General features: G+C 40.9%; 2 protein-coding genes across 3 annotated transcripts; both read left to right on the top strand.

Moving 5' to 3' along the window:
• Positions 1-2,873: 2,873 nt before the first annotated feature.
• LOC118090184 (desmocollin-1-like) lies at positions 2,874-24,918 on the top strand. The gene is made up of 18 exons (XM_088676191.1): positions 2,874-2,954; positions 7,802-7,886; positions 8,263-8,465; positions 9,049-9,174; positions 9,926-10,081; positions 11,930-12,074; positions 13,505-13,680; positions 14,106-14,240; positions 14,933-15,118; positions 15,782-16,038; positions 16,151-16,290; positions 18,436-18,648; positions 18,749-19,021; positions 20,006-20,157; positions 20,721-20,853; positions 21,061-21,173; positions 24,425-24,810; positions 24,906-24,918. The coding sequence occupies exons 1-18, from the start codon at positions 2,874-2,876 to the stop codon at positions 24,916-24,918; spliced, it is 2,973 nt and encodes a 990-aa protein (XP_088532317.1).
• A 9,205-nt stretch (positions 24,919-34,123) lies between these two features.
• On the top strand, positions 34,124-64,396 carry LOC118089915 (desmocollin-1). Of its 2 annotated transcripts, XM_035125051.3 has the most exons (17): positions 34,124-34,581; positions 43,004-43,088; positions 44,106-44,302; positions 45,009-45,119; positions 45,614-45,769; positions 47,378-47,522; positions 49,294-49,469; positions 51,218-51,352; positions 51,755-51,940; positions 53,354-53,613; positions 54,423-54,562; positions 56,675-56,887; positions 56,985-57,233; positions 58,543-58,670; positions 60,081-60,356; positions 60,899-60,944; positions 61,026-64,396. In XM_035125051.3, the coding sequence occupies exons 1-16, from the start codon at positions 34,504-34,506 to the stop codon at positions 60,932-60,934; spliced, it is 2,571 nt and encodes an 856-aa protein (XP_034980942.3). In that variant the 5' UTR covers positions 34,124-34,503; the 3' UTR covers positions 60,935-60,944; positions 61,026-64,396. The 2 variants fall into 2 exon arrangements, with proteins under 2 accessions (XP_034980942.3, XP_034980943.3); XM_035125052.3 differs by lacking the exon at positions 60,899-60,944 and having other exon boundaries at positions 61,026-62,971.
• The last annotated feature ends 7,693 nt before the right edge of the window (positions 64,397-72,089 follow it).

The raw sequence follows: 72,089 nt of genomic DNA, 5'->3' as shown, positions 1-72,089 counted from the left end.
GCATTGCAGGGGGTTGGACCAGATCTCCTTATTTGTGAATGGGAAGTTAACCAAGTAATTTTCAGAGATACATGCCTTTCTTTTGCCCATAACTCTTGCAAAATAAGCAAATGGATGTGTTTTAAATGATGATGATGATAATAATAATAACAACAATAATAATAACAATAACAACAACAATTTATTATTTATACCCTGCCCATCTGGTGGTAATTGAGTTTCTTGGCCTATCAAGTGTATTCTACATATTTTTCCAAATGGCTTGGAAAAATTGCAGGAAATCTGCCTTAGATGAATCGCATCTCTTACATTTATCAGTGCTAATTGAGTAAAGCTTAGTTGGATTGTGCACCATTTGCTTATAAATTTCATTAAGTTAGGGCATGTAATTAACAGCTCAAATTCAGATTTTGTTTGTAAATGCCTATATTTCAGTATAGTTTGATTTATAATATGCCTTAGCTGAAAATATTGGAACATCTGGATGATATACATTCATTCTATTCTTTACTGTCTCATATGATATCACATATTTTTCCATCACCAAATTTTGCAATTAAGTTAAAGGTCATAGTCCTATATGATAAACCTTGTAATTTACAAGTTTCTTTCAGTAATAATTCTTCCCTCAAAATGTTAAAATTTGCATAACTTATACTTTATGTTGATGTTAAACTAACTTTTGTCCCTCTTTAGCTTCCTTGTACAATTCTGATCTCTCTCTCTCTTTTTTAAAAAAAGTAGGCAAGAAATGTAAGCTACAGAGAGTATTTTACTGGGCCATTTAACTTCTGGAGAAAAAGAAGAAGCCTTCCATGTGTTTTTTAATATATGCAAGTTATCGGTGCAAATAATTAAGTAAGATTTTTCTGTGCAAATCCCATGGGAGTGAAGAAACATCAAGTGCCATCACCCCTAGTGTTCTATGCTCTATGTTCATTCAAGGCATGTGCGGCTAAGAAGCCCTGTATGTAAGCTGCTCACTCTATCCCAAAGGTTTTAAAGAAAAAATGGGGGAGGGATGAAAGATGCATACAGTATAAGCTTTCAGCCACCACATAAGTACTTTTAAATGTTTTTTTTCCAGGCAGATTTATAAGGATGTGGCATCTGCCTGGAAACAGGTTGAGGCAGACTATATTGTATCCCCTCTGAGATCTGAGAAGGACCAGACTTTAATGGGTCTGGTGGTTTATTCTCTAGTATTCTAATGTTAATGCTCTTGTCTAAAACTATTTGAACCATGATTGTTTTGCCAAGTGTATGTACATACAGTGGCTTTTAATTTCAGAGCAGTCAGTCATATTTTTTTTTTATTAAGTGTTTGTTCCTTCTCCAGTTCTTAAAGCAATTATCTGAATCTAGATAATCCAAAACAGGTTATAAAGGAGATATGTACATGCTTAATAACCACTTATTATAGTGTCATACCTTTAATCAATGTGAAATCAAACAGTTTTTGTTAATTTTGGTAGATTGGTTCTATCCCCTCACAGTGTTTTATGCAATGGAGATTTTAGGGGTTCTCCTAAAATTGCAATACTGAGTAATCTGGAGTCCATGTCCAGTGTACTAAAGTAGCATTCATGGCTCATAGAATATGTTCACATTTAGAACCAACAACCCACCCCTATTTCTTCAGCACGAAAATCCTTTGCTTGTTTTTTTCTTATTTTAGATACACTTTTATATAATATATTGCCCCTTTATGATTTGCTGGTTTGTTATCCTAACTGAAAGAGTCCGATTCTTGATTTTTTTTTAAAAAAAACCCAATATTGGTAGTAATACCATTTTTACCATAGTTATTCTTCCTGGAAAATAGTTTCCCCTAGTGTATTATAAAACATTCACACTCTTTATAAAAGGATTCATGATAATTTCCATGGCGACCACACATTCAAGATCATTCAATTGAAAAGTGGGATATATGTGCATTTATATAAATGAATAAAATTTCATTCTCCTCTTACATTTATAACAAATGGAATTGTGAATATTTCGTGCTTTGATAATATAACTGACAAATGCAAAGTCCCTTTACTATGGTCAGGTATGATAGGAGTTGTTATCCAAAGTATCTGGAAAGACGACCAAGATTGATTTAGTTAGAGCTCTGAAGCTCCTCTTTTCTGAAGCAAGGAACACCCACTATCATTTACAAATCAATAGGTTTATAAGGAGGATATTTAAATTAATCAATGTTCTTTGAATAAAGGACATCTGAAAATGCTTGATGGTGAAAAGGAAGGCTAGAGCTTCTTCTATAAATAGAAAAGAATTGTTTTATATTAATTTAATTGGGATCCTGGCAATCAAGAAAGGTACAGGAGATGAGGCAAAGCGGCATGGCTGACTGGGGAACATGGTCCTTGAATGGGGAGGCCAGAATCTTTGCACTGGTCTTGGTTGAAAGCTCATTGCTTCAGCCTCTAGCTTAAGATTCTATGAAACCAAGAATTATCTCTGTGAAACCAAAAACAATTTAGTCCTAAGCAATTGGGAAGGGAAGGGCAAGCCCAGGAGCCCAATCCATCCAACTTCTCCCTCTCCCCCAGCATTTCACCAGGGCAAGGAAAGTCAGAAATGAGATAGAGCACGTTCCACAAGTCTCTTTCAGGACAAGCCCCATGACATTTAGCAAGAGAGCTGAATTAACAACCCGTCCCTTCTTAGACAGCAAAAGCTTCAAGTGAAAGGGAAGAAAAGGAAGAAAGTTGCATTCACTTTTTGCACCATATACTCACTGCTGCTGCCTTGCAGTGCTAGGCATCACTGTTTCCTTTCATCCTGACTCCTCTGGGTACTATCACCAGAGCCAGCAAGTCAGTAGCTGGAAAAGCCCTGCAGCCTATTGAATTTCTATACTGGAAATGGTGCTACTAGCTGCAAGATGGTGTAAAGGCAGCATCTTATGTAGAGCTATCTGGCTACAGCTTCTCTTCAGTCTACTGGTGAGTAGAACAGAATGTTGAATTGGTTGTACATCAATAGTAAGTAGCCAGAATTCATCATGAAATAAAGGGACCAAATAAAATCTATGTAGATATTTGTATTTAACTATTATCTGCCAAAGACTACGGACATTATAGAGCTGTTCTCTGGAGTATGGTGAGAAAAGTATGTGCTAAAATAAAGAACATCTGCTTTATTATATGTAGCTGATGTATTTTTAAATATGTTGCATGTCTTAGTACAGGAGACATCCCTTACACTGACTCTTGGCAATGCTGAATACGAAACAGTTGCTATTTATTATTTAAACTTCTTGTAACAATTCCAGTATGCCTTTCTAATTGTCAAAATAACACTGAAAGTCTAAAGATCATTGTGGGGTCCTATTTATTGTTTTATAAAAGGTATGCTAATAAGCTGGTTACATTTGAAGTAATTGATGCATGGAACTGTTTGGGACAGTTTGGTGGAATTACTGTGTTCCAGCATCGGGGATATTAATTTTGATTTAAGGAACTTTAATATTCTGTTATCAACAAACTTTTGAGAGGTCTGGAAACTTACCACCACAGAAAATGTCTAAGCCTGAAATCCTGTGCCCATTTTTCTGGGAGTAAGCCCCACTGAACTTTAATGAATTTACTTCCGAGTAGATATGAATAGAATTGTGCTCTAAGTGTTCTGTATTAATTTATTTGCATCAGGTATTGGCTCTCTTTAGACTTTTTTAGATGGGGAAATACTCAGTGACAGATAATATCAGCAGGATTCTTTCTGCATTTGTACTGAAATATTATAATAAGGCTTATGCTAAAATAAATGAGTTTTTATTTGATTCTTTGGGCAAAGTCCTAGTTAAATGTGTGGGGGGGGCAATTTCTGTTTTTGTTAAATTCTCTTGTATTTATTTCTTGTGGAAATTTATGGTCAGTAAATTATTGCTGAGATCCTATCCTGGCTATGTTTTGGAAGTGGTTTGTAATACAGTATTTAATAAGAATAGGATTGCAGAGACACTGCTCTAGAGGTATTTATGGTCATTCTGAACAAGGAGTCTGTTTTGTTAACCTGCTTACATAAAATTTAAAAAAGGAGCAGATAAAGCAGAGAGGGTGGCTCCAGTTCCCATCAGCCCCAGTAAGCATGGCCAATTTTCAGAAATGGTGGGAATTGTAACCAAATAAAGGCCACAGGTTTTCTACCCCTGAGGCAAAGGAAATGAGACTGGGGCCAGACCACAAATCAGGAGAAATTTGGTTCAGTGTTAGAACTTGTACTAAATAAAATAAAACAAAAAGATTGAGATAAGGAATTTATGGAAAACCTGGCCATGTCAGAGTCACAACAGGAGTGCAATCTGTAACACACATCATCACATTTAGGAACTTCCAGGAAAGCACTTGCATCCTCACTTCAGTCAGTTCAAACCATTAGCAAGGCAAATCCACACTGTGATCAACTCCCGTCCGGAAACCAATGTCCCCACTGTGGAAGGATGTGTGGATCCAGAATTGGCCTCCACAGTCACTTACAGACTCATTGTTAAAACCGTGTTTATGGAAGACAATCTTACTTGGCTACTAGTGATCACCAAAGAAGATAGTTCATATATGACTGTACCACTTCTGAATGAATGTGGGGCGGGGGTTGCTTGTTTTTAGTTTTGGTTGAGATCTGCAGGTTGTGTCTGACTCTTATATCTTGTTTAGGCCTTTGGATTAGAACAACTATTGAACAGTTGCAAATACCCCCTTTTGGGAGAAGGTGGTAGAGCCTGTGGTGGAGTAGCTACACATTCTTGGAGGACACAGATTATCTAGGCCACAGAACCAAATCGCTCTTGGTTATCTTGATGGATGACCTCTCCAGAGAGTTTGACCTTGCTCCTGCTTCTTGATCTCTCAACAGCATTTGAACTATGGTATCCTCCTGGAATGATTCATGAATTGGAGGCACCATATTACAGTGGTACCTTGGTTCTCAAACTTAATCTGTTCCAGAAGTCTGTTCCAAAACCAAAGTGTTCCAAAACCAAGGCACGCTTTCCCATAGAAAGTAATGCGAAATGGATTAATCTGTTCCAGACTTTTAAAAACAACCCCTAAAACAGCAATTTAACATGAATTTTACTATCTAACTGCTAACTTACTATCTAACTATCTAAATGAAAGCAATAAACAATGTACTGCAATCACACAATCAATCAATCAATCAATCAATCAACCAATCAGTAGCTGAACTGGGTTCCACACAGTCACAAAAACAAAACAAAAAAGTTGCAAAAACAAAAATGAAAAATAAATAGTAGAAACAGACAGACCTCAGTGTAACACTCAAAACGGAAGTGTGGCACTCAAATCGGAAGTGTAATGCTCAAATCGGAGCACGTTTGGCTTCCAAAAAATGTTCGTGAACTGGAACACTTACTCCCGGGTTTGTAGTCTTTGGGTTCCTAGTTGTTTGAGTACAGTACCAAGGCTTTTGAGAACCAAGACACCACTGTACAGTGGTTCTGATCCTACCTTTGGGACCAAGTTCAGAGAGCAGCATTGGGAGATAGCACTGGCTATCTTATCTCCATTGCTATTTAACATCTACATGAAGTCACTGTGAGCGGTCCTTAGGAGTTTTAGAGTGATGTGCCATCAGCATGCTGATGACACTCAGCTCTACTTCTTAATAACATCTGAATCAGGAGAGACCATGCAGTTCCTGGGCTACTGCATGGATACAGTGGTGAGATGGTGTGGGAGAACAAGCTTAACTTGAATCTTGGCAACGTGGAGGCACTGTGGGCGAGTAGTTCCCGGGTCTGAGAAATTGGCCAACGGCCTACCTTGGATGGGGTTGCACTCCCCCTTAACAAGAGGTAAGGGGGTGGCAGGATCTACAGATCTGGTCTCTGAGGAATGCATCACCTATTGCTGCTACAGTGCCACTGGCAGCTGCAGCTGGATCTTCCTCCTCCTCAGCAGTCCCCCCCCCTGCCTCCACAGCAGCCCCTCTAGGAGGCACTGCTGGTCTCCTTCCACCCTGCTCCCAATGTTGTTATTTATCCCACCCTTGTTCCTGATGTAGATCTTCACTCCCTCTTCTTCCCTGGTGATGTGAAGGGGACACCATTTTGTGATTTGCCTCAGGTGCCAAAATGACTTGGGCTGGCCTTGAAGCAGCAGGTTCACAGTTTGGGGATGCTTCTAGATCCAGCTCTGTCACTGGAGGCTCAGACAGCCGCTAGAAGTGGCTTTTCACCAAGTGCAGCTGGTTCAACAGCAACGGCCATTCCTGGACCAGGAAAGCCTTGCCACAATAGTTCATGCGTTGGTAACTTCAAGACTGGACTGCTGCAATGTGCTCTTTGTGGGGGCTTCCCTCACGCTTGATCCTGAACCTGCAGCTAGTGCAAATGTTTATAAAGTTTGTAGGAGTTTTAACATTTTTAGTCTTTTATTGTGGTTTTAACCTTCTTTATGTTTTAAATTACAGTTGTATAATTTTTAGTTATAATTTCATTGTTTTATCCTTTTTGTAAACCACTGAGGTTTTTTCTACCGTACAAGCAAGCAGTATATAAATATTATGAAATAAACAAATAAATAAAACAAAGGGAAACTTTGTAACTCATGGTTTGCAATATATTTTCCCCCAGTCCATTCACACATCTTGAATGTGATTAGATGCTGAATGATACATCATTTTCTTTATACCAGAACTAATATTCTCTTCCTTGCTTTAATGATGTCTCTTGCAAGTGCAATACAAATATTGGTGGCTTGTAATACTAATCTGAAATAAGATACAAGAAGTCTGGCTTGCAAAGTTCTTCTCTAAGTATTACAAAATATGGTCTGGAGAATAATATACATCCAGCTTCCCGCCAACTCCCTTACCCACTTAATTTCCTTGCAGCTTCAGAAATAGTGGAATGGAAACAGGGAGCGGCTCCCTCTCCATTCTTTCCTGGTTCCTGACTAATGGCCATAGCAACAAGTTAAGCATAACAGAAAGAGTGAAGAGGGAGATACACTCCTGTCACTCTTGCTTCAAGATCCATCTTCTTTCACCATTGTAGGAACACCAAACCTAGTTAGTGGGCAGATGGGAGATGGTTTGTAAACAAATGGTAAATTCATGGGAAGAAGGAAGGGAATTAAGGGGCTCACCGGGCTGGGGGAAACTATTGCATTCCTGAAAATATCATAGCTGCAAAGTTATCCCTTTTTTACAGGGATTTTCCCTTATGCTGAATAGGCTTCCTCGTGAGAAAAGCGAAAACTTGGCAGCTATGGAAAATATAATTAGGGATGTGAGTGAGGGAGTCTGTTGATCAAGCTTGGTTTATTTTTTCCAGTTTTGAGGGAAACTGTTCCATATTCCCAGCCCAGTTTATTTATTTATACTACATTTATATACCACTTGACTGCAATAAAATCTCTAAGCAATTTGCAAAATTCCAAGGACAATATACTTCATTACTAATATGTTTAATTCTCTCTCTGGGTGTTTACTTTTAGTAGAGTCTCTTATTTGGTGTAAAGCAACCCGAAGCAACATATATTTTGAAGATATATGAGATCCATTAATGGACATTTTGCTTCTCAGCTGAACCCTTTTGAATTTAGGGTGAGCAAAGAAATTTGCTGGAATGAGAAATACAGGATTGGGATACGAGAACTCTACAGTTCCACTGATGTAGACTTTTGTTGTTATCAAAGCAAACTAACTGCTGAATACTTTTAGAATTTAAATAATAAGCCAATCAATACAAAGTTTGTATTGAAATAATTTTTTTGCTTCATGGGGAAAAATGATTTAAGGTTTTGGTCTCTCTTTCTCTCTCTTTAAGGTATTGCGTTTAACTTCTGAAGCTTGCAAGAAAGTAACTTTTAATGTCCCTCATAAACTAAAGGCAGGGGCATTTGTCGGCCAAGGTGAGAATCCAAGAATGTGTTATTGTTGTTGTCAAAGATGATTGAAAACCAATAATATATAGGCAAATTAAAATTTAACCTGAGTTATTTCCAGATTCTGGAGCTAAAATTCTAAGTTTACCTAACTTATCCTACATATTATGGGAATTGTACAGATCTAGAGGACAATAGGCTATGGGCCCAGTGCCCAGACCACCTGTGCCATCAACAGCTAAGCAATTTGTGGCCAGGGCAGTGAGGACTCCTCTGCTTGTATATCATAAATTTGATTTAGGCACTAAATATAGTTTTAGATACCTTTGTTTGGAATTATGTCCTTGTAAACTATTTTTGCTCCTCATTTCAACTAGTCCTTTAAATTTATATTTTTCTACAGTAAACATGAAACAGTGTCTTAATCATTCTGAAATTATTTACTCAAACAATCCCAATTTCACAATTCGAGAAGATGGCTCATTGTATACAACAAGGGATGTTTCATTGACTTCCCATGAAATCATCATCACCATATTCCTTAAAAGCAAGCATGAACAGGAACAAAAGAAAATCCATATTAGTTTGCTCACACATTCAAAAAAGGTAAACATATCTGATTTGCATCAATATATCTTATCCTGCTTTTTTCTGCTCTTTTCATTTCTTCCTCATCTTTTAGTGCTGCTGTTTTACTTTGAAGGACAATTTACATGGCTCTATGATCAGAATCTGAATGTGTATTGTTGGAATCTTCCCCAAAATTACTGCTAAATCTTCCACTAAAAACAAAACTGATAAAGCACAGATAAAAATAGAAAGTTATAACCTTGATCAATGACATAATACATATTCAGCTTGGAAGAAAAAACAGAATTTAATGGACATTGCACAAGGACAAAAATATTAGATTTGTTTCGCATGACATAAGAATGCTACTATTCCCATATGCTACAATTATTCTAGAAGCCAGGAAGTCTTATTAACTGTTAAAATGTTTGTAATAGTAGCAGAGAGATAGACACAGAGGGACTGAAAAATAAAGTGATGCAACACATAGGGTGGTATCCAACTTAATCAGAGGAGACCCATTGAAATCAATGGATTTAGGTGCCTTGAATATGACTTGGTTGAATACTGCTCATGATTGCTATTGTTGCTTGCTTAGTTATCTCTCCCTTTCTTCCAGGTCCCAATAGCAAAGGCAACACATTTACGAGATACTTTTCTTAAACGAACTAAACGGAGATGGGCTCCTGTCCCAACTATTTTAATGGAGAACTCACTTGGACCTTATCCAATGCAAATTCAACAGGTATGTTTTAAATTCACCTCTTCATTTTTACTTTTCAAATTATCAGTCAAGGATCTTTGAGCAGCTTGGCATATGTTATAAGTGATCAGTCAGAGAACTTCAATCCATAAAAACTATGAATGAAAAAAAAGCAGCCTTCAGATACACAGCATACTCTCCGCCCCCGCCCCCAATTTCTTGCTAAGCAGCCAAGAACGTTACTGTTTGTGTCTATAAATGATTGCCCCAGCTGGTAAACTCATATGTCTGCTGGAATTGTTTGTTGCATCACTGTTGTTGATATATACATTGCTGCAGAAATTTGGGATTAGGGAAACCAGTTTTTCTCTGCTCACATTCTTTGAAGAAGCTTGTAATTGCAATGTAAATATCCAAAGTCAGCTATTTAACACCAGAGATGGAAATCCATTTAAATGCTTCAGCTTTTGCCTGGAAGTACCGAAGAAACAACAGCTTGGGTCTGATGGGAGTTCAATACAAGGCTATTAAATTTGTAAGCTACTAGCTATGTGGAACAGCCTAATCATATGAATTCTCCTTACTCTCACCAGGAACATGGTAAGCAAGTCACAAGCATTTTAGACTTTGCATGGAGCTCCTATCACATTTATTTCCTGTGTCCATAATATTTGAATTGATGCATAAATGTATTGTTTTTGCATCTTGGGATTCCTAACGGATTCTGAATAAATAGACAAGAAAATAATATTTTGTTATTATTTCTGTTTCAAATTGGTTTGCATTTACACAGCTGCTTTCCGACACATCCGTAACATACGATATCAGATACTCCATAAGTGGTCATGGTGTTGACAAGCCACCATTTAATTATTTCTACATTGAGGAAGACACTGGAAATCTCTTTGTTACCTGTCCAATTGATCGGGAAGAGTACCCAGAATTTCAGGTATGGGTTTCAGACTTCTGTTTATTTACTGATAAGTAACAATTGGACAGATGCATAGTATTTCTTTTACTAAAAGTTTCTCTGAACAGGGTTGCCTTCAGATGTTTTCTAAAAGTTGTGTACAGTACTGTAATTCTTTATCTCCCTGACATCTGATGGGAGGGCATTCCACAGGGAGGGCCCCCACTGCCGAGAAGGCCCTCTGCAGTGTAGTGTCCTCAAGGTAAATAATTAAAAATGAATGGACAGATGCAATAAATATCTGTTGCAGCTGTCTGTATGTTACTTATTTGACAGGTAGCTACTATGTGATTTAGGGAAACACATAGGGAAATGAGTTTTCAAACACTGTCTCCACTACAGAGAAGCTGTTTTTGGTGGCCTCACAATGCTTAGATTAGTCCTTAGTCCTTCAATAGAAGGTGAGAGGGATTTGGTTGGTGAGCAACATGTAGAATCATCAGCAGGGCATGCACAGCATCAACTTGCCAATCAGAGCCAGATGTTCCTGTATATGTAAAGAGGTGGGGGGAGAAGAATGATTTACTGGCTGCTAGCAGTACCAAGGCACTCAAGGCAACCTGAGAAGGCATTTGTGGGTTTTCTTACAGATGAAAGATAGCAACCAGTCTGCCCTCAACCCGGCCTGTTATCTCCCTTTACTTCACAGCTTTCTGATAACACTTGCCCACTCATACTAGTGAAACAGTTCAGGAAAAGGTGAACAGGCAAGCAGACACAAAGAACATGATGCTTTAACCAGGCATTTGACTGACTAGGTGTCTTCCCTCCTCCTAAACCAGGCACCCCCAAACTGCGGCCCTCCAGCTGTTTTGGCCTACAACTCCCATGATCCCTAGCTAACAGGACCAGTGGTCAGGGATGATGGGAATTGTAGTCCAAAACATCTGGAGGGCCAAAGTTTGGGGATGCCTGTCCTAAACTGTTGTTCTGTGTTGCTGTGTTGATATTTTGTCATTGGCTGTATTGTGGTTTTATTTTATGATTTCAATGAAAATTGTACTTCCTATAACCATTCAGTAAAGAGGAGACTACAATCATAATAAATAAATAAATAAATAAATAAATAAATAAATAAATAAATAAATACTAACACTCAAGGTGCTCCACCAATTGATGGGAATACTTGTCCACCAATTGATGGGAATACTTGTCCACAATTGATGGGAAAACTTGTCCACAAAGATGGATTATAGTTGAGCCAGCAAAAAAAGTGCTTGCCCTACCTTCCCTTCACTGTTCCCATGTGGTCTTTCCCATCTTTTCCATATCTCCTTCTTCCTTCATCTCTCCTTTCCATGGCCCAAATGGCTGTGCCTAGTCCCTTATTAGTTTCCTTGCCTCAGGCCCCTGTTCCAACACACAATTGCCTTGCACAAGTCCTTCTTTCCCAGGCCATTCAATGGACTACTTTATTTGACCATTGCTTCCTCTGTACTTCATTTTGTATGACGCACAACTCCTTTGTACCTCCTTCACATGGCTCTTGGACTCTGTCCATTTCCTCTTATGCCACTTTACCTCATGTCCCTGCCTCTTTTTTCTCTTCTTCTTAGTCCAACTCAACTGTAGCCTACCCTTATGCCTGTAAATCCATATTCTCTGGGAGATCAGGGAGATGCAATGTCACATGCTTTTCTGGATGTACAGGTGGACTGCTCACCACAACAGCCACACACAGCATATACAGTAACAGCCTGCTCACCTTGGCAGATTCCTGTATAGAAACTTGGACTGAAGTAATTGTATTCTGATTTGTTTAAACAAAATTTCTGCTTCAGATCAACTAGCAAATAAAAGTTTGTTTGTTTGCTCTCTTTTATACAGTTGATTTGCTATGCAATGACAGCAGATGGATATACACCAGAGATACCGCTTGTGCATATAATTAGAATAGAGGATGATAATGATAATGCTCCAGTGTTTGAGCAGGACGTTTATACTTTTCATGTCTTTGAAAACTGTGGGATTGGTAATTTTAAAAATCTTTTCTATTTTTTAAAAAATAAATCATGCTTAGTTTAGACAGCAATATTTTAAAGTACTAATTAAAAACAGAAGTGCTGTGAATTGTATGTAAGCTCCATACCATTTTTATCTTCTATGATTCTGAGCCTATACCTGAGTTCAGAAAAATAATAACCTAAATATTGCCCTATTCAGGGATTCTGATTCTGGTTGGAGTAATCATGTGACAGCCCCCATTCTCAGTCACATGGGGATGAGAGGACTACCTCCATCTCCATAGTCATCATTCTTGTTACTCTTCATAGGAGCCAACTCCTAGTGGCTGAGGGGTCTTTGCTTCCCCCCAGAAAATATTTGAGGGGGTCAGGGACCCTAACGTTTATGGATATTGCCATCCAAACGACTTCCATGCAACATGTCATGTGAAATGATCATGCAGGGCAGGGCTTACATGCCCCCCCAATATTTCATTCAAGTTGGCACCCCCTGTTGCTCTCCATGAGTTAGAGGACAACTGTGTGGAATAGGGAGCCTTCTATACTTGTGGAGCCTCCCCATGCATTTTAAAATACTGATTTTCCAGGTGTCTACAAGCTTTACAAATACAGTAGGTTCCCTGCTTCCCACAATTGCTCTCTAACTGATGAAAATGAGAATGAGTAAGCATGACCCTGCTAAATTAATCTCCAGAGTGTACCTGCCCCCCAAACATAGGTGCCAACTCCCAGATTGAAAAATCCGGGATCGGCAGCGGCGCGGCACCGGAAGTCACGCTGCAGCCATTTTGGAACTGGGCGGAGCAGCACTGGAAGTCATTTCTATGCATGCTCTGCCCATTTCCAAAATGGCCGCAGCACCAGAAATCACTTCTGCACATGTCCAGAGACTCCAGACATGTGCAGAAGGAGCCTCCCCGGGCTGGTAAGAATCCAGGGGATTTACGGGTTTTTTTAAAATCCGGGCTGCCAGCGGGAAACAGCTGGAAAAACAGGGGTTTCCTGGAGAATACGGGAGACTTGGCAGTTATGCCCCCAAATGAGTTGTTGCTATAACCAGCAGGAGAACTTCGGTTTCTCATCAAAGAAAGGGTGGTGAACCACTGTTCAACAATGCATTCCTAAAATAACAATTTATGCAGTAGGAAGTCCCCAACAGGAGGGAAAACCAATCTGTTTCAAATAAGAATATAGAAAGATGCATAGACAGATATATCTGTTTCATTGATCAAATGTTCAGAACTGTTATATTTCTCTGCAGATGTTTTAAAATGGATATACTTAGGTATACAAAAGTATTTTTAAAAAAGCATTCTGACATATATACCTGGATTTATATGTTTAGATTAAGTGAAAAATCACCACATCTAAATAATTCTTTAAAAACTATCTTATGAAGGAAAGCTGGAAATTTAAAGATGATGTCTTGTACATGCAGGGACACTAGTTGGACAAGTGACTGCAACAGACAATGATGAGCCATACACCTTACATACTGAAGTGAAATACAGAATTGTGTCCCAGGATCTTCAAAGTTATCAGAATTTAAGGGTATTTGCTATAAATCCAGATTCAGGTTCTATTACGGTGGTAACATCACATCTGGACAGAGAGGTAAATTTCCTGTGCACCTAACCTTCATTCACATGCCAAAACTCTGTCATGAAGGGCAGCTTGGAGCTTTTTAGAGGAAAGTTAGATTATAAGTGAAATAAATGGGTACATCACCATGCAATTATTGTTTAGGATCAGAATGTGAAGTCATTCTTGCTCCCTTTTTTAAAAAATAAGGAGATGTGTTTGATGTTGCAAACAGATCATTTAAAGCATGTTTCTCTCATAATGCTATTTTGTAGGCTCAAACAATGCCAAGCTGGTTTTTTTTCAATGTGACATCCGCCATTTTGGCCAATATTATACAAACATGTAACTATCTGAAGAAATGGGCAGTCCCATGGTCTCTGGTTTTCCTTTTCATAAAATCCTGGTGATTTTAATCAGAACGGGGAAATTATATTTATATATTCCTTTTAATGCAGACAACACCAGAGTATAAGCTACAAATTGAAGCAAGAGATATGGGAGGCCAGGATTTCGGTCTGTGCACTACAGCAAAAGTTATAATTACAGTTGGAGATGTAAATGACAATGCTCCACAATTAGAACAAAATGTGGTAAGTTGGTTATTGTTAAAATTCAACAGAGCTTTAAAAAACGTGGGTACCTCCTGAGCAGTCAGTATTTCCCATGGTGTAAATGTAATCATAATAAATGATAAATTGGGGGAAAAGCATGGCCTATTAAATTCAATTGGGCTTACTTGCAGGTACATGAATATAGGATTGCATCCCAAGTCTTAAAGTAGTGAAAGTATGTGTCTAACAGATTGTACTCTATTAGATGCATGAAGTGTTAACCTCAGTTTGCAGCTATATAGACATGTGGGTAAAAAAGAAGAGGTGGGAGTGGAATGCTATTACCATGTGTGGCCAGGAGGCCACCAAAATAAGAGATATGTGTGTCCCATTACTATGGTAACTAAAATACAGATGCAAACAAGGCATAGATGCAAACAAATTCCCATCCAAGGGGTAAAGTATCAACTCAAGAGTGGATGTGGTCTAATCTCCAAAGATAATGAACAGGAAAAGCAAAATGAATAATATATGTAAACATCAAGGTGAGCTAGCCATTTCCAATTGCGGCTCAGTTCAAGTCTGGTAGTGTCAGATCTGCACAAGGCTTGAAACTCTGCAGCTTCGCCACTGGAGTTAAAATATTTTATTGTTGCCTTTGGGAAATCATTTCACAGTTCTAGAAGTGTTTGAAGTGTTTACTAATTGCTTGTTTGAAAACTTCATTTCAGTATGAAGTGAAAATATATGAAAACGAAGAGAACATAGAAATATTGTGCATTCCTGTAAGAGATAATGATGAACCTGGGACTTCTTCATGGTTGGCTGCATTCACAATTATAAAAGGAAATGAAGATAATGTTTTTTCTATGAATATTGATCAAGAGAGGAATGTTGGGTGTTTAGTTGCTTTAAAGGTAAATGCAGATGGGAAAAAAATTACCTATGGTACAAAGGTATATTACTAATGGAAATCATCTAGAGTTTTGTGGAAATTATTTGATGGTATGCAACAAAAAAATTAAGCCCTGAAAGGGTGTTCTTGAAATGTTATATTTGTAACTATTTCCCAAGGTTGAAATTTTTCCCTAAAGGAAATGTATCCATGCTTTATGCAATTTGGGGAAAATAAGCAAGCATGAGGAAAAGGAAGGGTGGCAAGAAACTTAATTGCAAAATACTAATTAATAACCATTGCGTGGCAGGGGGTTGGACTGGATGGCCCTTGTGGTCTCTTCCAACTCTATGATTCTATGATTCTATGATTCTATGAATCCAAAAGGTGTCATTCCACTAATGGAAGGAATCCACTATACCAATAGGGAGGCAATTTTTGAAGACTCCCTCTGCAGCCCACATCCCCTTAATCTGCTCTGCAGGGTCCCTGGCCAGAGGAAAGGAGGAATCACTCCCCCCCCCAAAAAAATTCCCCTCCCTGTTCTGCTTATGCATGTCTTCTGTCAGCAGAGTGACACCCATTGGATTCCACACATTATTTTTACCATATTTGTTCAAAGTTTATAACAGCAATCCAGTAATAAATATTGTGTTAGTTTTAATGGAAATGTGTTTGTTTCCAGGGACTGGACTATGAAACTTCCAAGGAGAGAAGATTAGAAATTGTTGTAAATAATGAAGCACCTTATGTCCTAGCACCAAATTCAAGACCCCCATCAAGAAACCCCACCACAATTGTGATTGAAATTATGGATGTGGATGAGGGGCCAACATTTGCCTCTGAATATATTATAACTTTAAGGGAATCTTTCCCAAAAGGAACAGTGGTTGGAATCTATCAAGCGTATGACCCAGAAACTGGAGAAAGCACAGGCATAAGGTACACTTTTAATCTGGTTTGTAGATTATGGTTAAAAACGGAACAATTATAACTGGTTTATATTATCACATTGTACTAATGGTATACAACCCTCCTAAAATGTTCTCAATAGTTACGGAATAATAAATGACCCATGCAGTTGGATCACCATTGATGAAACAGGACAGCTGAGCACCACTACAATTTTAGACAGAGATATATTAAATGAGGAATACAGTCAATGCATTGTAACAGTCTCTGCAACTGACCAAAGTGAGTACCAAATGCTTGTAAACCGCTGATTACACCATCTACATATTTGCAGTAGTATTTTGTATCTTTCTTTTAAACCACAGTGTTAAAAGACCTCTAATCCTATGACATCAATGAGCTCACAATATGGATATAAATCATGGTTTCACCTGTATTTTATATAGAAGAAAATGAAACAACAGAGAAACCCGGTAAACTGAATCATAAAAAGGTTAAATTAAATAATTCCATATCCACATATTTTGTACTTGTTTTATGAATGCGATTTTATCAATTTTATGCTGCTTATTTTTTCTTAATGGCAGTACAGACATTTTTGCGAATAAATATTTTGAAATCTTGTTGATAATTCAGTAAGTGTTTAAAAAGAGCACTAAATGGTAAAAGGTAAAGGACCCCTGGATGGTTAAGTCCAGTCAAATTCAACTATGGGGTATGGTGTTCATCTCTACTTTCAGGCCGTGAGCCAGTGTTTGTCCACAGACAGTTTTCCAGGTCATGTGGCCAGCATGACTAAACTGCTTCTGGCACAAAAGAATACCATGATGGAAGCCAGATCGCATGGAAATGCTGTTTAGCTTCCCTCCACAGCAGTACCTATTTATCTACGCATGCTGGTATGCTTTTGAACTGCTAGGTTTGCAGGAGCTGGGACAGAGCAATGGGAGCTCATCCCATCACACAGATTAGAACTGCCAACCTTATGATCTGTAAGCTCAAGAAGCTCAGTGGTTTAGACCACAGTGCCATTGTATCCCCTTAAAAAAGCACTATTCCCCTCCTAGTCCTGGTTTTTGCTGTTTGTTTAAGTGTACACTTAAACAAGCTCTTAAAGAAATGGGAGTGCCTGATCACCTCATCTGTCTCCTGTGAAATCTCTATGTGGGACAAGAAGCTACAGTTAGAACTGGATATGGAATAATTGATTGGTTCAAAATTGGGAAAGGAGTACGACAAGGCTGTATATTGTCTCCCTGCTTATTTAACCTATATGCAGAATTCATCATGTGAAAGGCTGGACTGGATGAATCCCAAACCGGAATTAAGATTGCCAGAAGAAATATCAACAACCTCAGATATGCTGATGACACAACCTTGATAGCAGAAAGTGAGGAGGAATTAAAGAACCTTTTTATGAGAGTAAAAGAGGAGAGTGCAAAATATGGTCTGAAGCTCAACATAAAAAAAAAAAACTAAGATCATGGCCACTGGTCCCATCACCTCCTGGCGAATAGAAGGGGAAGAAACTGAGTCAGTGAGAGATTTTACTTTCTTGGGTTCCATGATCACTGCAGATGGTGACAGAAGTCACGAAATCAAAAGGCACCTGCTTCTTGGGAGAAAAGCAATGACAAACCTAGACAGCATCTTAAAAAGCAGAGACATCACCTTACCGACAAAGGTCCGTATAGTTAAAGCTATGGTTTTCCCAGTAGTGATGTATGGAAGTGAGAGCTGGACCATAAAGAAGGCTGATCGCTGAAGAATTGATGCTTTTGGATTATGGTGCTGGAGGAGATTCTTGAGAGTCCCATGGACTGCAAGAAGATCAAACCTATCCATTCTTAAGGAAATCAGCCCTGAGTGCTCACTGGAAGGACAGATCCTGAAGCAGAGGCTTCAATACTTTGGCCATATCATGAGAAGAGAAGACTCCCTGGAAAAGACCCTGATGTTGGGAAAGATGGAGGGCACTAGGAGAAGGGGACGACAGAGGACAGTGGTTGGACAGTGTTCTTGAAGCTACAAACATGAGTCTGACCAAACTGCGGGAGGCAGTAGAAGTTCCTGGCATGCTCTGCAACAACACCTGAATAGGAAAAACTTAATTCAGATGCTTTTTTCTAAGCTTATTTATTTGATAAATGATACCAGAAAGGTTGCATTTTCCTCAGAGTCCTATGCCAAGCTCCATCTTCTCTTGCTGAACTGAATTCCTAGTTTGTTACCCTGTTGCCACAGAAATAAGTCTAAAAGCTAGCTTTTATCCACGAGGAGAGAGAGATAAAAATTCTTAAAATTTTCTATATTTTGGGCAGAACTTTTTTCCGCTACTACATATTTGCACAGATTAGCTGAAGTCTGCTACTGTGATAGTGTGTGACTATTTACAGCATTAAATCATGGAAAACTTCCATTTTTCAGGTGGTAAAACAGGTGTAGGGAAAATTGTGATAAGCATCATGGATGAGAATGACAATTTCCCAGTGATTACTACAAAGAATTACACCATGTGTAACGACAAAACGCCAATTTGTATTACGGCCTTTGATGCTGATCTACCTCCATACACAGGACCTTTCCATTTTGAAATAGAGACTCAAATGGGCTTAACATGGAGGTTAACACCAAATGATGGTATGTATATGGTTTTCCCTGTCCCACTTCTGTAATAATAACTGTAGCTAACAGAACAAATAATGTAAAAATGTTCATCATTGCACAATTTGTTTTACAGATGAATCAGCATTGCTTTCACCCATGGAAGATATTGACTATGGCTATTATATAATACCTGTTAGGATATATGATAATGAGGGTAACAGTGGAATAAGTGAAATAACAGTTCACTACTGTGACTGTGAAATTCCAAGTAATTGTTCTGAACGCAGCACAGTCGCCGCTCTGGAGCATGGAGAAATCCCTGTAGATCGCGTTCCGTATCAAGCAGAATCTGCTTTTGGTCCCTGGGGCATTGCTGCAACAGTCATTGGATCAGTATTATCAATGTGTAAGTATATAGCTGTCTTATAGATGATATACAAAATGAGCCATTAACTCCAGTCTATTGCAAAACTGATTCTCCCTTGACTCTTCCTTGGAGTTCTAAATGTTCGCTTAAGGTGATTTAGTCCCATGTTTGTGTGTATAGGTATGTTAAATGGAAAATGCACATAGCAATTGGCCACTGTGCACATTCAACAGGTGTCATGGAAAATGTGCACATATCCACAAAGATGAACTTCTGCACATTTCCCAGTCAATCTGTGCAATCCACAACAAGCTTCGGGCATTGTGCATATATCAACTACATTAGGTATGTTCTCTGGCCAATATGCATTATCTCCAACAGGCCTTGAGAAATTTGCATATCTCAACTGCATTCTGTACATACATGCTGACTGTTTGCTGCTTGGGAGAACTAGGCCTCTTTTCCAGAGCTATCAAATCTTCCAAAGGAAGAAAAGGGAGGGGGGAATGCCCTGAAATGAAAAATCATGTGTAGCATTTTATTATTTGTAGTGTCCATCCTTCATCTGTAGATCTCAGGATAGTTCACAGCATACAAATACAAGCTAAAGACACAAATAAACATAATAAGAACAAGAACAAACCAAACCAACCAAACCAAACCAAACCAAACACCTCCTCCTGCTCCCCCCCAAACATTTAAAAGGCTATAGGATGTTAATCAGCCAAAGGCTTAGTTGAAGACTTAGTTTTCACCTGGTGCCTAACAGGTGTATGATGAAGGTGCCAGCTGAACATCCCTGGAGGAAGCATTTCACAAAGGGGGAGCCACCCTTTACTTTGAGCATTGTATTCACTTCCCCAGCCCCCCACTTCCTAAGATACATGCCTGCCTCCGATGCTATTTGCTTTATAGAAAATATGTAACAATTTACTTATTAAATTTAGTTCCCTTCATGCCTGACTTTGAATCACATAATTAAAAACTAAAGCTCAGATTACATGTAGGTATTTCTTTCTACAGCGGGCATGATGGTACCCTGTGGTTATTGGCTCTATAAAAGAAATTCAAATACTGAAGAAGCACCTGGAGAAGAAGCTGGAGAAGCGTCTAATAATGCAGCTTTTGAGAACTTAATGATGTCAAACACAGAGGCACCAGGTGAAGAAATGACAGTAAGTAGCATTTTTTGGCTAAAAGTTATGAAGTTCCATACTGCATTTGCCTTCTAAAAAGTGGTGTGTGTGTGCGCGCGCCGCGCAATAAAGATTAGAGTTGATGTGTTACTATAAAAGGGGAAATACATGTCTTATCTTTTTAGTGTGTGTACTTTTGAGCTAACTTCTGCACTGTGGGTATGAGAGAGCGTGTGAGTGAGAGAAGGAGAAAGGTGGGAGTTCAGGAATCTTATCTCCCAAACTATAGATGGTAAACATTGATGGTAAACATTGATGCGGTCATCAACAGCTATCAGTCAGTCAATCACCCATTTCCACCACCCTTCTGAGTGATCCCCCCTCCCCATCCCCACCCCTCCCCACCCCTTCTCTACATAAGTGCCTGGAAACTTCCATTTCACTGTATCTGAAGAAGTGTGCATGCACACGAAAGCTCATACCAAAATAAAAACTTAGTTGGTCTTTAAGGTGCTACTGAAGGAATTTTTTTATTTTACTATAGATGGTAAAAAGAAACTGCTGCTTCTTTTACAAAATTCTGCTGTTATCTTTCTTTTCAGGTTCTAAATATACTTCCAGTGAGTACGCTGAAGACAGCTGTAAGCATGAGCACAGTTGCAGAGAAAACGGGAAAGCAGGAAAGTTTGGAAGTGATAAAAGGAGCAGGCCAGCACCCACCAGAATTGGTCAAAGGTGGAGGAAATACACTGGCAGCATCTTTACTTGATATCAGAGGGCATCGCAAACCAGAATTAGTCAAAGGAGGAGGAAAACTCTTGGCATCATCTTTACATGATATTACAGGGCATCACAAACCAGAACTAGTCAAAGGCGGAGGAAATATCATGGCAGCATCTTTACATGATATTAGAGGGCATCGCAAACCAGAATTATTCAAAGGTGGAGGAAATCACTTGACAGCATCTTTACACAATATCAAGCAACCCTTACGGAGTTCCTCCAGAGATTTGTGCTCACAATGGCAGGATTTTACCAATCCTCATTTAGCTAAAGTAAGCATTCTGATACAGATTTCCTATGGTTTATGTTTGGATTAATGTTAAGACTATCCACTGCAGTGTTATACATTTCAGTTAAGTAGCTACAGTTAGTTCATATTCTGGATTTTAGTATTGGCTGTAACTCTCTAGTTATTTGATACACTTGGGCTTAATTTGTGGGTTATGCTGTTTTACTGCAATGATTCATATTGTTCGTGCTTGTGAGGTGTTTGTGTGGCCCACAATTATTAATTTATTCCCCAAAAAGAATCCAAGGTCACTCACAGCATAGCATACTGTTAAAACAATACAATAAAAAGCTAAAAATTCAGTTATAATACTAAATAATAATAACAAATAATAATAATAATAATAATAATAATAATAATAATAATAATAATATTTTTTTATTTATACCCCGCCCTCCCCAGTCAAAACTGGGCTCAGGGCGGCTAACACCAATAAAATTACAATAAAACATAAAAAACAATTAATTAAAATACAGATTAAAATACAATATTAAAATTTTAAAGTGCAGCCTCATTTTAAGTAGTCCATAATCCAAGCCATGAGGGAGGAAAACACAGGGGTCAGACTAAGTCCAACCCAAAGGCCAGGCGGAACAGCTCTGTCTTGCAGGACCTGCGGAAAGATGACAAATCCCGCAGGGCCCTGGTCTCCTGTGAAAGAGCGTTCCACCAAGTTGGGGCCAATACTGAAAAGGCCCTGGCCCTAGTAGAGGCCAATCTAGCTACCTTATGGCTCGGGATCTCCAGAGTATTGTTGTTTGTGGACAACAAGGTCCTCCGCAGGGCATACCAGGAGAGGTGGTCCCGTAGGTACGAGGGTCCCAAGCCGCATAGGGCTTTTAAGGTCAAAACCAGCACCTTAAACCTGATCCTGTACTCCACCGGGAGCCAGTGCAGCTGGTAAAGCACTGGATGAATGTGATCCCATGGCCGGGACCCCGTAAGGAGCCTCGCCGCGGCATTCTGCACCCGCTGGAGTTTCTGAGTCAACTTCAAGGGCAGCCCCGCGTAGAGCGAGCTACAATAATCAAGCCTGGAGGTGACCGTCGCATGGATCACTGTGGCCAGTTCAGGGCGAGAGAGGTAAGGAACCAACTGTTTGATACGGCGGAGATGGAAGAATGCCACCTTTGCTGTGGCTGCAACCTGCGCCTCCATGGAAAGGGAGGCGTCGAAGGTTACACCCAAACTCTTGACAGAAGGCGCTGGCACTAATTGAGCCCCTGCAAGAGATGGCAGTTGTCCCCCCAACCCCATGTCGTCCCGACCCAGCCAGAGGACCTCTGTCTTTGAAGGATTTAGCTTCAACCGGCTCCAACGTAGCCATCCAGCCACAGCTTCCAAGCACTTGGTCAGTGTGTCCGGGGCCGAGGCAGGGCGGCCGTCCATCAACAGATAGATCTGGGTGTCATCAGCATATTGATGACAACCCAGCCCAAAACTCCGGACAATCTGGGCAAGGGCGTGCATAAAGATATTAAAAAGCATCGGGGAAAGGATTGCACCTTGCGGGACTCCACACACCAAGGAGTGCCGCGGCGACAACTCCCTCCCTAGCGCCACCCTCTGTCCCCGACCTGAGCTAAAGGAACACAGCCATTGTTGGACTGTGCCCTGAATCCCCATGTCGGCAAGGCGGTGGTCTAAAAGTTCGTGGTCGACCATATCGAAGGCTGCTGACAAATCTAAAAGAATCAGCAGTCCCGACCCACCTCGATCCAGCTGTCTACGGAGATCATCTGTTAAGGCGACCAGAGCTGTCTCGGTCCCATGACTGGGGCGAAAGCCGGACTGAAATGGGTCTAGAGCTGATGTTTCATCCAGAAACCTACCAAGCTGTTTGGCAACCGCTCTCTCAATTATCTTACCCAGGTACGGAAGATTGGAAACCGGGCGATAATTGGATAGATCTAAAGGATCTAGAGAGGTTTTCTTTAAGATCGGATCCACCACTGCTTCCTTCAACTCCTCTGGGAAAGTCCCCGTGCCAAGGGACAAGTTGATGATCTCACCCAGGGGGGCCCGTACCTCATCTGGACATGCTCTAATCAGCCAGGACGGGCATGGGTCAAGGGAGCAAGTGGTGGGCCTTCCAGCTTGGAGGAATCTGTCTACATCGGCAGGGAGTATCTAGCATAAAGCAGTGAGATAAAACATAATCCATAAATATGACAGCAGAAAACAAGTCAATACCATCAATTAACACCTCATATAAGTAGTATAAAATAGTATCAGTCACTTATCAAGCAAGACAACATAGCCTAAGAGTGGGGCTTTGTTGCCCACTTTCCTTTGGGATGGTGTTTCAGAGCTTTGGTGCAACTACTGAGAAAGTCCAAGAAGAAGAAGAAGAAGAAGAAGAAGAAGAAGAAGAAGAAGAAGAAGAAGAAGAAGAAGAGGAGTTTAGACTTGATATCCTGCCTTTCACTCCCCTTAATGAGTCTCGAAGCAGCTAACAATCTCCATTCCCTTCCTCGCCCACAACAAACACTCTGTGAGGTGAGGCTGAGAGACTTCAGAGAAGTGTGACTACCCAAGGTCACCCAGCAGGTGAATGTGGAGGAGCAGGGAAGCGAATCTGGTTCACCAGATTACGAGTCCACCGCTCTTAACCACTACACCACGCTGGCTCCTACCTATTTAAATGCTTCTATTATTTGAATGCAGAGCCTAATGCAGATGCTCAAGGTATCCCACAGTGTGACATGGCTGCTAAGAAAAGGTAATGCAATCTTAGGTTGCATTTATAACAGCACAGTGCCCAGATCACAAGATGAAAGAATTCCACTCTGGTCTGCACTAGTCAGGTCAAATGTGGACTCCTGTGTCTAGTCCTTGCCATCAAAATTTTAAAAGGAAATTGAGAAAAGAAAGCAAGCCCACAGCTCCTGTACCAACCAGGTAGGGGGGATTTTGTTCACTGCCCAGGGATTCTGTTGAATGAAGAGTGACATAAAAGCGCAATAAATAATAATAAATAGGCGGCCAGAAAATCTCTTTCAACCCAATGATTATATCATGTATAGTATGGGATAGACTGATACAAGAAGCTGATCATTGCCTTTAATAAATAGTATGCAAACTGCATTGTTATGCTTTATAGAAAGGGACTTAAATAGTATGAATGATACATGTGAATTATATTCATTTTGTATGCAGGAATCAGTTAGAAGCTCTGATTTATGATCAAGTGCATGTAAGAAAATGGTTAACATGTACTTTCTTTGTGTGCAGAAGGTGTTTTTGTGTGAACAGGAGGAAGAACATAAACGTGTCGGAGAATATGTACATTCATATAAATATGAAGGAAAAGGATCACTGGTTGGTTCCTTAAGCTCCTGTACTGGCGAGTCATCATCAGAAGAACTTGCGTTTTTAAATGAGCCAGAGCCTGCTTTTAAGACATTGGTTGAAGCCTTTGCAATAAAGAAGCATGCTTCCATTGGTTCTGAAACCCACCTGCACAACCCTCCAGGAAGCTATGTGCTAACTTCCACAGTTGGAGGCAGCAATGCTTCTGAATACCAGCTGCTGGAAACCACAGGACAGAAGAGTGCTCTTGTGCCCAGAACATGCTTGCTGGTTTCCCAAAAGCAACTTGTTGGCCACTATGAGAACAGGTTGCTGGACCAGATGGGCCATTGGCCTGATCCAGCAGGCTCGTCTTATGTTCTTAACTCCATTGAAATGAATTAATGTTCTTGTACCCCTCTAGTTCATTCCAATAGGATTTGAGCAGGAAAGCATGGCCTACTGTAGGCTGTCCCCATTCACATGTCTCCCCAATTTTTTATTTTAGTAGACTCTATAAGAGCTGATTTACCGTGTTTCTCACATTTTAAGTCATGTCTTATATTTATTTTTACTCCAAAAAAACCTGCCATGGCTTATTTTCAGGGGATGTCTTATTTTTTTTGTTAAGCTTTTAAATTTTTTACTGGTATTAAGCTTTCAGAGTTTTGCTGGGTTGGGCTCGGTGCGGCGCGCGCTGCTGCCCTTGCTGGCTCCCGCTGGGTCGGGGCTCTCCCTCTCTGAGATAACTACGAGCTCTTCTCCTCCTCACCCCCCAGTCGTTACACAGCCGCCGCGCGGGCTTCCTTACCCGGGTTGCAGTGCAGCGGCGAGGGCGGCGTGGCGACGGGCGACGAGGGGGCCGGGGAAGGCTGAAGCAAAGGCAACGGCGGAGGCAGCGGCGGGTCTTTGGGGCCGCCAGCGCCCAGCGAAGGTGCAGCGGAAGGCGGCAGCATGAGGTAGCGATGCGGAGGGGGTAGGCAGCGCACACAGAACGAGTGGAGGCACGGCAGCAGCTTGGGCCGCCGGCTCTGGATGTTCTGGCCGCACACCCCGCAAGTGTCCAACAGGTTGAGCCGCGACTCTCCGTCGGCCCGGTCCGCGGGGCCTTGCCGGCTTTCAGCCTCGTTTTCCCTACCCATGGCGACAGGACCGGCCGCGGTGGGCCCTGCTCCCGCCATAGGCTCATCCATTGTTCGGCGGCGGCGGCCATTTCAGGCGCGAAACGCCTCTCACCCAATGGCCGCTTCTGCTCTCACCCTCCCCCCGGCCTGCTCACGAGCGGAGCCCCGCCCCTTCACGGCCGCTGGGAGCAAGCGACGTTGGTTGCACGTTGGTGTGATTGGCAGGCTGTTCTGGGCTTGGTCGAATTCGGGGTGGGGGATTCATTCAAGAAAGAGCCGGCAAAGACAGCTGCGTGCGCTGTGCCGAGCCCCGACTCAGCGGGAGCCGGCAAGGACAGTAGCGCGCACCGCGCAGAGTCCCGACTGAGCGGGACCCGGGAGAAACAGCAGCGCTCGGCGAGGCGCACGCTGCAAAAGCGCCATGCAGACCTGCTCCCACCACTGCTCCCACTCAGCATGTCTTATTTTTGGGGGATGCCTTATATTTTATTGCCTCCAGAAAATCGTGCCATGTCTTATTTTATAGGGACGCCTTAAAATGTGAGAAACACGGTAGTGGGTTTTTTTAAAAATAGTAATCGAGATTCTGAAATGTGTTACAAAAACTGACGTAACTGCACAAAACAATTTGAAGCTCAGGTGCCTAATTTTACATTTTTAACAAAATGTAGTTTCATTCTTATATTTAAAAACACCCTTTGGAAACAGTAACATCCTATTATTTCAATTTCAATATTATCTGTCACATGTCTGGTAAATAGAAAGTATTACTTGGTTTAGCTTCTCTTTTCAAAGAGTTCAAGTAATAACTATGAAATGCTACTGGTGTGCATGTTGAAATATCTGCTTAGTTTCTTACTTATATTCATTTAATTTCCTACATATCATCTCTGTGCTGGGTTCTGAATGTAAAGCCACAAGCCAGCACATAGTTGCTTAGGAAGTCCAACTGAAATCAACACAATTTATGTGTGCATAACAGTCAACTGGATACAACCTTTAGATTTTACAACCTGAACTGTGGAAATAAGATTAAATTGGAAATCAGCAATCTGTTCACTAGCAAATAAATGCCATTTAAAGCCCTCCATACTTTATCTCTGTCCACACAGTAGTTGTAAGCATACAGGCTTCTCCATTTATTTTTCTGTAGCTCCTCCTGCAATGGAATAAAAAAATAAAGCCCTCATGCCATGTGTGTATGAGAGCAATCATGTGCAAACTGCTGCCAGGCCCACACATCACATGTTATTTGCCTTTCAGTTCCTTTCCCCACTCTTGCCTCTGGCTTCTGTCCACCCAGCAGAGCTGATCAATATGTTGAAACTGCATATTGATTAGATTATATGGCTCAGGGCAAGTGCTTTAAGAATCATAGCAATAACTAACCCTACTGATATGCCTAACATTTGCCTGGTGCTATATTTGGTATCCTGCCCACAAGATAATTGAACTTGAGCATAACATTAAGATCAGCTAACCAAGCAAAAAACTAAATTTCAGGTGTATTACATATTTTCTAACACACACACACACACACACACACACACACACAAAAACACACATTGTAAACAGTGAGGTCAAGAGGCCATGAAATCAAATTCAAAAAGTTTTGTATGCAAAGCTCAGGTCAGTGAATATACCAGTCTTTGCCAACCTTGTGCTTTCCAGATGTTTTGGGCTACTACCGGTACTAGTTCCCATCATAACCATGCTAGCTGGGTTGATGGGAATTACAGTCAAAACATATGGAGGGCACCAAGTTGGCAAAGATAAGTATGCAAGACTGGCATAGCAACCTTTTCAGAAATAACCTTTCAGAAATATTCTGAATTTTAATAAAGCTTTACCTTATGCATTAAGGCTGTTTCCATACACTTTCCCAGAAATCAATACTGTTCTGGATTGAAATTAAAGAGAGTTATTGATATTTCATCAACATGGTTACTGTTGAGAACTGCCAAGTCGCTAGCTTTTTCAGACCTTTAACCTAAACATGCTTCTGGAGGCCCTGTATAATATTATACAGTATATTTATGTGGTGACGATAGTGCTGCTGTTGTGACCCAGCAGGGAGTCCTGACCCACCGGATGAAGACAAATGGCCTAGTTGAATATATGTATTTCTTCCGTGCTGACTCTTTTAAATATCTGCTAAAGTTTTGTTCTTTCAAAAATAAACTGGCATTTAAACAGTAGCTCATTTTTTGTATGCTAAAAATATTAATGTACTTCTATATAATAGTCACATAATAAATTAATGTTGTACAGTATGACTGAAAGTGACCTGTTATGATTGTTGGCTGCTTGCGATAATGGAAAACGCTGAAAGCAGAATATGACAAAGTTCCTTCTCATGACACTTCTGCAGTGAGAAGGAATTAGAACACTGCCCTGCAGCCTCTAGGAACAAAGCTCAGAACTGTGCCTCCCATACAGGAAATACTACATGGACAGGGTAAAGTGTAGTTCCCAGGTGCCTTGAGAGATGTTTAAGGCATTGTTTGTGCACTTTTACATGTCATTTATTAATTGCCCAAACGTCAACCCTAACAGACAGACATGCATGCAAACTCGGCAGTCTTCGTATACTACACTGGGCTGCTTTCATGTTGCTGAAATTGAGGCTTTTCCTGCAGGACCAATAATCTGCTTTGACAGTGCTGATAGTTTCGGAGAGTAGAAAAAGCTGATGATTAGAATAAGAGCTGTTCAGTTCTGTGGGGAAAACGCCTGCCCAGCTACAGCTACAGCAGATAAAATCCTAAAAATGGGGTGTGGCTTTCCATGCCCCTAATCCAGACGGGTGATTCGTGTGCAGAAAACATGATTCTGTTCAACCGTTCCCTTGTTTTATTTACCAAAAAACCAAAACAAAACAAAACAAAACAAAAAACCCCCACAGCTATTTGGATTAATATAGCTGAGTTGACCATTAAAATCTCTGCCTGTTTTGCATCTTTTCAAAATTGTATTTATTTGTGATAACAGCTTATAAAAGGCAGGAAAATTAATAACATAGCCCCAATCTGTGGCAAAACAGTTGATTGTAAAAGCAGCTGGGATCCTTTTGCTGTGATAAAAAGGGTGCCTGTGCACACTTAGCTTCTCTGATCATCTGCTATGAGAATATATTGTTTTATATATTAAAGATTTCATGTTTTAAAATGAGGCCTAGTTCTCTAAAACTGTGTGGATAAGGACACATTTGGGGTAGATGTGTCATGTGAAGTAATCCTCTTCTATTCACAAAAGGGTATGGTATGTTGAAAACAAAGGAGTAAAGCAGGCACCCCCAAACTTAGCCCTCCAGATGTTTTGAGACTACAACTCCCATCATCCCCAGCTAACAGGACCAGTAGTCAGGAATGATGGGAATTGTAGTCCCAAAACATCTGGAGGGCCGAGTTTGGGGATGCCTGGAGTAAAGGTTCTAGCTTTGCCTGTCATCTATTCTTCTATAACAGTAGTAACCAATGAGGTGGTGCCAGTTGGGCTTCATTGCTCTCCTGGTTTCCCTGCACAGCGGATTGCTGCCCCTTGTAGAGAGGGAGAAGGGAAGGGAGAGGGGCAGATTGTGGTGGAGCCGAGCTGAGAGTCCTGCCATCATATTCCGTGCTGCTAATTCTTTTATTATGATGGTACAGTTATTTGGGGAATTTTTGTGTAGGAAAGAACATTCAGTCGTGTGGGCCCCTACCGTCAATCTGAAGAGATGTAGTCTTCATATACTGTATAGGTTTACCAGCCCATCTGCTCCCTGTGACAACTAGGCCCATGACTGCCTTTTATTAATTCCAAGCTTTGTTTAGAATACAAGACTGGTCAGAGAAGGGAAAGGTAAAGCATATAAATGAGATTACACCACGTCAGAGCTTATTCAGCACCGTTTTACACAAACACATACACCTAAGCTTTCCAGGTGAGCAGCTATCTAAATGTCCCTGTTGTCGCCCAAACAATTAACACAGCAACCATTGTGCAAAACCACCATAGTGGTATGTAGTCACCTCTTTCTTCTCATGCTTGTATATTACTCATCATCCAAAGTGTTTATAACCTAATAAGAACCCTTAAAGAGAGATAAATCTGGAAGGTAATGGTTTACCAAAGGCCATCAAGTGCACTTCCTAGCCAAGTCAGGATTTATTATAGGGGTTTCCACATTCAAACCTAACAAGTCAGCCACTACAGCACGCAAGCTTTTGTGACTCTTTTCCTGTAACACCCCCCCCCCCCAGGCATCATGGCTGCAGAAACTGCAATGTGATAGTTGCCAACTATTATTGGTTATGTCTAACAGGTTGCATTGTACAGACTTTTAGGCTGCAAGTCCATATCCTCTTTCCTGTCAATAAGCTCTGTTGACTCAATGTCTGAGTTGAAACATACAGGATTGCACTGTTAGTCTCTTCCATCATTGTAAATGTGAGAATATAAGATAATTTTCAGTGATTTCTGAGATGCCCATAACATGTATTCTCAATTTATTGTTTTAGGAGAACAGTTGTGAAAGAAATTTACATTTTAAGTTACAGAGTAAAAAGTAAAAAGTTACTTTTTAACCATACAGACTACGGTTACAGATAAATTGCAACAATACTTTGAAAAAATGTATACAATCGAAAGATGTACCAGCTACTGGAAAAACATTGTACTGTAATAAAATATTGTTAAAGACAATTGTTGTCTCAATGACAACAGTACCATGTACATAGGCAGAATTGGATACAACATTTACACAAATTTTTATGCAGATAGTAATTCTTCTGTGTTTTTAGCAGTGACTCCTATGTGATATCATGAATTATCTTTGAAATCCCAAATTTCAAAAGCAATTTGCCAGGTGGAATGGGTGGCTTCTCTCTGAGGGAAAAACCCTTGGGCTCACAAAACCGCAGTCCTGAACCAGCAAATAATTGTTTAAAATAAGGAACAATTATTGCTGCAGTGCTTGAAGCTCCTCATAAGATCATAAGAAGAATCTTGTTGGATTAGGCTAATAGTCCAGCATCCTGTTCTTATGATTGCCAACCAGGTGCCTATAGGAAGCAAGCAAGCAGGACCCAAGTGCAGGTCTTCCCTTGCAATGACTGCCTCTGCCCTTTGCTGGCCTCCCCACAGTTATGACATTGCATCCATGCCCAATATAATAGTGGTCAAGCAACGCTATTCATACTCCGAAGCTTCCCACCCATACCACATTTGAATTAATAACAGGTGGTTGGCTGGCACTTAATAATAGCATTGAAAATAATAGCACAACAGATCACAGATTGTTCTGCAGATACATTAGTGCAACTCCCTTCTAGTGCAACTATTCCTATATGGAATGTGAATCCTATGTGGTTCATCAGGACAGGAAAAAAGAATGTGCTATAAAATCACTGTGCCAATTCTATGGTCTATTCGGTCATAGAGTCTATAGTATGAATAATAACTGAATAGCACATAGGTTATTATGGGTAATTATTCTCAAAACAAAATACTGTACAAGTTGTACGTCATCTACATGGATGGGATAACCATAAATAAAAAGAGAAATAAAAAGTGGTGCAAATCTCTTAGGCAGGACTATATTTATTCGTACATTGTTTATTTGGTTTTCATTTTGCATATGTGTCTACTTTCAACAAAAACCCCACAAAAGAGAAAGATCAATTCAGAAATAAAAAACAAGCATATAAGTACCAGTTTTGAGTATGGTAAACATTTTAAATTCTTGTTTAAATGGCAGTAAAAGAACACAAGCAAAATATGTAGTGAACTCTCTCTCACTTTCTATATATAATAAATAGGAACATAAAAACATTTAAATATCTCTGCAGGTATATGGAAGCTGAAAACTTTAGTCCTTGTGTCTTCAGTATATATTCAGATAAATTAACAATCATAGATATTTTAAATATAAAAAGTAAGAAGTAATGTAGAATAACAATATTGGAAGTATCATGCCTTACCTTTGCTTGAGGATCTGGATCCTGGGGGCAGCGCTGCTGACACTGGAAGGTGGAGGTGTCAGCAGCAGCATATTCTGGCTGCCCCTTCCGCAGCTCCCCATGGCTGCCCAATGCCCATGCATCCAATATAACTTCTCTTCATCTAGTCTGAGTCTAGTATTGAATAAAAAAACATCAATTAGTTAAACACACACACACACACACACACCCCTACATCCCCTCCCACCATGTCTTCCAAAGCATGTTAATTTATTCATTAACATTTTACTTCATACTTTTCATTTTCATGCCTCAATATATGGAAGTTGATCCCTTTGGCAGCTTTACCAGCAATATACAAAATGCCATTAAAATGCTACATACATAATACTCCATACACACATACACATACACACATAGCTGTGCCCTTGGTCACTAAACTCATCAACCCCCTCCCAGACTCTGAATCACCCCCTGCTTCCTTCTCCTGGTTCCCGCAGCAATTGTGTTTCTTCCCCCTGCTGCTGCCCAAGTGGAAAGTGAGAAAGTTTGCATTTTTCCCACCCCACACTGAACCTTTCCACACCAGGCATCAAATGGAAGGATCAGTGCAGGGGAGCTGAGATCTTCTCCTTAGCACCTCTTGCTGCTTCTGACACTATGGATCCTGAGTCTGGCTGGCTGGCTGCTACTTTGTCCTTTTCCACCTCATGCCACCATGGATCCTGAGGCTGGCCAATGCTTATGGGCATCTTTTTTCCTTCCCATGCCACTCCTCATCCTACTAACTGGTGCTAACTCGTGGAGAGGAATGCAGAGGATGAGGGCAGTCAGTAATGGTGCCAGCTTGCTTGAGGATCTGGATCCTGGGGGCAGGTCCGCTGACACTGGAAAGTGGAGGGGTCAGCAGCAGCATATTCTGACTGCCCCTCTGCAGCTCCCCATAGCAGCCCATCCAGGGCTTCTTGTCAAACACACTGTCTTTTGCATTGCCATCTGTTACCAGCTATGAAAACACTGCATAATGGTGCACAAGTGCAAATACACACATACACACAGAGGGTTTCCAACAGAACTATAAGAAGCGCCAAATACGTTCCCCTATAATCCCTATAATCCTTTGATAATCAATAGTATTTGTCTCATTGCCATGGTTAAACATCTGCCTCCCTCTGGGTCCTCCAGCCTCTGCTTAGTTCCTTACTCTCTTCTATTCATTATTTTATCCATTCATTTATTCTTTCTCATTCACATACCGGTAACCACACTGCTCCTTTATTCACTCTCTCTCACATACACACATTTACACCAACACTGGGTAGTCTCATTGTGAAATACAATTTGAACTGTTCCGTTGTGTTATGACACCTATTGTATGCTAAAGACTGCAGTGTCAGAGGATCGCCCTGAAAAGTTTTTTCTCCTGTCATAGTAGCTGGTATTTCATAACCCTGGAATCTGACAATTTATGATTGCTCAGTGCTACTTTCTTCTGGAGCAACTGGTTTGCCTTTCCATGCTATTAAGGAAAAAAAAAGTATACTTGTATTAATTGAAGCAAACAGTGGTGGTTGGTTAATTAGTAATCTAAAAAACTGTGCTGTGGTGTAGAATATAGGCAGAATCCCTAAAAAATATTTCCAGATTACAGTATAACATACACTTCTCCATACCATTCAGAATGCATGCTTGTGGAACAGTTCCCAAATGCTAAAATATTTCCTAATAAATCAGGTGGTGTTCTGCCACCCCGAAAGTTGCTTCTCTTTGGGTACCCACATTTTTCTTTACTGTGTTTCTTTCGCCTCAATGATGAAGATCCCATTTCTACTGGATAAAATGTTTTAAAGGCGCCTATGCTCGCCTGTTATAAGGGTAATCCTGTTCAGTACTACTCAATCTACTTGACAAATAATTATGTTTACAAATAGTTCTGTTATTAGTTACAAAATATGAGCCAGGTGCAGATGTGCAAGCTCTGCTCAGCAACCTGTGCACCATCCAAATGAGAGAAAAGAGGGCGCGGCCGCAGGACGTTGCTTTGGCTTGCGAAAGCAGAGCGCAAGAAAGGAATGGACGCATTGAAAGCGGGTCTAGAAAAGCGAAACTAGACTTCGTAGGGACTTCTTCCCTGTTCAGAATGAGGTGTGCTTTTTTTTGTTTTTAAAGACAGCTATCTGAACTCGATTTGAGTGTGGGCGAGGGCGCCTGCCTCTGCAGCGTCTCCCTTGGTGGGAGGCTCTGCTGGGATCACAGCCGTCCATGGAAGCAGCCCAGGCTTTCCTGGAGGCGCGCCTCTGGACGTCCAGGGCAACCTGAAGACGGGGGCCGTGACGTCGCGGCCCGCCTCGCACCTTTGCCCTGCCTGTGCGCGAGTCTCGCTCTCCGGGCACAGTCAGTGGCGAAGCAGCTGGGAGCGGCGTGTGTTAATCCTCTGCACATCTCCTATCTCCCCAGCAGCGGGGCGGGGTCGGGGCCAACCAGGGTGTCTCCCGCTCCACTCCCTGGCCGAGTAGAAAGAAAGAAAGAAAGCGGGGCGGGGCGGGGCGAGGGGAGGGAGAGAGAAAAGGAAACCTAATTAAAGGTGCTCTCTCAGAAGAGCCGCTGAGGTAAACTCTCCTCCCTTCGCCTCGCCCCACACCCTCGCTCGGAGCCAAATCCTCCAGCGGACGGGAGGAGACTTGAGTTAACAGGAGGAGGACAAAAAAATAAATAAAAAATAATCACCAGAGTAGGAGAAAACAACCGTCTCCGCCTCTCTGCTGATCCACTATCGCTGCCGCCACCACCCTTGCAGCTGCTGCTGCTGCGGAGACAGGCGGGCGCCTCAGACTCACCTGGTAGCTCGTCCAGCGCGCGCGCGCGTGCCGCCGTTTCCGCCAGTCCCCTTTTCCCGCCGAGCCCACCTTCGCCCGCGCGCCCGCGCCCCCGGTCGCCCTCCCCCCTTTCCAGCTGCAGCATGGCCCCGCTGGCGAGAGCGCGGCGCAGGGGGGGCTCGTGGACGGACGCCGGCCTCCGGGTCTTCGTCGGTCTCCTGGTGAGTAGTAGTGGGAGCCGCGCCTTGGGGAGCGGGAGAAGGGAGGCAGAGGGGCGGCTGAAGGGAGAGAGGCGCGGGAAGGTCTGGGCGGCGGCTGCGACCGCGACAGGTAACGGCCCCGAAGTGGTAACTTGTTGCGGGGTGAAGTTCGTTGGGTTTGGCCTGGCGGACCTGCCGCGGGGCTCTTGGGCGGAAGGCGCTGCTGTGGCGGGGAGGGGGGGGCAGCGCCCACCTGGATATTCAAGGGACGCCTCTTCGGAAGAAACATAAAGCCCGGACTGTATATACTATTTCCGCACATCGAAAAATAACTTTTCGTTCTTTGGCTTTCGAAACCGGCTTGACGCTGTGAGAAGCTTCCCCTCCCCAGTTTCCGACTCGCATATTCGCAAAGAGAGAGAGAGCGAGCAAATGGGTGGGGGATTCTCGTAGGAGTTGCGAAACTCTGAAGTTTTAAAAAGTGGGAAGGGGAGACTTCATTGCGTTGTGGCGAGGAGAGAAAATGCACGGACTCCTTTAAAAAAGGAGAGACGCTTTTACTGTACTCGGAAGTGAGCTCAGTTCCCCCCCCCCAAGTAGTTCCCCCCCCCGGTGACTTCAGGGGCGTTCAGGGTGGCAGTTTGGTCCTGGAATATGCTGTGGGGTTTTTTGGGGTGTGTGTGGGGAGAGCTAGGATCCGATGGAATATACCGTGGGACAGGCTTTCTAAAATAGGTGACGCGCCTTGGCTAAGTGGCGTTTGTATGCTCTGCGGGTTTCGCCATGCCCTTATTAACTTGTGCCTTTGATCTGCCTTAGTCTTCCCTGGGATGGTTCCCACTTTGAAAAGGAAATGTGCTGGTTTAGAATGGACGGCATACTTATTATACCTGTGAGATGGTTAATCTGTGTGCTTACATATCAGCATTAGACTTGGGTATATATTTGCCTGGAAGAGGTCCTGAAGTGGGGGCAAAACTGTCTAGAGGCGCAGGAAATTCAGTACCTTTTCTTCCTACATTTCTCTACTGTATTTGAAACTGATTATTTGAGACTGGGAGGGGGCTACTTTTAGGTTGCTTTTATTTTTTATTATGTATTTAGTGTTTTCATATTGTGATTTTATGTTGTAACTGCCCTGAGACCTGCAGGTATAGGACGGTATACTGTACAGATTTAATTTAAAAAAATAACCATTTTCTAGCCATTTGCTATTGGTAAACTATTGTTCTCTGAGTTTAGCATCTGTAGCCAAGGGGTTTACGTTCAGCAAAAGGCTGTAAGCAAACAGGGGATTGGAAAGATTTCTCCCCCTTGTTAGTCTTGTAGGAAATAACTGCTGCGGTACACTCTTATTGCAGTGAATTTGATTTGCATGTTTCAAATAATAAGGTTGCACCTAAGAACATAAGAGCTCTGTTGGATCAGGCCAAAGTCCCCTTCTAGTTCTCACAGTGGCCAACCTGATGCACCTATGGGAAACCCACAAGCAGGACATGAGACAGTACCCTGCTCCCCAGACGGTGGTGTCGCATATCCAATGCTGGAAGAGCACATAGAATGAAATAATGACTAGAAGATATTGATGGATATAGCCTTCTTGAATTTGTCTGATCCCCCTTTAAAGTTGTTGAAATTGATGACTGTCTAGTAGAAAAAAAAGAAGCTTATATGAATTACCAACCCTTTGTCAAATACAGACAATGGGTTGGGTCCAGATTTAGTCATGCTGGGAGTAGACCCATTGAAATAAAAGCCACGGCTAACTTGTCCCCTTGGTTTCAATAGGCCTGCTTTGCCTGTATGCTTGTCTGGATCCAACCCACAAATGGAGAACATGATTAACAGTGTGAACATCCTTTTTAAAATCTATAAAAACTAATGATTGTGCAGACATAGACATCTTGGTTGAAATTTGAGCTTCTAATCCTTTGTAAGCAATAGTCCAGTTAATATGAATAGACTCATTTACACAGCCCAGAGTCTCTATATGACTTTTATTTTAAGAAATGTACCTTACTTTGAAATAAACTTCCTTTATCCAGTATCATGCTAGATGTTGGGCTTCCTTTGTTACTGAGGTCTTTATAGACCCCATAGCCTTTCTGTGGAAACCCTAGACTACATCCAGAGGTCACTGAATAGGCTCCCAGTACCTTACTGTATTGAGTTACTGTTCTAAATTTTCTCTCGCAATTGTTTGCATCATTCCTTAACATCAAAAAATTTGGAGTAATGACTAGTCATGTGCACATTTGCTTCAGACTAAGTCCCATTCTGGATTATTTTTGATATCTTTTAAAACTAATTAAATTAACATTCTACCAGCAATTTCTTTCAAGGTCGTCAACCTAATTCTACGATCCATACAAAAGCACAACTAGTGTGCTGCTCAGATTAATTTTGAGAGCCTGCACGTTTATCAGATTTTCATTTCAAGACACAAATACAGTGGAACCTCGGTTTATGAACACCTCGGTTTATGAATTTTCGGTTTATGAACACAGCGGACCCATCTGGAACGGATTAATTCATTTTCCATTACTTTCAATGGGAAAGTTCGCTTCAGTTTATGAATGCTTCAGTTTATGAACAGACTTCCAGAACCAATTACACCCATGCTTCAGTTTATGAACGCTTCAGTTTAAGTACTCCGCGGACCCATCTGGAACGGATTAATCCACTTTCCATTACTTTAAATGGGAAAGTTCGCTTCAGTTTATGAACGCTTCAGTTTAAGTACCCTGCGGTCCGTCTGGAACGGATTAATCCACTTTCCATTACTTTCAATGGGAAAGTTCGCTTCAGTTTATGAACGCTTCAGTTTATGAACAGACTTCCGGAACCAATTGTGTTCATAAACCGAGGTACCACTGTAGTTCACTTGCCCCTTACCTTCAATACATTAATAATAATATAACTATTAATTGGTGGTTCTTCTAGCTTGACATTTGTGGCCAGAAATGGCAAGTAATTTAATTTCCTAAATGATTGGTTTTACTTCCCCTTTAATGGACTTCTTCTTCTTCTTCTTCTTCTTCTTCTTCTTCTTCTTCTTCTTCTTCTTCTTCTTCTTCTTCTTCTTCTTTTTAAAAGTGTCCTCTGGTACTGATGGCATTCAATCTGCACTCTAGGCTTTACAGCATTAATTTCATTATTTATTTTTGGGATATTTAATGTATCATTAATGCTTACACTGACTCCTATGTGAATTAGTTGGCAGTGTATCAAATTGACTTCCATGGAACCCACTTGTTTCAATTAATGTTGCAGTACTGTATAGAGAAACTTGCACTCTTCCATCTAAGCACTTCACAATTACAGATATTACAAGGCCTGCTGATATCATTATACAGTACCTTGTTGTCAAACAAGGTGTTTAGGAACAGGGTGTTTAATGTGTGTGAATCCCATTGAAGTCATAAGATTTATACATACCACCCAAGTCACATTTTTATAATGCTTTCATTGTGACAGAACACTTTAAAATAAAGAAAGCCTATGTTATTGGACAGAATTCCATTGTTCTAAAATGCAAACACTTCAGAAAAAGTTTGCTACCTTTTTTTGGATGAAAATAGGAACTTCACAAATAGAACATTGAGCTAAAGTATTCACTTTACAAAACAGAGCTCTGTAAATCCCATCCCTGGCACTGGTAATTCTGTGAATGTTTAGAATGTTTGTATGTATTAAAACCAGTTTGAAAGTGTGCTGAATGTGTTACCTGAATTACAATATACAAATAAAACCTGCAAAGTGATTTTTAGACTGCAATCCACACCTCTGAGTAAATCCCATGGAATTCAGTGGGACTTCCTTCTAAAAGGCCATGCATAGAAGCACATGGCTATTTTCTCTCTCATTCTTAATGTTCTTTAAACATAGCTAGGAAAAATGGAACTATGCTGCATATCTGAAACACTTGATTCTCAAATTGACATGAATTGCTTTCAATAAGACAACACTACACTAACTTTAACTGGTTATTGTTTGGTGTGACATATTCTCTTCGACTTACTCATACTGAATTTATTGACACTCCTGTAATTCCAAGACCATTTGTAGTGCCATTAACAATCTTTTGAAAAAATCACAAACCCGCTTATTCCAGAGTAGAAATAATGAAGCAACGTGACATCACTAGACATTTGTAAAAGTATAAGACAGTAATGGAAAATTGGAATGCGGGAAAAATGTCAACTCTTTTGCTCTTAAATAACTTTAATTCAGTTTACATTTAAATTGGTAATTGGTCTTAAATCAACATACTATTTTCCTGGGCACTTTTGTTAGAAACCCAGTAATACCTTTTAATTACCTCACTTTCACTTTCTTGTTGCTTGATAAAGGAGTGCGCCTAATTATCCTGTTGCATCCCTCCTTCTCACGCCCAAATACTAGTAGTTCCATGTGAATTACCATTATTTATAATTTGCCCTGAGCACCATGGAAGGAGGGGCTAAAAATCTAAATAATAATAATAATAATTATACATATAGATAAATCTACTGCAGCAGCAGATACATTTGATACTCTATGATTGTGACTCTGTAGGTGTTCAATTTATCAAGTAGTCTCCTTTTATGCCTCTATTATCAGATTCTGTTATATCTGCCTTCTTATTATTAATTTGTTTTATTATTTTTTAGTTCTCTCTTACAGTGGTACCTCATGTTGCGTACAGGATCCATTCCAGAGCCCCATACGCAACATGAGCCAGTATGCAACATGAAGCGCCGCGTGATTTGGCACTTCTGCGCATGCGCATGATGTCATTCACGCATCTGCACATGTGCCAACCGCCAAACCCGGAAGTAACCCGTTCCCGTACTTCTGGGTTTGGCACATACGTATTCCATGTTGTACGCAACCCGCAGCATTTGTAACAAGAGGTATGACTGTATATGGTCCCAGGGCAGGTCACAACAATTTAAAACAGAACATTAAAAATACTTTTAAAACAAATTACAATCACAGTGTTTCCCAGTTTGGCCTTATGGACTTAATACAATATGATGCTTAACAGCAGGGGTCAGCAAACTTTTTAAGCAGGGGACCGGTCCACTGTCCCTCAGACATTGTGGGGAGCCGGACTTTATTTTGAAAAAATAATAATGAACAAATTCCTATGCCCCACAAATAATCCAGAGATGCATTTTAAATAAAAGCTCACATTCTACTTATGTAAAAACATGCTGATTCCCGGACCGTCTGCAGGCTGGATTTAGTAGGCGATTGGGCCGGATCTGGCCTCCAGGCCTTAGTTTGCCTACCCATGCTTAACGGCTTTCCTACAGAGTCACTATGGAGAGGAACCATGAGAGTAATGCTTCTGTACTAAATGGTAGACTGAAAAACGTCCCAACAGGTGAAGATTTATTTCCCCTAGCCCTGTGTGCTGGCTCCCTCCAAAGCTTCCCCTAGCCATGTAGCAATGGCAAAATCCTCAGGCACTGAAGAGGTTGCAGTGGAATCTGTTCCTTATCAAATGAAATCTGTACTTGAAAAGAATGATATGCTCAGAGATTCATCTAGTAATGCCAAAACTTTCATTATTCACTCCAGTAAAGCAATGTCTACTGATGTCAAAATAATAAAAAGAGGAGAGGAATAATTGAAAACATTTATTTTTTTTATTTTTGGGAGACTCCTTGATTTAGGGCAGGGGTCAGCAAACTTTTTCAGCAGGGGGCCGGTCCACTGTTCCTCAGACCTTGTGGGGGGCCGGACCATATTTTGAAAAAAATATTAACGAATTCCTATGCCCCACAAATAACCCAGAGATGCATTTTAAATAAAAGGACATATTCCACATGTAAAAACACTAGGCAGGCCCCACAAATAACCCAGAGATGCATTTTAAATAAAAGACACATTCTACTCATGTAAAAACATGCTGATTCCCGGACCGTCCGCGGGCCGGATTTAGAAGGCAGTTGGGCCGCATCCGGCCCCCGGGCCTTAGTTTGGGGACCCCTGATTTAGGGGATCAGCTGATTCCATTGAAAAGGGGCATATGGCAAGGGTTCCAATATTTGGAATTACCCATGCTGTTAGCCTCAAAAGCTGTTAGGAATAAAATTGTGAAAACTTCTGGGCACTGTATTCATAGGTTCCCCATCGGTATCATAATGGAAAGAATCTTAGAAGGGGTGTTTTCTTAACTACCAAGCTGAATTCTTGCCTGTTGAACTTAGGGCAGCAGCTTCCTCAATTTGTATTTTTTTTTAATATATAAAGTGAGCCCTTCTTACTATAAATGGCACCACACTCATCTGACACCACACTCATCACAGTGGTAGGACTGGATGATAACAACTGCCTCAAGTTAGGTTTATTCTGCTGCTGACCCTCTATAACCAGATCATGTGTATCTAGATTTGTTATAGCCTATCACCAAAGTACCTCCTTTGAAGTGTGGTTTAAATCCTAAGGTTCTAGTATATCCACCTGTTGCTTTGACATGCCGTGTTTGCAAGCTTCTGAAATGCATGATCAGCATTCATGAACCCAACAACATACTGGCAAATACCCAATACTGGCAAATACCCAATATAGTTTCTGCAGACACTTATCACCTGATTCAGCTGGAAACCAGATCAACTGATAGTTCAACTTAAAAAGAAGAAGGAAAGGCTTATGAAATATGGAATCATCAGAAACTCTTATAATTTTGGATTAAGAAGCAATCTCCTCATCTTCATACAGATCCTGCTCATTCCAGATTCATGTTAGTTTTGACTTTCAAGGGTTTATGTGGGAGAAAAGTGACCCTCAAGGTAGTGTTCTCACTGTGTTTGTCTTCTCTGTAAAGATTTGTTTCAGTGTGGTATTACAGTAGATATTCTAGCATACAGTTGCCTTTATGCAGATAATTTCCAGATGTTCTGTAGGTCCTTTGTTATGTGGTTTAATAGAAGATAACTACAACAAGCTTTCAGCTCTCTCTTTATTAGTGTATACCAGTCGGCTGTACTTTGAGACTATACCTTTCTCAAACAAAAATCATTTGTATGTACTTTTGCTGAAGGTGTACCTTACATCCTGAAGTTACATTGAAATTCCTAGTAGTTTCAGGGTGTATGTATCTAGGGTTGAACAAGAAACTCACATTCTTACTGCACATTAACTACCTAAAGGTGTTATACATGAAGACACTGAATGTCCTGTTTTGCATTCTTTATCCACTTCAGGAACAGACTACACTTATATACTGCAAATCTACATGGTGTTGATCTACTCCAGACTAGATTTGGGGCTCCATAATGTACAGTTCTGCAAAGCTGTTTGCATCGAAGAAACTATATTCTGCTTATTGGGGAATTAAATTGTGCATTGGAGCATATTACACCTCAACTCCTTATAGCCTTGGTTCAGAGTATATGCAACTATTTGTGGAAAGTTTTGAAATCTCATTGATTCCTACATATCTCTGTACTAATTCCCATGGTTAATTCCAACCACAGGCTCATTCAGCTATAGCTTACATCTGTTATTTTCTGTTATGTCTAGAGAAATGTCATGTTGTTTTTGCTGGGTTCCTTGGCATGCTGGAATTAAATTTGGTTGCCCAAGCTGCCAAGATGGCAACTCACCTTGCAACTAAGATTCCCATTTAGTGATTCTCCCTCCCCCAAGCAAAATCAATGGTACAGTGTCAGGAGCTGTGAGACAGTTGGAACAACAGACTTTGAGTTAAAAATCAGTATTCCCATAATAAATACTTCCCTAAAAGAGCACTTCTCAAGAATTGCATGCTATTAACCAGGCATCCCCAAACTTTGGCCCTCCAGATGTTTTGGACTACAATTCCCATCTTCCCCGACCACTGATCCTGCTAGCTAGGGATCATGGGAGTTGTAGGCCAAAACATCTGGAGGGCCGCAGTTTGGGGATGCCTGCTATTAACATTCCAGCAGTTCCTTCTGAAGAGGGAGGGCCTAATAGTGTTGGTGCTTTGCAGCACTTTCCTCTGTCAAATATATTTTTATCTGCTTGTCAAAACTGTCTCTAAATCCAGCCATCTGATTGGCACCACATGAGCCTAACTTCATTTTACTTGGTGAATACATTAATTAATGTGCCAGTTTTCCTGGTTTGCTGACCAGAGGAAGTTTTATCAACAGGACGTAACCTTATAGATGGCTTACTGAAATGCATCTTGTGCACATAACAGTGTAAATATGGCCTAGATGTTGTTGCATCAAAATTATCTAAAAGCCTTCCTCATATTCACATCAAACAGTATGAAGGATTGTCAACCATTCTTAAATACTGAGGGAACCTGGAAATGTATATTTAATATTCCTTAATATGATTTAAATTTGCACAATCTAATTCACGGATAAGGTTAGATCATTATGCTATATTTATGCCTATTGTTTATAGTTTTGTATGTACAAAAATAACAAAAAAATAATATGATTCTTTTACCCCTCAGGTACTAAATTTATTTTGTGAAGCTAGCAAGAAAGTGACTTTTAACGTGCCTTCCAAACTGGAAGCAGGAACATTAATTGGCAGATGTGAGTAACAATTACTAGAGCCTCTTTCTGTTGCTTTTACATTGATCTGTTTTCTTCTCCCTGCAACCCATCTCATATTTATAGTGCACTCCAATGCACATTATTTTGGAAACCCAGCTGTGTTCAATGAGGCTTATGCTTAGTTACAGTATACCATAAGCTTACAGCTTCAATCCTGAACACATTTACTGGGCAGCAAGTAACTGAATGGGGTTCCTTTCAAATAAATATGCATTGGATTGTGCTGCTATCCTGAAATCTTATGGTGGATCTCACTTTCTGAAGGCAGAGAGCGAGAGCGAGAGGGCTCTGACCTTGGAGAAGGAGATCAGATGCTGGATTCCCCCACCCATACCACTGTGGAAACTTCATTGACTCAGTGTCAGGGCTCAGACATCAGTGGAGCCAGAAAGGGTGGTGGTCTAAGGGATAGACAAGTAGAATTATTGAACCTGAAGGATCCCATGCATTTCTGCTCTCCGGACATGCCCCCTAAGCTTGCTAAACACCGCCCTGCCCTAAACCCAACCCCAGAAAATGACAGAGGAGTGCAAGAGGGCTCCTCTGCCCTTACAGTTGAAGCAGATGAACTGCCTCTAGTTGTGCCGCACTCTCTGCCACGCCTTAGGCAGCATGGGGTATGTATTTCATTATTGATTGTAAATAAAGCTCACTTTTGAATCTATAACCAACAAAACTACTAAATAAGTTTTTTTGGATTTTGCGTCTCATTCTCATCTGTAACCAGGTTATTTATCCATTCGCTTATTCATTTGTTCATTTAATTGTTCTTAGTTTGAGTCATAGTCTCCCCCCCCCCCAATTGTAAAGGTTCTGGGTGGATAAGATTGACATTAGATTGTCATGATCATGCTCTAGAAACTTTACCCTGACACTGCAACTATGTACAAATTTTAAAATTGTAAGCATGTAAATACAAATTTAGGACATGAAATTGGGAGTTGTTCTTTGCTGCTTTGTTTCTTGCTTTACAGTTTTTACTGTTTTTGTTTGCAGTAAATCTGAGACAGTATCTTAGGACTTCTGACCTGATCAGTTCAAGTGATCCTGATTTCATAGTTCTAGAAGATGGTTCTGTATATACAACAAATGCTGTTTCTTTGTCTTCTGAGAAGAAAGCTTTTACCATATCGCTTAATGACTTGCAAGGTCATCTGCAAAAGAAAATACATGTCAATTTGCATCCAAACAAGGTAAGTGACATGCAAGGTTGTTGTTTTTTTAGATCAAAGTACATTTCAGTTACTTTCCTCGTTAGGCAAATATAGATGTTATAGGTACTGAAAAGGAGGTGGGGTTTTTTTTTGGGGGGGGGGAGTAATGCTTGACATGACAGAATTGCACTGAAAGTTTCCTTGCCCCTGCAATCAAACTTCACCCATTGAAAAGGAGTGAGAACATTATGATTATGCCATATATACATTCCAGTATGGATGAGAGAGAGGAAGGACACATGATTCTGCTTCTTTTGATAGCAGCTTTGCAGTTCCTGTAATGTCGATTTTTGGCCTTAATTGACTGCTGACAGAACATTTGATTTAGCATATAACTTGAGCTCTCACTTCAGGTAAAGAGGAGGGCTGAATCTGTCTCTTTATTGCCCAATTAAAACTGATGTAGCAAAAAAAAGGAATTATCTTCATTGAGGACATTAAAATTCCAGAAAAAACACACAAACATAATGAAAATAGAGACATGAGAAACTGAAAACAGTTATACAGGGTTGAAGTACTCAAAAATCACCATACCAGAATGTTATAGCAATTCATGGAGAAAAAGATGTATACCATGGTGAAATGCTAGAGAAAGTTAATAGGAACAATAGAGTATAGGAGAGTGGAAAAAGTAAGGAATTAGTAGAATATATTACTGATGTTTGTTTATGTTTCCTGAACACAGACTCATACAACAGGAGAGACCATTCTTAGACGAACTAAACGAAGATGGGCTCCTGTTCCAACCCTAATAATGGAAAACTCACTAGGACCTTTCCCAATGCAAATTCAGCAGGTAACTTTTAAGAAACCAGTCTGATTACACTTCCCCATTTATGCTCTAGCAAATGTGTTTCATGAACAAGATGAGTAGAAGAAACCTATGTAAGTTACGGTCTTAGGATAATTCCAATGACTTTTTGAGAAGCCTTGAACTTGAAAAAGGAAACATCAATGATATCAATACTATTGACGACTAAGTAGTTGCTGGAGAGTAATTTGTACCAGATAGAGTGATCCTAAGCACACTTGAAAATCAGTTATATTAAAACAGGACTTACTGCCTCAGTGTGATTATGATCTCACAGCTTAAGCAGTGTGTACCAAATTTCACTCCTGTATAAACTGTGAAGGATTTTAAATGAACAAATATTTGTCATCTTCTTCAGGAGTCTGAACTAACTTTGTTACCAGAAAATTAAGAAACAAATTGATACTTTAATTCTGAGATACTAGCTATAGTGTGATGACTTACGTTTTTCTGTTTCATACATCATTCTCTTTATACAGCTGTCTTCTGATACAGCCCAAAAATACAAAGTGACATATTCTATAAGTGGTCGTGGAGTCGACCAACCACCACTAAATTATTTTTATATTGAGAGTGAAACAGGAAATCTCTTTGTTACTGTCCCAATAGATCGGGAAGAGTATTCAGAATTTGAGGTAAGAATGCGAACTTTGTCAGTTGTAAAAATTATAATATGATGCCAAATGTGTTGCTATAAGTACAGTGGTACCTCGGGTTACAAACGCTTTGGGTTACAAATGCTTCAGGTTACAGACTCCGCTAACCCAAAAATAGTACCTTGGGTTAAGAACTTTGCTTCAGGATGAGAACAGAAATTGTGCTTCAGTGGCGTGGCGGCAGCGGGAGGCCCCATTAGCTAAAGTGGTACCTCAGGTTAAGAACAGTTTCAGGTTAAGAACAGACCTCCGGAACGAATTAAGTTCTTAACCCGAGGTACCATTGTATAAGACTGTGTGTTTTAAACAACGGATCAGCAGTGTTCATTGACACTTTGTTCATTTTGAGTATTTGGATTGGAATGGTAGGATCTGCAACCTTGTTCTGCTTATATTAAGCAAAGCTTTTTCTGAGATACTGAACAGAACTTTATCTGATAGATGTTAATGATGTAGAAGTTTGACAGGGGAAAATAACGTATAAAGTAAAAAGTTTAGATGTCTTTCTGATGAAATACAGAAATGTAGTTGAGTTTAAAATTTCTACAGAATTGTGGCTACTGGTAAAATATGAACTGTAAACCTGTCAGTCTTTCACTGTTAAAGTATAAGAAATGTAAAACACTGGAAGTTCTTGTGTTTGTTCAGAAGCAAATGGCAATGCATTACAATAAAACTAATTATCCTTACATAAAGGTAAGGATTACCTGGACCATTAGGTCCAGTCGTGACTGACTCTGGGGTCATGTGACCAGCATGACTAAGCCACTTCTGGCAAACCAGAGCAGCACACGGAAACGCTGTTTACCTTCCCCGCTGGAGTGGCACCTATTTATCTACTTGCACTTTGACATGCTTTCGAACTGCTAGGTTGGCAGGAGCTGGAACCGAGCAATGGGAGCTCACCCCGTCGCGGGGATTCGAACCGCCAACTTTCTGATCGGCAAGCCCTAGGCTCAGTGGTTTAACCCACAGCGCCACCTGCGTCCTTACATAGGCAGGGCCAGTGCGCTAATAAAGGCAAACTAGGCCACTGCCTAGAGCGCCGAAATTGAGGGGCGCTGCGCTGGCCAGCCCGCCACCCGTCACTGCCTGCAGGACCATCCCTAGGTTTGGGCTGAGGGGCGCCAGGGCACCTGGTGAACAGGGGCACTGTGGGGAGGAGGACGTGGGAGGCGATCCTCCTCTGAGGCCGACGCCGCTGTGCGCGCCTTCTGGAGGCTGGCCTGGGCGGCGGACGCCGTCTCCGTGCCGGTGCCGGTGCCGCTTCTTTCCTGCTCTTGGCCGCTTCCGGCTGCTTCCTCCCGCTCGGCCCAGAGGTGGCCGCAGCTTCGCGGGCACCTCTGGGCCGAGCGGGAGGAAGCGGCCAGAAGCGGCCGAGAGCAGGAAGGAAGTGGCGGCGACAGCGGCACGGAGACAGCGTCCGCTGCCCAGGCCAGCAACATGGGCTCTGTGCCCCTTTTCATCCCTCCTGCCATGGTGGTGGTGGTGGTGCCAGAAGGTGACCTCGCCTAGGGCGCCAAAAACCGTAGCACCGGCCCTGTACATAGGTAGCTACTAAAAGTGTTCCCTCTCTCTTTTTTACAGATAATTTGCAATGCAAGGACATTAGATGGCTATACTCCAGAGGTACCACTTAGACATGTAATCCGAATTGAGGATGATAATGACAACCCACCAATGTTTGATCCAGTTACTTGGACTTTTAATGTTGTAGAAAACTGCAGAGCTGGTAAGCAGCTAGAAATTTTATAGTATCATTTCAATTACTTTTATCCAATGAGTGAAATCTATTGGTGCCCTTCCACCAGTGGAATGAACCTTCGCATGTGCAACAGGACTTCCTCTCTTTCCCCTCCTCCCTGCAGACCTCTGTGTGCTCCCAAAATCTTTGCTGAAGGATTGGCAAACCATCTGGAGCAGATGGGGGAGCAGTAGAGAGGAAGAGGGGCAAAAAGGAAAACCTGTATAATCAGACATCCATTTGCCTCTCATTGAATGGTGCCTAGGGTTAAGATCTTTAATCTTCTTACTTGGATGTTATATAATGGCAGATGTTAAGCCAGTGTAGGTTAATATTAATTTATTTTACTATACTGTGTTGGATTTTAAACTGCACCATCCCCTTGGAATGGGGCAGGTTAGAAATCTAATAAATAAATAAACATGTGCAAACACACAAATACATACAATTACACTAATTATGCATGAATGTGCCATATTATTATTATTATATTGAGCATTGATATATATGAACATACACCAAGTCAAATGACTAGCCCATGTAGTCCAGAATTGTCTACACTGATTGGCATCAGCATTTTAGGGACTGAAGCAGAAATCTTTCCCATCACTTGCTCCCTGATCATTTAACTGGAGGTGCCTGTGATTGAACCTGGGACCTTCTGCTTTCAAAGTATGCTTTGCAATCACATTTTTCAAAAGCTTTCAGATTAGACCATGTATTTGCACCCATGTTCATTTCCATGACTTGATATAAATGCTAATCAAATTTATAACTGGACTGTTTTCATTTATCTGTGTATGTTTGTAACTGGGTAAACCTTTGCTGCAAAATAGTGAAGATATCATTTTCTATGCAGAATAAAAGTTGTATCTCATCGAAACATATTTTCATTGTTCAGCATTTAACTGCTGCTAGTGAAGACAGGGATAACTGTTAAATGGTCATTAACAAAATGAATGTAACACGAACAGCATCATTGAGAAGATCAGTGCTACTGTATGCCTAGAATATTGTTTGACAGCAGCAATTCTGCACATGCTTATTCAGTGCAATTTCATATAGTTGCTAACTTAACAAATTTCCATTATGTGGGCAGCAAGTGATCGTAAGATCACTTTTAGACATCAGTCTACAAAAATTTATCAAAACATGATAATATGAAACCGAGATTATTTTCCTCTGTGGGATATGCTTCCCATCCATTTAGGCAATTTCCTCCATTAGGAATCTCTGCGATTCAAAATCTGTAGATCATTACAAATATATGTAATTAACTGAAAGCTCAGAATTACTTATATTAAAATGTCACGTAAATAGCACAGGGCTTCTTCATCCACTGCTGCATATCTTCTGTTCATTTCACCAGGGCTTGGGCTGGAATCCCTTGCACTAACCCAGACATAGGCACACTCGGCCCTCCAGATGTTTTGGGACTACAACCCCCATCATCCCTAACTAAAAGGACCAGTGGTCAGGGATGATGGGAGTTGTAGTCCCAAAACATCTGGAGGGCCGAGTTTGCCTATGCCTGCACTAACCCAAATGAAGTGAGGAGAGGTTTCAAAGCAAAGCAGCAGTCCATAAACTTTACTAAGGTTGAAGTTAACAACCGTGTATTGTGTTGTTTTCTTTTCAAGTACTTTAGGCGGGGGTTGTGTGTGCGCGCCGTATTATTAGGCTAGATCTCCAATAATAATTTGAGCAGTATTTTATAGTATAATCTTAAAAATGTTACAATGATAATCTGTATATGCAGGTACCGTGGTTGGACAAATAACTGCAACAGACAGAGATGAACCTGATACACTGCACACTAAACTGAAATACAGAATTGTGGGCCAGAATCCTATACCGCTTCAAGGTTCCAATACGTTCACTATACATCCAGATACAGGTTCTATTACTGTGGCATATCCAGTTCTGGATAGAGAGGTAATTTTATTGAAAGTCTAATGTTGTTATTTAGCATTATGCCTTTGAGTAAGACATGATTTGATGGGGAGGTGGGGAGAGGACGCATGAATCTCTGGGAAATTTATAGTTTGGCTTGCTTGACAAACTCATTATTTTGTTGTTGCTGTTGACACCTCCCTTCTCTAAATCCTATGGAGAAAAGAGAGTTTATGTTAGTGCCAGGTTGTTGCTGGAGGTACAAGCTGCTGCTTAGTCATGCAAAAATACAACAGAAAGGGAGGTGATCCATCTTGTCTTTCATCAACGGGGGAAAAGGGAGAGGTTCTCTCTCTTTCCATCACCTTTTTGCAGGAGGTAGCAGTGAGGGTGAAAGAAAGGATACTTGATGGACTTCTGCATAAGAAGCCTTAAAAGCATTTGTTTAGCTAGGAACCAGGGACATAGCCAGGATCAAAATTAGGGGGGGCAAGGGGCAAGGGGCGGGGCCAAGGCACGGGGGGAGGGGCCACAGTGGGGCAAGGAAAGCCATGATCGGCAGGGACGAGGGGGCACCAGGATCAGCCCAAAATCGGGCTGCTCTGACCCCCTCCTCCCCCTCTGCGATCGGCAGGGGCGAGGGGGAGCCAGGATCAGCCCGAAATTGGGCTGTTCCGATCCCCTCCCCCCCTCCGCGATCGCCGGGGCAGGTGGAGGGAAAGCTGGCTTTCCCTCCACCCACCCCACAGCCAGCAAGGGAGAAGGGAGACATCCCTTGTAGCTGGCTGGCTGTGGGGCGGGTGGAGGGAAAGCCCCAGAGCCGCACAAAGCGTTTGGCTGGCTTTCCCTCTACCTGCCCCACAGCCAGCAAGGGAGAAGGGAGACATCCCTTCTAGCCGGCTGGCTGTGGGGCGGGTGAAGGGAAAGCCAGCCGCTCTGAGGCTTTCCCTCCACCCGCCCTACAGCCAGCCAGGGAGAAGGGAGACGTCACCGGGCAGCGGCAGGCAGCGGGGCAGGCTGGCCACCAGCGGCCCTGCTTCTGGGGGGGGCAACTGCCCCCTCCTGCCCCCTGCCTACGCCCATGCTAGGAACTCAGCATGAGGTCCTGCTCCAAGGACCTTCTGGTGGTTTCCTCACTGTGAGAAGTAAAGTTACAGGGAACCATGCAGGGCCTTCTTGGCAGTGGTGCCCACCCTGTGGAATGCCCTCCCATCATATGTCAAGGAGATAAAGTACTACCGTGTTTCCCTGAAAATATGACACTGTCTTATATTTATTTTTCCTCAAGAAGACACACTATGGCTTATTTTCAGGGGATGTCTTATTTTTTTATTATGCATCCAACCTTGCCTCTTCCTTGGTGCCCTCCAAAATGGCGCCTATCACCATGTCTTATTTTCGGGGTATGGCTTATATTGTGCAAATGCTTAGAAATCCTGCTATGGCTTATTTTATGGGTATGTCTTATTTTCAGGGAAACAGGGTACACAACTTTTGGAAGACATTGGAAGGCAGCCCTGTATCAGGAAGTTCATAATGTTTGGCGTTTTACTATGTTTTTATATGTGCTGTAAGCTGTTCAGAGTGGCTGGGGAAACCCAGTTAGATGGACGGGGTATAAATATTATTATTATTATTATTATTATTATTATTATTATTATTATTATTTATTACAATATGACTAAAGAGAGTCAGTATTAAGAGGATATTGTGTTCCATTGGCCTCCCCCTCCCATTACTGTGTTTATATTGGACTATATCCATATACTGTTTGCTGTGTTCCTTTTCAGAAAATAACGACATACACAATACTGGTAGAAGCAAGAGATATGGGAGGTCAGCCCTTTGGTTTGTGCAATACTGCAACAGTTGTAATTGAAGTTGATGATGCAAATGATCATGCACCCATGTGTGAGCACAGCATGGTATGTTTGCTGCCTTCAGACTTAGAACATTACTCTTCATTTTAAGATCTTCTCTTCTGCATCCTCTCTCTTTTTATTTTGTTTTTGTCATTTGCATGAGTTGCATAATTATGTGTCCAAGCCTGCAACTTTTAACTTTATTCTAATGGCATCAGCCCTGGTTAAGAAGCTGGGCTCTGTTTCCTTATCAATAAGAAAGATAAAGGCACACACTTTGTTTCAATTGCTGGCAAAGATTTAATCTAATTATTGCATTATATCTTAAGCATTAATATTTTAAGGCTATAATTTATCAATCCATAGCAATTTGCAAAAACATATATGACAGCATGTGCATAGAAAACTATGTTGTGGTGACCATATGATTTTGAAATAAATTTCTGAAAATCTTGTTCATTTCAGTATGAAGCATATGTTAATGAAAACACAGTTGGTGCAAAAGTAATGGACATCGGTGTCGTAGACAAAGATTCACCTGGAACACCTGCCTGGCATGCTACCTTCAACATTATAAAGGGAAATGAAGATGGTGCTTTCAAAATTGTAAAAGAACCTAATTCAAATATTGGTACACTATGTGTTGAAAAGGTAATTATATTTCACAGCTTTTCTATATCGAATTGAATATAGTTTAATAAGTATTATGATAATTCCAATCATACTGAGCAATACAGAAGTGGGTAATAATTTTCAGCAGAGTTTAACACCTCTGACCTTATGTAGCAGCACCGAGGTCCCTGAATTTAAATTTATAATTATTTCTCAGCAATGATTTTCCAATCTGTATATTGATCACATAGTGACTGTGGTTGCATGACATGCTAAGTCAAATCTTGGTTACAGCTAAGAACATAATCACAAGCCCCAGTTCAGAAAACACACTAAGTTAAACCTTGCCTTAGCTTAATGTCACACAGCAGCAAGAAGTGCTGGGTAGAAACAAAGCAGCTGTGAACTTCTCTCTGAGACCCTAGATGCTTACTTGTTTGTGCTAAGCCAGAGTGGAGCGTTTCCACCCCCATTGTGCAGCCCAGACATTGTGTCCAGCTCCAAGGGCCTTCTGGCAGTTCCTTCACTGCGAGATGTGAAGTTACAGGGAACTAGGCAAAAGGTCTTCTTGGCAGCGGCATTCACCCTGTGGAACAAACTTCCATCAGATGTCAAAACAGATTATTAACTATACGACACTTAGAAGACATCTGAAGGCATCTCTGTACAGGGAAGTTTTTTATTTTTGAGCTTTTAAATATTTTGTTGGGAGCCGCCCAGAGTTGCTGGGGCAACCTAGTCAGATGGGTGGCATATTAAATAATAAATTTTTATTATTAATTATTATTTGGTTTAGCATGTTATGTGAACCAAGCCATTGTAGATGTTTTATTATTTTCATTTTAAAGCAGATGTATGGGAAAGTAAGAAACTCACAATGCATTTGCATTACGTAAAACTGTACCATCATTCCCAATGTTCAGGCTTTGAGTGCCATTGCTTATGTTGTCAAAATACCACCACCTCTGTACAAGAATGAGATATTAACAGGCTTTTCAGAAGCACAAAATCTTTACATAAAATGCTAAGGGAGTGGACCACAAAAATACATTGAATTTTCCATAAGGCTCACCATTGCCACCTAGTGTCACATTGTATATTGCAATTAAAACACACTTAAAATGTTTTATTTGCAGCTGTATAGCTGAGACCATGATATCATCTGTGGGAAAATGGCTTCATGGACCTAATTTGGCCTGCAGGCTGTGGGTCCCTTATGCTTGTTTTAAGGCAAGTGAAAAGGTTCAGGGGCAGAAGTGGGCTTCTGGTCCAGCAGACAAAAGAGCCAATAAAAACCCTTACTTCATTGACAAACCTATCTGGGAGGCAGATATATACCACCCACAACCTGATTCTGAATAGGGAATCACCCCCCCCCCCTAATTGTCTGTTTTTGCTGTGAATATTAGAAAAATCTTGCAATTGACAAACACACATTTATTTATTTTCCAGGGGCTAGACTACGAAAGAAACAAGGAGAGAAAGCTGGAAATTGTTGTAAATAATGAAGCACCTTATTTCCTACCACCAAATTCAAGAGCAATTTCTACAAGTACTTGCGTCGTTGTTGTCAAAGTGCGGGATATGGACGAAGGCCCTGTATTTGATCCTTGTGTATTAATTTTGGACATCAAGGAATGTTTGCCTGCTGAAACGATGGTTGGCCAGTACACAGCAAGGGACCCAGAAACTGGAAATTCTGAAGGCATAATGTACAGTATTTTGTTGCCTAATTCATGTTATACTATTAGTTATATTAGTATTAGTATTAATACAACCGTCTGATTCACAGATGTAGCAGCTGGCAGAGCAGGGTGGGATCAGGCAGTACGTTGCTTTCCAATGTAGAGTTTGCTGCATAAAACCAAGGGAGAGGGGTGATGTGGCAATGAGGTCAGTGGGTGTAAGCAGAGCACTGGATTGGCTCTGCTGCTGTACCTGCACTGCCCAAACTTCCCTGCTACCTCACCCTCCCCTCTTTGTTAAAAGCAGTAACCTCCATGTTGGGAAGCCAGGCAAGCAGTGCTGCTCTATCCCAGTCTGCCAGCTGTTACTGGTGATGGAGAAACATTGTTGTACCTCTGTTGTTCCACCACTACACTGAGGGCTATCTGCACATTACACAAGCAAACCTTGTTTTATTACATAGGAGTACGTGTGGATTTGTATTGGGTTCATTCTGTGAGTTTTATGCTGGCCTGATGGTACTGCCATCCTCGTGGAGTATAGCCAGAAATGCCAGTAGGGAGCAGATCAGGTTGGAAGAGCTAAGTATAATCTAAATTTCTTGGACACCAGCACAGCAGGGAAACACTCTGAACCATAGAAATGTCTTCTCTTACGTATATACTAAAGACTACAACCTAGTTTGAGGCTGCTTGAGAATCCATTGCTGTGTGATGGTGCAACACGGAGATTTGTACCAGCTTATTTAACTGCACCATGCATAAAAAAACCATTAAGATATAATGAAGCATATATTTTGGTGTTTGTTGCTAACAACTGTATTTGTTCCTAACAGTTATAGAATAATAAATGATCCCTGTAACTGGATCACCATTGACAACGCAGGTCAGATCAGAACCACTAGACTCCTAGACAGGGAGCAACCACAAATGCAGCTCTACCAGTGTAACGTAACAGTCTCTGCAACGGACAGGAGTGAGTATTACATACTATAAATAGATTTAAAAGTGCAATTAAGTAGCCTACAAAACGACTGAATATGTATGTGGCAGAGCAAATACCACATCCAAAGCTGTATTTGCTAGCTTCAGCTGGGGCGGGAAGTGTGTAAAAGTGGGGAAAACCTTTTCTTCCATTTATTCTTTCTCAACCGTTCCTTGACTCCAGTGAGAGGGAGGGAAATCACACTGCTAGTACCAGGGCTCATCATTTTGGGTCTGGTTTTTCTTTTGCCAGGGGTGGAGCTTATTAGTTTTTATTTTTTTATTGGGTGTACCATAGCTCAGTATGATCACTTTATAATACTGTTGTCTATACTATCAAACCCTTTTCAAAATAAGTTAAATAATGAACAATTAGAGTCAGTGCTCATGCTGTGCCTCTGGATGCTTAACCACAATTAAGAAATTAAGATTAGCCTACAGACCCATGCATTCGTTCCTTGGCCTTTCTTTGATGATTGTGGATTCCCCCCTGCCAGCATTAAACATGGTTAAGCTTAACATTGGGACCAGTGTTAACTATGTTTGAAGCTAGCCATGATATTTTCTTAACCAGGTTTCTTAGTAGGTTTTTTTTTAAAAAAATATTCATATATACATTTGTACATGGGTTATGTATATGTATATATCATAAGGCCACATAGAATATTACATAACATCAACAAACTATGAAACACATTAAAATGAATTCCACATGTAAGGTTTACAAAGCAAGGGAAGATTCAGCCAGCACTGCTTCCCTCATAATTCAGTATAAAAATAAAACTGCCACAATTTACAAGAAAATATTGCCATTCACAAGACGGAAGTGCTGTTTTGGGGGGACAGGGCAGGTGTGGGGGACTCCCTGGTCCCGAATGGGGTAACTGTGCCCCTGAAGGACCAGGTGCACAGCCTGGGAGTCATTTAGGACTCACAGCTGTCCATGGAGGCACAGGTTAATTCTGTGTCCAGGGCAGCTGTCTACCAGCTCCATGTGGTACACAGGCTGAGACCCTACCTGCCCGCAGACTGTCTTGCCAGAGTGGTTTATGCTCTGGTTATTTCCCGCTTGGACTACTGCAATGCACTATACGTGGGGCTACCTTTGAAGGTGACCCGGAAACTTCAATTAATCCAGAATGCGGCAGCTAGGCTGGTGACTGGGAGTGGCCGCCGGGACCACATAACACCGGTCTTGAGAGATCTACACTGGCTCCCAGTATGTTTCCGAGCACAATTCAAAGTGCTGGTAGTGACCTTTAAGGCCCTAAATGGTCTCGGTCCTGTATACCTGAAGGAGCGTCTCCACCCCCATCGTTCAGCCTGAACACAGAGATCCAACGCTGAGGGCCTTCTGGCGGTTCCCTCATTGCGAGAAGTGAGATTACAGGGAACCAGACAGAGGGCCTTCTCGGTAGTGGCACCCGCCCTGTGGAATGTCCTTCCATCAGATGTCAAGGGAAATAAGCAGCTATCCTATTTTTAAAAGACATCTGAAGGCAGCCCTGTTTAGGGAAGTTTTTAATATTTAATGCTGTATTGTTTTAACCCTTGATTGGGAGCCGCCCAGAGTGGCTGGGGAGACTCAGCCAGATGGGTGGGGGTACAAATAATAAAATTATTTTGTTTCCAGAGGAGCTGGCATGGGTGCTCAAAGTCTTATGTGAATATCCCAAGCCTCTGGATTTGCTTTCAGTCCATTTACATGATGTGGGCACATGCCTTACTCTTAGGGGTGCACACAACTTTCCCAGGCCTCTGTGTCAAAGAAAGGAAGGACCCGGTTCACTCTTCTGTTATTTAAAAAGCAATGCCTTTCCTAATGAATGCTAGTCGAAAAACGGACATCAACCTGGAAATGCCTTGTAATTAACATTGAGTATGTAGGGGTGGGATCCATCTTGGGCACAGGCTATCTTATTGAGCCCATCTCAGATTCCATTGTTTGGGTGAGTTTTCTTGCAAGTATTTGTTGTGCACTGCTGTTGGAAATAGTAAAATTAATAATTTCAGAAGTGTAACTTATGAGTAGGACAAAGATATGTTAAATCATGGAAACTGCATTAAGTTGTAAGGCCATAACTCATTCTTTGTTATTTCCTAGGTGGTAAAACAGGCACTGGAGTAATAGTGGTTAATCTGATAGATGAGAATGACAATTTCCCAGTGATTCCCAAGACGGAGTACATAATTTGCAGAGACAGACAACCAGTTTGCCTTACTGCTGTGGATGCTGATTTACCTGAACATGGAGCCCCTTTCAGTTTTACTCTTCCTGACCGCATGATCCCACAGTGGAGATTGACACAACATGATGGTGTGTGCTGCATTCCTAAATTTCTTGCATCTGCAGGAATTAATGATTTTGAAATAATGTTAACCACTGAGTTGTGTTTTTGTTTCGTTTTTGGCAGAAAACTCTGCATACCTGGTACCAGCAGAGAACTTGCCATTTGGTTCTTACGACATCCCTGTGATGGTAACTGATCGTGCAGGCAAAGGTGGAATCACTGAAGTTCGCGTAATTATGTGTGATTGCACCACCCCTAGTGATTGCCGTTATTGGCCACGGGTGGTGCCACCGGTTGGACGTCAGGCTCCTAATGTGACTCTTGGTCTTTGGGCCATCCTTGCAATGATTGGGGGATCCTTGTTGCTATTATGTAAGTATGTTTTATATGAAATGTAGCATTTGCCATGAATGGCAAGTTGGAGGGGTATGTTATAAGATTGTTAAGACTGCTTTGGACACCTGAAGTTTGCAAAGCTGTGAAGATGGCTTATTTCATTCATTTATGTAAACAATTGTCCATTAAATACTGTGTTGAAATGATACTATAGGCAATAAAAGAACTAATAATTTTTTTAAATGTCAAATGTACTTAAGGCTCTTTAAGTCCCATAAACATTCCTTTCTTTAAATGCATAGGCACCCCAATACAACTAGCATATCTCTGCATATTGAAGTAGGTTTCTATAGGTGTATCCCTAGTTGGATAGGGATACAAGTAAATGCTTGTGCCTGGCTATCCCCTCCAAGTCAGTTGCCAGGACTGAGTGTATGGAGTCATTATATAAATCTAGAATTCAAGCAATAGACATTAGGGGGTAGGCTCCCTTTGCCTAATTATTTCCTTTCAGCTAGTGAACATATTGGAGAAAGAGCTCATATGGTTTCCACAGGATAAAACTGTTCATTTGAATGATTTTAGACATCCAGTGGATTATCTGACTACTCTTAGCTTTTGCTTCTGATGTGAACAGTACTGTGCCTTGGTTTTAACTAAAGAGAAGTGCTGAAACTTGTTCTGATTCTTAAAATACTGCAATAGTTTGTGGTGGTTGCTTTTGAATAGGTAAAATAAAGAAGAAATAATTTTTTTAAGCTTTTAACTGCATTTTATGGTAAGGTGACTTACATCAGTGTCAACTCCAAGTTCTACTGAAACTGGTCTGGAGCTTTCTTGGAAACAAATTTTTTTTAAAAAAATTATTAGGTCTAAGCTGCGGGTTTTTGTGATTGTGCTCACTGGTATGGAGTACCATCACACCTCTTTTTTGCTGTCCATGGCAGACATTTTGTGCAGGAACCTGCAACACTTTTACCAAGTTAATACCAGCACTTTACTTTTTACCCCAAAACACTGGGTCTGAGCATTCATAAAGAAAACCTGTGTGGGTTGTAATTAAGAGTGCTGAACTTAGATTGGTGAGACCCAAATTCAAATCCCCAGTCATCCACAAAGCTTGCTAGGTCACTTTGGGCCACTCATTTTCTATCCTGTTTTAAGCTATCTCATGAGACTATTGTGTGCATAAATGTGGAGAGAGGGTATAGACTGCTGATGCTGCCATCTTGGAGGATGAGGGTGGTAAAAATATTAAGAAATAAAAGGCTAATAATAATATGTGGATGCACTGATGCCTTATTGTGTCTGATTCTTTTGCCTCTCCCCATCCGTCCCATTCCAGTAATCCTGATAACACTTTGCGGCTGTTGCGGTGCTGCACCTGTGAGTAGCAGTAAGCATGTGTGTGATGATTTAGCTAACCAGAACTTGATCATTTCAAACACTGAAGCACCTGGTGAAGAAGTAATGGTAAGTTGTTTTGTCTGCTCATTATTTCTTGGGCAATAGATGCCACACACACAAACACACAACGGCTTCAGAGCAAGTGGAAGGAGGGGGAGGGAACTTGATTTGAGAAAGTGAAAATATTTTAATATTGTTTAAATGCTGAAGCAGAGAGGGCTAGATGGGAACAGAATCTGAGAGTGAAGGCATTCTAATTATATGGAATGACAAGACATAGCAAACTACATGTTGTGTTAAACAACTATTTTAAAAAAACAAAAACTGGACTTGCAAGCACTGGTATTCTATCAGCCTCCTGGCTGCTAGTTACCCCTAAAGATGTCACAATCCTAAGGAACAAATAGTATTGGGGAAGACAATTTTTGGCATTGGGTCCCCAATTCTGTATTGGGAAAGCAGCACTGCATCAAGACTGCCTCACCTTCGAAATTAAATGCCACCAATATACATGCTTTTAAAAAGCTATTATGGTAGTTTGGCTTTTAAGGGAGATAAAGAAGGAGAATGGGGCAAAAGGAGAGACTATATATAAGGTTCTCGGGGAGATAATTAGTTGTAGTTTGAATGCTGGAACTAATATAAATCCCATGGTATCTCAGCCAATTAATCTCAAGAATAAAAAATAGGGCTAATGTATTGCTGATTACTGTGTTAATTTTAAAATTGGAGTTTAAATTCATATTTACACCACAGTATATAGTGGATTCCTATAGTGGATGGTAATAAGCATTTGACACTGTTAATTCTTAACTAGCTTGGATGAGAGAACTGAACTTAGCGAAATGTTATATCATGCACACAACTATAGAATATTAAATGTACTTTGCATTAGCTACCACATTTGCTTAAAGGAAAGCTGCTTATTATTTCAGTTAAAAGTATTTTAATGGCTCAAGAAAAGAAAAGGAGACACTGAACAGTTCAAGTTTTCTTTCTGCACATACACCCATTTTAGCCAGAATTTAACAGGTCAGGTTGAGCTGCACTTTCTAGGCTAAGGTTAATAGAGTCACTTGCTTTTCTGAGTGTTCATCCTCCACTGGGGAAATAGTTATGGTATTTTGCAATGGGTAACAGAGAACAATTACTCCAATCCTGAACATCTCTGTGTGTAGGGAGGACTTTAGAGTTGGGGTATTTTCAATTTCATTTATCCCAGGGCCACAGAAGTTGCCCATGTCTGTCACAAATGTAAGTGGAGGGGGATAAACAGGAGCTATTACTTAATGTTAAGCAAAATCAGGGATGGTTAATATGAATTGGCTTCCACTGTATACCTACTAGAAAGACTGAATACCCAGCAGGGAATACAGAAATCCAAATGGCATTCCTTGTTTCCGTGGTTTCTTATAACGTCCAATTCCTTCTTCCCAAGCACCCAAATGTATTTCTTTTGCTGTTTTTTCTTTTTAGGACCCCAATATACTTCCTGTGAAAACAGGAAACATGGTTACTTATGATCAAGGCACTCTTGGAGTAAAAACTGGAGGACAGGAAAGCTTTGAGATGGTCAAGGGACACCAGACACTGGAATCAGTCAAGGGCGGAGGACACCAGACCCTAGAATCTGTTAAAATGGGACATCAGACATTAGAATCTGGAAGAGGAGGATATGGACAATCTGCGATGGATGCATATAGATACAGTTATTCAGATTGGCAAAATTTTACACACCCTCGCCTAACTGAGGTAAGCACTGTTAAACATACTTTTATTCAGACCTCACATCTTCTTAGCTGGATATAATATTAATCACCTGCAACTATGGGTGATATGTTCTAAGCAAATGTTTAGGATTTACTTTGAAATCACCCTGCAGCTTGGAATGTGAAAAGCAATCCTTTAGTTTTAGTGTTTGGATGTAGAAAATGTAACCTGACCAGGTATTTGTTTCATATATCTGTTTTAACTTGTTTTTCCTGTAGTGATTCTCTCCTGCTTTGACGTCATCTTTCATTATTCCTCCAATATTGTCCACGGTTTATATTAATGGCTGTAATATTGCCCAAGAAACTGTATATGTTATGAACTGGGCTCCAGAAACTGAGCCTGCCCTGTAATAAGTAATATATAACTAAGGTTCCCCCCCCCCATTTTATTTGAACATTTAAAAAACTGATAAGGAAGCTCATTGCATTTGATTATTACGTATGTGATCAGTAGGTCTGATTTTGTTAAATTCGTCATAGAATGAATGATATAGACCAATCATGTGCATTTTTTATATATAGGAACCCATTAGAGGACACACTCTGATTAAAAATTAAACATTGAAAGGTAAATCCACGAAATCATTTTTATGTCATGTTCAGGTTAGTTTAAGAAAACAAGTAACACCCAATTTTTCCCCCTATGCAGAAGGTATATCTCTGTGGACAGGACGAAGAGCATAAGCATTCCGAAGACTATGTCCTTTCATATAATTATGAAGGAAGAGGATCGCTGGCTGGCTCGGTAGGCTGCTGCACTGATCAGCAAGATGAAGAGGCGCTTGACTTTTTAGATCAGCTGGAACCCAAGTTTAGGACATTAGCAGAAACCTGTATAAAGAGATAAATGTGCTGACAACAATGCAGAGAATTGTCGCCCTTTCCACAGGATATCAACTTGAATACAAATATTTTTTATGCCCCCCCCCTTTCTTGTGGGAGTAGTTAATCAGAAGACGTTCTAACATTAGGTTTGTCAATATCAAACTTTCTGTGCTGGATACTCTGTGCTATTTGACGTACCTATGTGTGTACTGCCTTAGATTTACACCAAAAAGTATTTTTTAAACCAAATGTACAGTCAATATTGTAGTCCCATAACTTTTCAAAATAGCAACAGAGTTTCTAGCGTTCTCTGCATCTGCCGTTACAGGGAGGCAAAATGTATTCTTTATCATTTTAAGAACTGAGCTTCAAAAATTTCTGGCTGTTTGGGTCTGGGTTATAGCAAGCATGGTTTGATTCATTTGAATCTTTCCTTTAGTTTTATAGGAATAAACGCTCAATACTATTGCTGAATGTTAAAATAGTTATTCATTTCTTACATTCTTACGAAAAACAGGGTTTCTAAGTATTTTTTAAAATGGGATCTGTAACAAAATTTGCAGCCAGCCATTACCTTTTCTAGAATACTCCCCCCCATCCCAGTTCCCCAAAAACACAGCTTATTGTGGCTACTGAGCACGCATGCATTGGGCTGCTTTGATTCTCCCTCTCCATTTTTCTTTTTAAGCATATTCACTAACCTGACGATTACCTCCTTCTTGAGTATGGACAGTGTTGCTTTGATTATGTAATGATTGATACTCGGAGAATGTGTTCATTATTAGCAGGGCTTTTTAAAATCCTGAACTCACCAGAATTCAGTTCTGCCATCTCTCAGGTGGGCGCCATTGCCATTCTATGAGAATGAGGGAGGTGTTCATGGTGAGTTCTGGCACCTCTTTTTCTAGAAAAATAGCACTGATTATTAGCATATATGTAATGGCAGAGTAGAGCTGGCCATGTCAACGCTAGTATTGCTTTAGCATGCATGAATGGAGCACAGTGGTAGTGAGGTCAGTCCGTGCAGGTGCATTGGCAAAGCTCACCTGGCTCAGCTCCAACCTCACCAGCTGCAGTGATACTGGAGTTGAGAAGGCTATGCTGTATGGACTGCTAGATGAGTTTAATTAGGCCAAAGCTCCTAAACTGGTAAATAGAGAAGGAAGAGAGTGAAATGTTTTGATGTATATATGTACACATTTTTCTTTGTACTGAATTTTTGTGTTCCTCAAATCTGACAGCATTAGCTTGTATGTTCAAATCCACTGGAGGAATAAGTATAGAAATTAAAATGTGACATTCACATGTCATTGAAAATGTTTGCCAAGCCCACAGTTTCCCCAAAAAGACTTTAAATCAATTCAAAGTATAATACTTGTATTTGCCACTCTAATACAGCTGGGTGTTAAAATACTACAATAGGAACTGGAGAAAATCGCTAGCGTTCAGGCACTACTTATTGTTGACTCCTCCCATCTCAGGAAAAGTGGGGAGCTGAACTTGGAGCAACGAAGGTATGATCTGTGCTGATTCTGTGTTATCACGTAGTGACTGGTGCTTTGCACTTTACATGCATGAATGTGCCTGTTGTATACGGTTCTGATGGAATAAACATTGACTGATATTTTTTATACATCTGTATACATACAGTTTGTTTGGGAATTCAAGAGAAATGTATTGGAAATTTTGAATTGTAAATAAAGGGAAGGAGGTGTGCTGTAGCGGCTGTTTTGATGTTATACGTCATAGTCTTAATCAGGTGGATTTAAAGATAAGCATTTAAAAACTGATTTTTAAAAAACAGATGTTTCTTTGCTAGAAATTAATTGAGCTAAAATGAAAGGCTTTCATTCTCATCAAGTTGCTATTTTAGGCTTTTCTTTTGTGCTTTATTATGCTCATGTCAGTGCCATTGAGCAGGGATAACATGAAGTTGCTGCAACAATAGAATAATGAGTTTGATTCTTCTGGTGCACTAAGGATCTTAAACACTGAAGATCCTGTTACTTTGGTGAAATTGGTATATAGTCTATTTCCTAGTACATCTTATATTAGTCTTCAAGCCTTTTATGCCATACAGACATATTTCTCTAGATCTGCAGAATCCAGAGAAGATACTCAAAATGTTGTAAAGCATTACAAGGCCTTAACTTACCAATAATATAGCTTTTAGGTTCAGGGTGTTTTCAGGGGTTGGGTTTCTAATGCACAGACTTCTGAAGTCACTTCTTCACACTTAACACTCACTGGCTTACATGGGTGTGTTATTAATAAACAGGTCCTACTTTGGACATCAGAGCCCTCAACCAGTTTACAATTGTGATGAAGTCTCATTGAAATAATTGGGATTTAATATACACATGACTACCTTCTTGCATTTGCTTCAGTGGAACATGGATGACTGAATAACCTTAGGTAGATTGTAGCCCCCAAACAAAAGACATAAAGTAAAAGAAGTAAAAACTGATGGAACAGAAAGAAGATGAATGAATGGGCTGTATCAAATACTACATTCTTGGTGTTTTTTTCCTGGCTATAATAATATAAAAAGAAAATGGGGGAGAAATCATGGGTTTTGTGGTTTACTTTTAAGCTTTGAGAAAAAATAAAAACAGAAATACAGGCTTCTCTGTTTGTATCTTACACTCCAAATAATTCATATATCAATGTATAAAGCAAAATCTAAGAGCAAATTAAGTATATAGTATTCTGAACTAATTCTGCTAAAATGCAAGCTTGCAAAAGTAGCAGCTACGCCTTATTGAGAAAGAGTTTTTGTATGTTGGGCTAGCTTACCCATCAATTTAAATCTGCCTAAGTAATGTTGCAATGTTAATGGGTGTTGCACTGAGTCACAACAGCTATAAATCTGATGCAGGGGCTTTTCTTGAAAAGAAAACACAGTATGACATAAAAGTATTAACTGATGAGCTATTACAGAAGGTTTCAATTCAGCTCTTTCCCCTCATTTGTGTAACATTTAAATATCTAAGAAAAACCTGTTCAAAGTTATTTGAGAAAATGGAAGTCTCCAGAAGGATACTTTAAGAAGTTTTCTGTCGTTTTAAAATGGAGACCAGCTTTGGGTTCCAAACTTGTCACTACCCACCCCCTGGTAATCCTGAGTTGACTGTATTTATTGAAACCAAGGTAGTCTTACAAATCTATTTGTGTTTTATTTTAAAAAACAAAAACTGCAAAAGCCAATTATAAAGTAATATAAACATTAATATTTCTATTGATTTTCTTCTAAATACAAAACACCATGAAATATAATATGGACTCCAAATCATACACTATATTTTCTGTTTCCTTAATTTAGTTCATGTATATAAAAGAAACCATAAAATCACAGTGTTGGAAGGGACCACAATGGTCATCTTGTACAACTTCCTGAAATGCAGGAATCTTTTTGCCCAATGTGGGGCTCAAACCCATGACTCTGAGATTAAGAGTCTGATGCTCTACCAACTGAGCTATCTCTCTCTGGTGAAGAGTACAATCTTAAGTGGGGAATGAAGTAGTGGATGATATGCCACTAGCAAACCTTTGTTGGTTTGTGCTGTTGGGCAGGGGTCTGGTGTAGATTATCTATCTACACACACATGTCCTGACCCTCTCAAGACAATGGATCTGGAGTTAGGATTGCTCTGAGCAGTTGGAAGTGAGATGTGCCCAGTTAAAAGCTTAACTTACCTGTAAATTTACTAGATGACCTGAGGCAACCCAATATCTCTCAGATCCCTAGATTACATCTGGTGGGCTAATAGCAGTGCCCTCCATATTAATGCTGAGGCACTCTATGTAAAGTCCTTTGAGCACTGAGGCAAAATGCTGTAAATTAATGCAACATATTAATAGGTAATTGTTTTTAGCATTTTGGACTGGGTTATTTCTCTGCCTCTTCATCCAGTTACTCCCTATTTGCTTGCTCTTCTTTTGGGTACAAACTTAGAATCCCAAAGATGACAAACATCTGTTTAAATTGCAAAGCATTAATTTAATCATGTTATTTGTAATGTTTCTTTGTTACTACGGTGTGCAAAAATGGTGCCTTTCCTAGCTGCATCCGTTTATCAAAGAGTCTTTGATGATCAATAATGGTGGACAAGCCTCTCTAAAAGCCAGGGTGTCAAACACTATCCACCTTCCATGGCAGTGTGCAGCTCAAATGGAGCATAACAGATCTTGTTTGCATTCTGCATGAATCACACGTGTACCCTAGAATGTGGCCAAACACTTCTTTAAAATGCATCAAAGTTCTGTGGCAGTCTGCTTGATATGGAAAGGCTGTCTGATAGCAGAAATTGTGAGAACTCCTACAGGTGAAACTTGGAAAATTAAATATCGTTGAAAAGTGCATTTATTTCAGTAATGCAACTTAAAAGGTAAAACCAATATATGAGAAAGATGCATGACATGCAAAGCAAGATATGTCAAGCCTTTATTTGTTGTAATTGTAATTATTTGTTGTTAGGCGGGTCAATTATAAATGTAATGTAATGAAATGTAATAGTGATGTTTATTTTTGTATTATTGTAACTATTTGTTTTATTACTGTGGAATTTCCAAAATAAATCATTTGTAAAAATTAAAAGAAAAATAATAAATAATAAGTTGCATTACTGAAATAAATGCACTTTTTGACGATATCCTAATTTTCTGAGTTTCACCTGTATACCAGGCAATCCACAGAATTATAAAATTTCCTGGCCTGGAGAAATAAAAATGTAAAATAACATATGATTAACATGTAAAGTTGAGAGATTTGTATTAAGTATTTATAACTTTACAGGCTATACGTACATATCATCTTTTATGTTCTTTACCTCACCAACAAAATGCTTTGACTCAAAATGAAAAATGATTTGTTCTTCCCAATGACGTTCTTCTCAAGAACTGTCTCGTTGTGTAAACATCTTGTTTAATTCCGTATTTTAAATACATTTTGTACAAGAGTAATAAAGTTGCTTTTATTTCAAAATAAAAGGGGCCTACTATAGAATTTGCTTATTTTTTACATGTTCTGTCTGATGCTCACTAGCAGGTACTGTTGCAAATATGGGCCGAGTTCCACCAGGGCTCATTCATTGCCTAATCTATAGCACTACTTCTTTCTCCTAAGTTGTCCAGATGGCAACCAGTACCCATGGCAGACATTCATAGATGTTGGGCCATATAATAGCCTTGTTTTCCAGATATGATGGTTTACTACCCTGTTTCCCCTTTTTTAATACGTAGTCAGAAAGTAAGCCATGGCAGGGTTTTTAAGCATTTGAGAAATATAAGACATACCCCCAAAATAAGCCATACTTCCGCTCCGCGGAAACCAACCCCCACAGGCACCTCCACTCACAGAGTCACTCCATGCAGCTGGCACTGCAGGAGCGCGATCAGCTCTGAAGTGGCGCTCCAAGAGCTCCGCTTAACAGCTGATCGCGCTCCCGCCTTGCTGGCTGCATCCCCGCGCTCCGCCTTCTCGTCCATCGCCGCCCTGCCGCTTCTGTGCTTGTCGCCACCGCTGGGCTCACTGCTTCTTCCTTGCCTGGCCTGGCCAAGGAGCTTGGAGCGCCCTGCAGCGGCAGGCGGAGCGCCTGAGCCAGCGGCCTCTGCCTGGCCCGGCCTAGGATGCCTGCTGCCCCGCCACCCGGAACCAGTGGCTGCTGCAGCGCCGAGCACTCAAGAGAACCGAGCAGCGCCCTGAGCCAGCGCCCTGAGCTGTAAAAACTGTACCGGTAATAAAAAAAATAAGACATCCCACCGAAAGTAAGCCACCCTGTGTTTTTTTGAGGAAAAAAAGTTATAAGACGGTGTCTTAAAAAAGGGGAAAGACGGTAGGCCCAGTTTCTAGCCACTGGCAACATGTCTGGGCAGTTTGTAAGTCCTGCAGGTTTTCTAGATCACACTTTTCATCACAACGATGAAAAAAGCTTTTAAGATGGTAAGCTGCCGAATGTATTTGGAAGTAAATGGAACAGATAGGATGGATGTGTGAAAAGACAACACCTGGGAGCCTCAAAAGGATATTTCCCAACTTTGTATAGTTCTGTACCAGAAATACAATTGCTGCAACCTTAAATCATTCAGAACATAAAAATTATCTATCCCAAAAACCTCAAACATTTGACAACTTCGAAAGTAGCAGCACCTACTATATGGGGAAAAAAACAGTAAGTGGATAGGGAAAAAAGTCTGCTTTGAAAGCTGTAATTCTTGATTAGTAGGATCTCTCTAATGCTGTTCTGGACAATATCTAGTGCTGTTTACAGAATCCAGCAATACAAGCCTGATAAGGCATAATCAAAGGCGCTTTTTAAAAGGGTTAATTCAAGAATCAAGCCCTCAAGAAGAGCCAGGGGCCAATAACTCCTTGGCTCATGCATCTGGGTGGGTACCTCCCAATTAAATACCTGAGGGGTGGGAGGAAGAAACACAAGCTCAGGATACAGACTGAAGTTCCCAGGTGTTTCCCTTCACTTCCACACCAACTCCCCACTCCCTGAGTTGAAATGAGCTGCTCTGCTGAGGCAGCACTTCATAGGAAAGGCATAATGATGCTGGCATAAGCTCTAGGGATCTGCCAAAACTTGTCCTTCAAGTTCTCCAGAGTTGTTTTCTTCTCCTGCTTAAAGAGGCTTCTGATTTTGTTCTCTGCCTCACTTGCAGGGCATTTCAGAATTCATTTATAAATATGGCGAGACATTCACAAGGATTCCCATCTCTATGTTGGAAATCCTACATGTAAGCCAGCTTGCTTTAGGTCAGAGATTTCCAAACGGTGCGTCATGTGAATGCTTCCCGTGTTCTTCCCGGGTCTGGAAAGGAGTTTTAACCTCTGGTTTGCTAGTAAAACTGAATTACTGTGTTGTGAAATTATGCATGTCTAAAAACTGTGTCATCAACATGAAAAGTTAGGAGAGCTCTGCTTTAGTCTAATGCCAATCATACATTAACCTGGGAGTCTGCCCCGTGTCTCCCATGTCAGGCCTTGCTGGTGCATTTTTGCTCATAAGGTCAAACTGAATGCCTGAAAAAGGGCAAGAGTCTTACACAAAAAACTTTGCTACAGTACCACAATATTCTAGTGTTTCTATGCTGCAGCTGCAATCTTACACAGGCATTTTAGTACAGTCAAGGATGCAAGACAGAACAAAGAACCAAAGAGTTCTTTTCAAACTCTTGTTTGTGTGAAGCACTGCATGAAGCAGTATGTTCAACACAGTGGAATGACTGAGAAAAGAGGTCATCAGACAAATACAGAATTCCACAAAGAAGCGAAATAAGTCTCATATAAATGTACCAGACTCTGTTTCAGAGTGATGCATTCTTGTAGAACATGTTCTAAGATGCAGGTATCGGTACATGATTTTTCATGCTCAGCATGATTCAATCCTGTCACCAGAGGAAAGGCACATGGGAATGTTCAAACATGTTTTATCAACCCAAATGGGTGCACTGCAAAATGTCTGAGCAGGGGTTGCAAAACGAATTTCAACATGACTCACTTGCTGACAAGTTAAAACAGACTCAAAGGAGTGAGCAACGGGTGTGAGCATTGAGCAACTAATTCTACTCACTGCCACGTGAGATTTTTTTTTTGTCAAGGGCATTTTTTAAAATCTTAAATTATGCCAGTTTGTAAGATTCTCATGTCAATGCTAGGTCTGGGAAACAGGACAAAAGACAAAACATATTTCTGGCTTTCAGCAGCATTTGGGTGTGGAAGAGTTCAGAAAGACAAAGAGAGAAACTGATGTAATTTTGCCAACTGAGCAAAGGGAGGAGACCTGATTTATATATATACATGTGCACACACACTACATTTATAGACTGAAATTAGCATAGACATATTTGCCTTAGCTTGCTCAAATGCAAATGGGTGTAATTAACACTCCCCTCTCTTTCATTTCATCAGTGCCACTATATCTTACTCTTATCAGTGTTTTGCTGGCTCCAGTAGTGGTTTCGGGTGCATATACATAAGTGCCCACTCACAATACTTTGAAAAGAAAGCTCCACCTTTTAGGGATCTCACAATCCGGAAGCTTGTGTACAGCCTGGTCTGGACTGGGTCACATTCTCCCTAATCCCAAAGCAGTATGTTCACATATTCAGGATCTTCAGGATCTCCCTCTGGATACTCCAGGGCAGATGCTGCTTGAGCAGGTTCTCGTGGCAGCATAGTGCCCTGCTCAGTTGCCTCCTTTAAAGCAGGCAGATTAGAGATGGGGAAGCATTAGGGATAGAGTTTGCATGTGCACATACCAAAACAATACAGGGATGGAAACACAGCCGTGCTTTGAAATTCACACTTCTCTGAATTTAGCAATGCACTTCTCCAGCCAAGTAACACATACAAAATTGCATATAGTGGAGTGAAGTGTCCATAAAAATGCACATATGAGTGGGGAAAACATGCAAAATGTCATTTTAGGTGAAATTGCTCTGCAAAAATGTGTATACACCTGGTGTTTGGGGGTTCAATCTAAAGTAACTGCAAATACACATACAGGGTGGGATCCAATTGATGCTGTTGCACTATTTGGAAGGGTGATCCAGTGGATGCCTCTCTTAATGGAAAAGGGGAAGAGATTTATTTATTTTTGGCCAATTTTCTTTTACCTGGTGCCTCCTAAATTTGTCCCATGCAGTTAGAGGACCTTCCAACAGAGTGAATGTGAGGGCATTCATGAGATCCCACCCACTGTCACTTATACATAGCAACAGAAGGCCAACAACAATGTAAGTGGTGCTGAGGCATCTTTATCAAGCCTATCCTCAATGTTCGGGTTTACTTGCTAATTCAAACCTGCCATCTTGCAGCTGAACCAGTAGCAGACAAAGAATACATACTTGTAAGGAAACCAATTCATTGCTGGAAGGCTACATTGGGAAGCTAAGAGCAGGACGTGCGTGGATATTAAAATTAGTCTCACACACTGAAAGTGTTCCCTTCAGGGCAGTACTGGATGGATCCACATTTATGCAGGTAGCATGTGATGAATCTTTCCCAGATTCAATCTTATACCATTTATTTCAGAAGTATTTTGCTTTCAGACCGTTTCCCAGGTTCATATAAATTCAGTAAAATGAAAGCTCATGTAGACTCAGAGTAAGAGATACATTAGCACCTTTGAGACGTTCCTCATTACTGCTGTAAAAGGTCTGCTTCATATTATACAAGCTGAATATTCCACAAGGAAACCATTTCCATGCAGAAAATATTACATCTTTTTTTTTTAGGCCATCACATATGATGAGCATACCTCTTTCTTTCTATTAGAGACTCCCAATGTGCCTAAAGCAGATAAATGTGTATTATACACATGCAGTATTCACACAATTTTCTCTGCAGAAGTTAAAATTCATTGGGTGTGAAATGGGGCTTAATGCAATGCTGGGAAAAGCCTCAAAGAGAGTTATGCAACCACAGCTCTGCCCATACATGCTATTTTTTTTCTCTTGTTCAGCACCTGTATAAGCTTGAGAAAAAGCTATTGATTGACAACATGCAAGAGCAAATTATTTGGATGGGAGGGATAGTTTCTTTCTCTCTCTTTTTAAAGACACATATTTCTTCCCAAGTGACAACCATTTCTGAAGATACCTTAAAATAATTTAGAGGTAGTCGAATGGTATGTATATTAGCTCATACATTTTTTAAAACACTTTGTAGCTTCACAGTGGCTCTACTTTTCTGGTACCCATTTGCAGCGCCGGTGCTAGGGCTTTTTGCGCCCTAGACAAAACCACCTTCTGGCGTCCCCCTCGGCACATGCGTCATGACGCGTGCACAACGCCGCTGACGCCCCTGCGTCCCATCCATAGGCGGGAGGGCGCTGAGCTCTCATTTTGGTTCGCGCGCCTCCCGCCTATGGAGGGGACGCTGTGAGCTCTTCAGCGGCGGATGCAGCGAGTGAGCGGTGGCGGCGGCAGCAACAGCGCCTATAGCTGAAGGTTTCAGCTACGGGCGCTGCTGCCGCCACCGCTCGCTCGTTGCTCCTCCATAGGCGGGAGGAGCGCGAGCGCGCGCCGTGGGAGGGCGGCGGCGCAGGGTTTTTGCGCCCCCTCCATTTACGTGCTCTAGGCAACGGCCTAGTTCGCCTAAATGGACGCACCGTCCCTGCCCATTTGTGTTCTTTAATAGGCGTTTACAGACCTCTGAAAGGATATAAAACACGAAACTGTCCAATTTTTTTCCTATGGAGTTATGAAGAGCTCTGGTTTTGCTTTTGTTGTTAAAGTAGAGAAACAAATGATGTAAAGACATATGAAATGAAGCTTTTAACTTTTAAAAAAGTACAACTCAACACTTTACTGCTGCATTTTAATAAAGATGAATACAGAAGAAAAATATCCATTGCTCTGCGGACCACAGGTGGGATTGTCTCACTTGTGGTAAAGCCCATGGATCAATATAGAGGTGTAGGGTACAGAAGAGTACAGAAATAATGGATTCATTGAGGCCCTGTTTCAATTGAGGTGGATTATTGACCTGGGAGTGGGGAAAGACCCCCAAATAACCCAACTTCACATTGTTATTCACCCACCCCAAACTGATACACACCCCAAGCTTCCACATGTATATGCAATGCCATATTCTTCATATTTTATACTTTACATATTATATTTACATATATGAAAATTAAATTTAGCTATTTTTTTAAAAGCCGCTGGGTCAAGATGTTATAACAGTTTCTCTGAATTTCATATGAAACATATTCCATGTAAGCAGTACAGAAGCTCCAGTAGATAGTCTACTTGATGAGACCCTGCAGAGCTATTCTTCTCAAACAGAAATTTTGCACAATAGAAATATAATCTGCTGAGCCTATTTAGTTTAGGACAAGGCTTAGACTTCATAATTCATAGCAGGCAAAGTAGTACA

This window comes from Zootoca vivipara, chromosome 8 (assembly GCF_965207765.1).
Source record: "Zootoca vivipara chromosome 8, rZooViv2.hap1.1, whole genome shotgun sequence".
Lineage (NCBI taxonomy): Eukaryota > Metazoa > Chordata > Lepidosauria > Squamata > Lacertidae > Zootoca > Zootoca vivipara.
Note: the sequence above shows the minus strand (reverse complement) of the source record. Positions and strands in the feature narration are given on the sequence as shown.

What these genes read in the sequence shown, in the direction of transcription:
- LOC118090184 (XM_088676191.1), top strand. Translation starts at nt 2,874, where the DNA reads ATGGTGCTACTAGCTGCAAGATGGTGTAAAGGCAGCATCTTATGTAGA. An exon ending in CACCAGGTGAAGAAATGACA is followed by an intron (nt 20,158 to 20,720) that starts GTAAGTAGCATT and finishes CTTTCTTTTCAG; the next exon opens with GTTCTAAATATACTTCCAGT. An exon ending in CCAATCCTCATTTAGCTAAA is followed by an intron (nt 21,174 to 24,424) that starts GTAAGCATTCTG and finishes CTTTGTGTGCAG; the next exon opens with AAGGTGTTTTTGTGTGAACA.
- LOC118089915 (XM_035125052.3), top strand. Translation starts at nt 34,504, where the DNA reads ATGGCCCCGCTGGCGAGAGCGCGGCGCAGGGGGGGCTCGTGGACGGAC. An exon ending in TGTAGAAAACTGCAGAGCTG is followed by an intron (nt 47,523 to 49,293) that starts GTAAGCAGCTAG and finishes CTGTATATGCAG; the next exon opens with GTACCGTGGTTGGACAAATA. An exon ending in GAGATTGACACAACATGATG is followed by an intron (nt 56,888 to 56,984) that starts GTGTGTGCTGCA and finishes CGTTTTTGGCAG; the next exon opens with AAAACTCTGCATACCTGGTA.